Consider the following 60,948-nt stretch of genomic DNA (forward strand, 5'->3'; position numbering starts at 1 on the left):
AACCATCCAACTTTACTAGTTTATTTGGAAGCAAGTAATAAACTGTGTTTGGTTCTGCTTTGTCCATATTGACCATTTAAGGTTACAGTGTTTTTGTTTTCCTTTCTGCTTTTTATTTTGGAAACACTGCAACACGTCTGTCTGACATTCTACTAAAGTCTTTGGCTTTTTCTAATAGGTGGCTAGCCGCCAAAAAAACAAGCAGTAATTTAACTGGGTGTCTCTTCTCCTCAATAAACTCCCCTAGCAGAAGAATTCACAGCTTGTAAAGTTTTGATCAATCCATCCATCAATGCATTGGCTATGTTTCTCATATAAGTATTTAGCTACTGGAAAAACTCCAGACTTCAGAGTACAATGCAATTGAAGCCATGTCACAGATAGGATCCAAGAATTCCCAGTTGATCCATCTTTAATCTGCAAGAGGCATATGCATTGCAAAATACTTTTAAAGGAAATTTGTCATTGTCTCACAATCTTTGTCTCGCCTCACAATCAGGAGGCTCTGAGTTCGATCCTAGGTAGAGATATTTCTGTCTCTGGGCAGTGAGTAAATATCAGCTTGAACTCTGCATTGGCGACAGGAAGGGCTTCCAGAAGGAAACACTCACCTCCATTCAGCTGCCCTGACTCCACCCCGCAAGGGATTATGGGGTCATTAAAAGGGTTTTTGTTTAAATTGTCATCACAAAGATTTTAGGTGAAACAAGACTTTGCCTTGTGATTTTTTCCAAAATACAGTACATGATATTTGCTACTTTATAATGCATGCCAAGGATGCTCTTCTGCTTCAGATTAGCAAGTTCAGCTTCATATCACTGATTATTTCTTAATCCTTTTCAGAGAATAATATTGAGTAGTGTGATGCGTACATGTGTATATTTATGTTCTATCTCCGGGTTTTTCTATTTTGTTTTTCAGATTATGGTACCTGTTAGATTAAAAAAAAGTTCTGTAATCTGTAATCAAGACACAAGCTATGGAATAGAAAATTGGCTCCTTTTGAGGGAAGTTTTCTTTTCTTTTTTCATTTTTTGCCCTTACTCTCTCACAGAATCCCACTGAGTTCTTGAAGAACTGTAGATTTTCCAAATCACATTTTTTTTAAATAAAACCTGTTCTAGCTGATAATTAGCTTCTAGACAATGAATTTTCATTTTCATTTAAAAATAAACAAAAGTAAATTATTCCTCTTGTCTATTCCTACTAATAGAAAGTAATAGGAATTGAAAGTTCCTCTGCCAAAAAAAAAAAAAAAAGCCTTGGAAAGCCCCCAAAGGAAATATAAACTTCATCTCGGTTTTTGCTTTGCTGAATTTCTCATCTCTACTCCAATTTCATCTAGTTTTACTGAATTATTCTATCAATGGAATAAGTCACTTGGACCAGGAAAGACTGTAAATAGAAGTATTATTACTCTTTTTACTAAAGTTGTTCATCACAGTATCCACAGAGTCTGGTTTTTAAAAAAGTGTAACACACTTTTTTTTTTTAAAAAAAAAAAGAGCTTCAATTGCACTGTTGTGACTGCCATACTGACTATTTTGATCAGACCCTGTGATGACCCGGAGCATGGCATGAAAGCAACACAATCAGAGAATAGGTCTAACTCCCCTTTATTGCTCCAACTGTGCCCACAAATGTCTCCCCCTTCACTACAAGTCCTGGAGCAAAGCTCTCACATGCACCTTCAAAAGCCTCTGGCTGCTAGTTGTCCAGTAAGCAAGGTTAGCCACATAGCAACCAGGCCCAGGAGTCCAGCAAGCCAAGTTAACCAAACACCAACCAGAGCCAGCAGTCCAATAAGCCAGGTTAGCCAAACAGTAACCAGAACAAGAAGTTTAGAGAAGCAGGCAAACCAGGCAAGCCCCACAAGAACAGAGTACAGCAATCTCCAGGTGTTGGCAAGTGCACATGAGGCTCCACAGATTCGACGCTTGTTCCTGACAAATTCCCCTCCCACCAGCACCTCCTTACATCTCAGTCCCCAGGTGTGCCTTGTAAAATGGGGTGGGGCACTCTCCTCCCTCAAAGCTGGTTCAATCTGCACTGATCTCTCCATCTCTCTTCCCTTCTTGCTCTTAGATCAGGAGGGAGTAGTCCTTGCTTTTCTCCTTAGCTCTCTCTCTCCTGCTCCTGCAGGCCTTACTAATTCAGAAAACTCTTGCCTGGACTGACTCTGCCCTTCCCCAGTTTCCTTCAAGGCCAATGGAGCTGCCCTCTTAATCTCTGTCGGCTCTTGTTCCAGCTCATCTTTCCCCACAGATTCAGATTCTGACGAGGGCATGACAGACTCTGTGAACATTCCTGCTAATAATGGAATCCAGACATCCTTCTACCATTCTTACAAATAATACCGATATTGTCATTAGGGATTTTTTATTCATTTGTTCCTCTCAAGAATAATCAGTGCAGACGAGATCATCAGTGTAGACAAGATCAATGTGCTCTGCAAACTATACTTTTTTCTACTAATATTCTACAAATGATACAATAAATAAATTTCTTAATGCAGGTGATGTAATATACATAAACCTTTGAAAGAATCCATAAAATGCCCTCTATAAATACAATATTTTCCAATGATAGCTGTCCTAAAATGCTCATTTTTGTAAAGCTTTCTAAAAGAAAGTATGGAAAAGCACTAGAAGAGGTCAACTAGAAGTGAATTTATGTATATAAGTTAGCTTATACAGTGCTACCTTGGAACTTGACTGCTTTAAAACCCATCAAATTTGGTACTCGATGCATTTTGACATGAAAATGTCCCAGTACTCATCGTTTGTTTGGTATTCGATATGCTGCAATAGGAATAGGGGGACAGCTGCAGACAACAGACAGGAAGTCAGCCATACCTGGAAGGTCACTGCAAAAGGAAGCAGGGGACAACTACAGACAGTGGAGAGGAAGCTGGCCATACTGAGAATGTCACTGATATAGGAAAAGGGACAGACAGGAAGGTCTCCCTGGCTGAAACAAAGGGTCATGAGATAGTTACATGGCCATTTTTAGTACTCATTAAATCCCCAAAACCAATTAACAAGTACCGAGATATCAGTGTACAGCTGAACTTTTACAATACTACCTAGGTTACTACTGTATAAATACAATTTGAAGAAGTAAAAATACATTGAGAATAGCAGTATCTTATCCTGTAGATATAGATAGGGAGATAGAGATAATAGATGATAAACAGATATAGATATAAAGACAGTCAAGCAGGATCTTCTAAGTCCTAATGGTTTGGATTTTGAAGTTAAACACTATCTCTTAAGATCTAATCTATGACAATAACAATCACACAATCTATGGGGTTGGTTAAGATATGTTAGATGGCAGACATAATATACACTGGCTTTCCTGTGAACAAAACTCCAAAAGCTTGGAATATGATATTAGATGTGCTATACTAGACTTGAGATTTATTGACACAACTCATATGTTGTAATATTCTGATTCCAAATAGTTTTCAAAGGCAGTGCCATATGAAGCATGTAATTTAGATGGCTTGGGAGGATTTCAGAAATATAAATTTGTTCTTATGTGATGAAGATGTTAACCTTTGGTAGAATTTGCACCAAAAAAAATAGACAGACTTTCATGAATGTTTCCCATATACGCAAATAAAATATTCAGAACACAGGAACTTTTTCAGTCTTTACAATAAATACACTTTGGTATAATGCCATTTGAAATCCATTGCATGCCACCATCTGAATTACTTTTTTCCAACACAAACGCTTATCTTATTTTGCTTTTGGGAATCCAATTGAAATGTACATAAAGAACCAGTTTAATCTAGGGGTTAAGGCACCAAGCTTGGAACCAGGAAACCATGACTTCTAGTCCCGCCTTAGACATGAAAGCCAACTAGGTGACTTTGGGCTAGTCACTTTCTCAGTCCAACCCACATCACAGTGTTGTTGTGGGGAAAATAGGAAGAGGAAGGAGTATTTGATATGTTTGCTGCCTTGAGTTATTTATGAAAACAATAAAGGCAAGAAATGAGCAAACAAACAAATATGATCCATTCTAAATACATTCCAAGGAACTTGTGGAATTTCTTGGAATGGTTCGAGCAGAAGGAATGTAATGTATATAAAACATCCCTTTTTGAAAATGTGAAGTTGTGTGAGCCTTTTGAAAATCAAATCAGTATGTCTGTTGGAATCAAACCCAAAATCCACATATGTTCTTTACTCAAAGCTGCTCTAGTTCCAAAAACTTCATTTTTCCTTAGCTGCAAAGCCAATGTTTGGTATTAACGATAATAATGAACAAAAATGCAGCATTTCTTGAGACGATTCTGTGTTTGGTACTGTAAACAGTAGAAGCTATATAGAATGGTCATAATACCCATTCGAATTCTCATAAAAACAGATATACTTCCTAAAATTCCTAGATAAGCTCTAGACTCTTGAGAGAGAATAAAACATTTTGTTGGAGTGACAGTAGGAAAATTCATATATTCAGTCCAAAACTGAATATTATCCCCATTTTTTTTCAGGTCTACTTCATAGGTTATTATAGTGATGAAATCTTCTATGTCAGGGCTGTCAAACTTGCAGCCTGTGAGCTGGATGAATCATGCACTGGCCATGGCCATGCCCAGTTTAGTGAAGGGGAGAAAAGTCTTTATATGTCATGTGACAACACCGTGATGACACTCGTGTTCTTAGTAATCCATAAAATGCACTAGCAACTTCATAAGCAATCATGCAATTAGGTGTGGATTTCAGGGACAGATTCAAGACTGTAGTATTCCCAAATGACCAGAGAACAGCAGATGACTAACCATCAACAAATCAAACCTTGACAACAAACCTTGAAGCTAGCATGTTGCTGTGTTAGGGTTAATAAGACTGATGCTTATTATTGCAACACTATGTCTTCTTATTGTTCAAAAAAAATGTTATAGTCAAGGATAGGCTGCTTGGTCATATACATAGACGCTCAATGTGAATATGTATTATGTAAACTATTTGATACTTTCCTAAATGTTTATTTTCAAGGAAAATGTGCTTATTCATGCATTAGAAATACTCCAGTTTGTGACGGTAGTGTTACCCAGTTGTCTAAAGCCATTGCACTCAGAGTTTAAAACAATCAAGCTACACCTTCTTTACAAGGATTCAGATAAAATGTTGCGTGTCTGCTGTGTTTGAGTTTTCGTAAGTTTCTTTATTTTTCTTGTTATTTCCCCATTGCTGGAGTAGAAATGAAATAGCTACTCTGGCACAATTCATCTTCCTACTGTGGTGTTTAGAATTCAGAAATGCCAAAGAAAAACACAAATGATAATAAAAGTGTGTGTCATATCAATTTCTTTCTTTTTGACTTAAAAAGTGTCCCTTCCTCTGTATTTATGGCTTATAAAGATTTCCTCTGTAGCACTGTCGCCTCTAAAATTGCTAAAAACAAGCCAAAATAGTAATTCTTATTAACTGCAGTGACACCTGCACTGATACAGTCAAATCTGGCCAACAGCAGGTCCCCCTGCTGTTTTACTCAGCTGGCAGTCTGCTCCATCTGTGGCAGATGCTTCAGGTGAGTAATTCTTCCAGTCAGACAGCCTCTTTATGGACTTTTTAAAATTCTATTGAAGAAACAGCACCCTTCTGTCTAACAAGGGCCATTACACTGGATAAAGAAATGAAACTACCATGCAAGCTAAACAAATGACAAAAAAGAAGAAAGATGTTTAAAAAGTTTCCTTTTTTTCCTCAAGATCAACTGTTGGCATCTAAAACTTAAAGGGCAGGAGACTGGACAAAAGCAATGGGACAGGGGAGAACCACTATGTGAGACTTTTTTGCAGCAAAGTTTTGCCTTTCCCCTTATATATTAAAGTCACCGGCTTATGATCTGAAAAAGATATTTTCGTAATACCTCCTCTTTATAAGTACATGTAGTAAGTTTGTTAGAAACCCAAAACTAGCTATTCTTGAGAAAGATCTGTGCCATTCAGAAAAGAATGAATATATTCTTTAGAATCAGCAACCATTTATATATCTCTGTATATCTGTAAGCTCAAGGTTGTCCATAATTTGAAAAAAAAAGCCAATGGTGTTGATTTAATTCTTTTCACAGAGATTCTGGGTTTTTTTTGTCAGCAAACCACACCATTTCAATCTCCCCCTCAAAAAACAATTTTCATAAGACAATTCTATGAATGTTTCTATTAGTTCCTTAAAATATATGCCTTGTTATCATTTGGCACATGTAGTACTAATATCATATTTTTAGTTGAATTCCAATTAATTTCAACCCCTACATACCTGCCATGGTGATCATTCATTAAGAATATTTGGTTGTAACTGTGGGTTTACATATAAAACAACTCCATTTTTTTCTAGTTGATTCTACCAAATATACATTCTCTCAAAGTTTCATAAATAATTTTTAATTTTTTTCTTATGTGTTTGTCTTATAGGCAAATTATATCTAGTTTTTTTTTTAAAAAAATGAAATACCTACTTTCTTTTCTGAGGGGCAATTGTACTGTTTATATTCCACATTAGATATCAGTCTAGAAATCCTAAATGACAGTGAAATTGTATTCATTTATATTTCACATTTCTAAACCACCCGTCTCCCTCAAATCAAAATATAAAAGTACTAGAAGAAATTCCATATGATACATGACAGAGAGTCCTTGACTTACGACTACAATTAAACCCAAAATTTCCATTGCTAAGCAAGACATTTGGTAAGTGAATTTTGCCCAATTTCTAAGCTTCCTTTCTACAGTTGTTAAATTAATCACTACAGTTGTTAAGCTACTAACATAGTTGTCAAGTGAATCTGGCTTCCTCATTGATTTTGCTTGTCAAAAGGTCACAGAAGGTGATCACACAAAACCAAGGGTACTGCAGCCGTCATAAATATGAGTAATTGCCAAGCATTGAATTTTGATCATGTGACCATGGTGATGCTGCAATGCTTATGTAAAAAATGGTCATAAGTCACTTTTCTGAGTGCCCTTGTAACTTTGAACAGTCGCTAACTGAATTGTTGTAAGTCGAAGACTATATGTATATGCCACAAACACGCTTTTGGGGATGTAAATATAATCTTCAGACGCCCACTTGTATCTGTACAATCCACAGGAAATTTATATTTAATGACAAAGAAATAAAGGGAGACTAATATAGATCTATTTCAAGCTATAAACATAAATTCATCACCAAAATAGTTTGTCACGAAGGCTCCTGGATTGGGGCTGAAAGGTGAAAGCAGAAGCAATATGCTCCATCCCATAATTGGGAAGATCAGGTTGCCCTGCCAGACCAGTCCCACCAGAAGGGGAAAAAACCCCACAGGAAAGGTTACTGTGTCATTTTATATAATTAGGGTGTAATTACAATTCTTTATTAATTAGATATGGCTAGGAAACCATTTTTAATAACTGAGGCCACACCATTTTTAATACTAGTTTGTTTTATATAGCAGCATCTAAAGGGTGATCATATCACCACACAGATGAAGCAGCTTATTTTATTTTACAGCTTGTTTGAGGGAGTTTCTGACACGAAGCTTTTTAGATGCACTATGCTACCTTGTTATTTTATATTCCCATTGGAAAATGACAAGAAATCAATTTATATCTAACAATTAGGCACTGAATTTTAGCAACATGATCCAAGAGATTTTGGGACTACCAAAAAGGAGTTCAGAGCCTTTTACAAACCAGAGCAGTTTTCCTCAACTTTGGCAGCTTTAAGGTGGGAGGACTTCAACTCCCAGAATTCCCCAGCCAGGAAGGTTGCAGAAGGTACAGAATGCACATCCCTCATGCGCGCAGAGCAAGATACTATCTGTACAATAATTCACAGTGCAACAATTGATTGCATTGATGGATTTCCAACTCGCAGCCAAGATAGACTACAAACATCCGAATGAATCCACACAAAGATTAAGATGCTATTTAAATTGAGTTAGAGTCTACAATTTGGCTGTAAATTAGAGCAAAGAGCATGTCATCTTTTCTGCTGCCAAGCCAAGCACATTAGTGCTTCATCTCAAATAATTAGAAGTAATTAAGTAAAGAACATGAAAGTTGCTATTAAAGAAAAGAGGCAGGAGAGGTAGATCATTCAATACATTGTAAAATCACTCTGTGAGAGAGCGATAAAATGATAATATGCTTCCACACCCACATTTTAGATTTGGCTTCTTACCTGCGTATTATAAGGCAGAATCATGTATAAAACAAAATCAAAACAAAAGCCAACAACAATGCTGTCTATAAAGGACAAGCCATATTGGAAACATGAGAATATTGCTAATTTTTTAAAGCATTTCTAGAATTATTAATTGTATGAAATTTGAAAGGTATAACGTCTGTTTTAAAAAAAAGTCTCCTTGGAATGCACAGAATCAGTTCCATATCAGTAAAAACTCAAAATGGAAGCCAGATCTTAATTGTAAATATGTTGTTGCTAATTATGTGCAAAAAACAGAAGTAAGTATATGTTTTGCTTTGTAAAAAAAAAATACTACCCAGTTGGCTTGTATATGGTTAGCATTCTATGGATTGATGGATATTATGTATGTAAACAAGGAAACTGTTAGAAAAGGCTTTCGACTACTGGTTTCACACTTTGAGATAAGTTGTTTGTCTATTGGTTGAATAATGAACTTGCTATGCTTCTATAGCATACTAAACCAAAATCAAAACCAAACCTTATGGCCTAGTGAATCATAGCTATTAAAAACCACTAGTCACTGATTTACTAATAACTACAAAACATCACCATAATATAATATACCATGATGATGTAGTACATTACAATCATAATATAATGATTGTAAAATAATGGTTTATCTTTAATTGTGTAAATCTGTCAGACACAAAAGATCAGGTCCATATGTGAAGATCTAATTAAACTAATTTAGAGCTACCCATCTATTAACAGGAGTATTCTCAATTAATTGTTAGTACCTGCTAGGAGTTACATAAGGGTCAATGGAATTCAAGGGAGGGGGTTGGACTTAATCTGCTGTGGCTATGTAGAGATTCTAGGTTGATCACTCTTTTAACTCCACTCCATGGTTCTGCCACTTCTTCCCTTACAAACCTTTTGCTTTTACTAAGTTTGTTTCAGTCATGGATTGAAGACAAGACAAGATAACAATACAGGGACATGGCAAAAAATAGGTGTTCCATGTCATATTTATACTGTGATTAAAATCCAAGCAGGGACATAGCTTACAAGCCTGGAGGACATCAGATTGAAGATAATGATTTATGGCTACTTCAGTATTGTCCATCATCATTTTTTGCAGTAATGCATTTCTTGATTATATATTAAAAGTTGATGATTCATTTTAATGTAGCTATAAAGGCTGCTTCAAGCAGTCAGTTGTATGCAGAACTAAATATCTCCTCTAAAGAATAAATATCTCCAGTAAAGAATTCTATTCTATGTAGAATTAATTGGGTCCAATTGGACAGTTATTTCAACACCTCTCATTGTATGAAATCCAGAACTAAAGCATCTCCAGCAAATGGCTCTCCAGTTGCTTGTGCCTCCAGTGAGCCTGTATCCATCAATTGTGCAAGTGCTCATATTGTTGAGAAATTTCTTGGAATGAACAATTAAAATTTCAAGCCCCTAAATGGGAACAACTAGCAAAAAGAGGGGATTCTTGTACTATTTGTGGCTTATATTTTTAGTCTGATCTAGCAAATCTTTAAAAATGTTTTTCTACAGATATTCAATTGAAACTTTACATATTCTTTTGCTTTTTTAACTTTCTGCAAATGTTAATATAGCAAAAGACACCTGCCTTCCTGTTTTAACATTAGCATTTCGAATAACTGTTGTTGCTGTATAATGATTACAAAAAGTATTTCAAGAACCTGTATTAATAATCTAAATATGTATCTTAAAATCATTTTATAAACCCTGACATTTTCCCCTTCTCTTATCTGCCACTTAAAAGCAAAGAAACAAATATAACCTGCTTTGAGTATAAAGTATGAAAGGGAATCTCATATTAAACTAATGAAGCTGTTTGACTATCAAAAAGTTTCCATGTCTCCAATTCTTGCCTAGTCTTTTTTGTTCTGTCCTTCTCTTTCCAAAAAGCAATTTGTTCCTTTGACCAGGGTCTGCCTGCCCTTGACTTATGCTGTCAGTTTCTGTCTGATTTAACTCACAGCCAGCCCTCACTAGTCTTTGAAAATTTGGCAGAGATTTCATGGGGCAGCCTCAAAAATAGCAGAAGTCTTGGAACAAGGAGCAAAGGGGCAGTATGGGTGACTGAAGCAGAAGAGAAAAACTGTGTGCTCCCTGAATCTTACATTTATTTTTAGCTGAATTGCTAACCACAGACAATTCTCAGGTGCTTTTGAGGAAATGTAGATGTCTCCTTTTAATATTAGCATTGTGACATATGCTTTGATATGAAACATTTTGTCATTAAGAATTGAAGAGCTGCATGTTTTAGCAATAAAATTAAAGTTATCTTATCCTGTTTATATTTCTACATGTGCACATAAAGAAATAATTATTATAAACAGCACAGGAATATTTGAGCAACTTAAAATGCATCAGCCAGACTATCTTAGGTGCTTCGACTATGATTTATTATGACTTAATTACTTGACAAGTATGATAAATACACCCTCCTTTTTAAAATACACATTGCAAAGTTTTAATAGACAATTGATTCTGTACTTCTATTGTTTTTCTACAATTGCATTACAAAAAAAAATTCCTTGAGTATCAGTTACACAATGAATTCAACTGATTCTGTGAGAGTTCCAATTATGCAACTCCATCAGCCACTCAGAATTACCCTAGGGTAATATGGACAGCCAATAAAAAGCTCCAAAACAACTTAATCAGAATCTGTTGGTTCAGCAAGTGGAAGCTGTGCCCAGGAGAGGTTTTGTCCTCTTTCAGCTTGTGTATCAATTATGGCCATTATAAAACAGGAAGGAGGTCATGTCATCATCACCTAGACTATAGTAATTTATGAGCTCATCACCTTGAAATGGGATGACCCTTGAAGAACACTCAGAAACTTCAGCTTGTACAAAATGCAGCTGCCTATGTACTGTTGGGCATGCCCCAACACTGACACATCAAACCTGTGCTACAAGTGCTGCATTTGGTTTCCATGTAAAATTCATGGTGCTCATGATAGTCTATACATTCCTTTCTCCAACTAGAATCTGCTCTTCCAAGGATGCATGTAGAAAGTACATATTTAAAGTCTACATTCCCATGAGATGCAGCAAAGGAGGACTTGAAAGTGAGCATTTTCCATCCTGTGGAAGTATTTCCTTTGGAAATATAATCAGCATCCTTTCTGTTAATATTCAGAAAGCGTACCAAGATCTGGCTATTTAAGTAACTACCTGGAGACTGAAAAAGTGTTTTTCACTTAACTTATAAGGATTTAAAGAGTTTTGCTGATATTTCATCAGCTCCTGCAATTTTGTTGTTAGCAATATTATCTAGGTCTTGCTTGTCTTCACTTTCCAGAATGTCTAGTGCAGTGATCAAACCTTCATATATAGTCTATAGGTGATAGAAGACAGAGTAAGCAATGATCACTCCCTTAATTTCTGTAATTTTCTTAAATAAACCATTTGACCTTGTCATTTGAGCATTATCTTCATTTTCTTAACTCATCTATAGTGAAACAGTGCATGTCTGTATTGGTTAATCTTTAGTAGCTTGCCCCTTTCTTGAGCAATCTGCTCTGTATGACTCTTGAATATTTGCTACTGATTTAATTCCTGTTCTTACTGTTATTATATACATCCTCCTAATAAAAGAACATATTTGCATATATAATTTCTATGTGCAATCACATATTCACTGTGATATTCCTATCTATAGTTGGGAATATCAGCTTCAATTATCCTGGGATGTTCTTAGGATCTAGTTCACTTTGTTTAAAACACGTCTCTCCTAGTTATCCTCTACAGACTAGAACAGTACTTGATTGTATCAAACTGTTCTCAAACAGACTACATTGGAAGGCACTGCTTCATGGATGAGGCTTTTAAAACCTTTGCCAATACTATAGATCAAGAGTGGTCATCTTTTGCATGTCTGTAGATCAGGAGTGGATAGGGAAATTATAATATTTTTAAAATTGGCTTGCAAAGGCCGATTTTATTGGAGGACACATTTAGAATACCAAATTAAGTCCTTCTTTTCAGAAAAAGATCATGCTACCAAAATTGCACTAGATTTTAGAAAGAAGTCTGAGAGCCACAACAAAGGACATATTGCATGCAGTTGGTAAACTGGATACCTTATATATTTTATATACTGGTAAACAAATAAAACATCTGCCCCCCCCCCCATCCTGTAGGACAATTTCAATTATATTATTTCAATTATATTATGTTCTACAATGGCTAAAGATTAGAAAAAAGGAAAAACAATTCCATCTTTCATTTAGTCTATATGAAGTAGCCCACACTTGAAAAGTAACAGTTTATTTTGGCTTCGCTTTTGCTATCTACAGAATTATTATTAACCTACTCCAGAGGCCAGCTGTATTATTTATATCAGAAATAAGCAATTCTATACCCTCCATATGTTTTTAATTACAACTCCCGCAATTCCTGATTATTGAACATGCTAGCTTAGACAGAATTTTAGTCCAAAACATTTGGGGGAGGTACCAGGTTGCCTACCCTTGACTTACCTTTTAATTTTCAACAGTATCTGTTCACTAAAGGAAATTATAGATACGTTTCTTGTAGGCTAACATTGTATGTAGTTCTCTTTTACAAATTTCTTATGAAAACAAAATAGTAAAAGAGAAGCCAAGATGGGTGATACTCCCAAATGACTTTTTTCTTCCAGCATTAGTCTACTAGGAGTATTTGCTAAACTATTACAACAGCAGCAAAAAGAAAGAAAATCCTTCAGATGCATTTCTAAAAAAACCACTTGGCTCTGGAGAGCTGTTGGAGTAGTCCTATGAGATGATATTGAGTAAGTAATTTGAAGATTTTGGCCCATGTTATACCAAGAGAGGGAGTACACATCAAGACCATTAAGCCATTTTCAAAATATAGTTTTCATTAAACCTTATACAACAATTTCATCCGTTCAAAGAAGCCAGAGTTTTGTCTGAGGCATTTGGGCTCAATTCCAAAATGTGTTTCACTGCAATATTTCAGCCCAGACAAAAGTGAAAGAATTAGTTGGCTAAGGTTTGGGTTTTTTTTTTTAAACTTTACTGAAAAATCAACAGGGCTAAAGTCAGGTTATGATAAATGGTTATGATTTTATGATAAATAATATTCCAGATGCAGAATATTCTCAGTCGTGACATTAATTGCAACCTTAATTTTATTAAATTTGTAATGAATTCCAATTTGTATCATATAACTATTAAAAATAATATAAATGAATTCCAATGTTTATTATATTACTACTCGGGAATTCAAAGTGGGTACAAAGCACTCTTTCTCACAATTCCCTCCCCACCCCCACAAATAACTCTGTGACAGGGTTGACAGTAACTAAAAAGTCACCTGGTAAATTTCCCTGGCTTAGAATGGATTAGAATCTGAATCTTCTTGCTCAACAGTGAAGCTTAAGCACTGATCATAGCCAATAAAACTACCAGAATATCAGTTCAATATTACTCCTTTGACGGTGCTAAACATCATTTTCTCTATATGCATATTACAAACAGAACTAATCAAATCACTGAAACAGAAGTTTTGGAAGAACTTTCAACTTTTATTCTTAACAAGATGCTAATGGGGAAAACCCTCCCTAACAATGCAAGAGATGATCATTTTTAGTGGTTGGATTCTAATGGTTGCTGGAGATGGAATGGAATCAAAATTAAAAGTTTGATGTCTGCAGTCTCAAACACAGATCACACTGCACTGGAAAATTTGTTACAAGTGACTGTTGCACTTGTTACACTTGTTTCAAATTCTTCCTCTGAGATTTTTTATAGTAACACTAAAAACTAAATCTCTACTAGTCTAAAATTGTTTAAAAATTGCTAAATTATTTGCCTGAGCCTTGTGATTCCCATTTAATAATCCCCGTGTCTTTCCTTTGCTACTTCAGATATTTCCACACATGGTTTTCCATACTGTTTCCTTTGACATTAACAGAGGCCTCTCTTTTTCTTTTCCACTGTCATAATTAAACTGTTTTTTTTTCATTATTGTTCTATAGGTTTATGGAAAATTTATAGCAAGGAAGTACTGATAAATCAGCTTCATAAAAAAAGCAAAATTCCTAGTTGCAACTTAAAAGATATTTTTTAAAAAAATCAAGAGAAGGGAAGTGAAAATTTATGGCATAAATAGCCTGGATAGAAGCCAAAAGATTGCCCCTCAGAGATGTAAGGGCTGAAGGGAGCATCAAGGGTTGAAGATTAGTCATTGTAAGGGCTGTAAAACTGTAACTGTAAAATTGTTTCTAAAAAACCACCAACTTCCAATTAGTAGAGATTATAGCAGGACAAAATGGGTGCCTCAGGTAGCACCTGACTACTGGAGGGGAGGGGGCCATGACAGGCACTGCTGTCAATCAGAGCTACGGTTACCAGAATGGAACAACTCATTGAAGAACATTAGCCTTGAAAGGGATAAGGTAACTCAGGTTGGAAACCAGCAATTTTGAATCAACGTTGGAAAACACAGACATGGAGAGTCTTTGTAATGGGCTGGGAAGAGGAGGAAGGTTATGCCATTGATTCCTGAGCCCAAGAAGCAGTGGGTGGTTTATATTGGTGATGGTCCAAGCTGAAACTTTGGATTTGCCCTATATTCCTAAAATCCTTTCTTAATATAATGTTGACACTCCATGTTTAACATTATTTTGCACCTACAGAACAATATACAATTAAAAAATAAACAGATACCAGTAAATGCATATTATACTCTTTACATTGATGCATTTTCTAACTTTGTTCCAGACATACATGCACATGTTTGCTTTCACTCCTGTGACTCCTACTCTTTTGACAGTTATGGACAAAAGATTATTAAAGAACTATGTCTACTGATGCCTGGGAAACAGTTTCTATAGCAACAGAAACAACTTTAAATAGGTACTTTTTCTCCTCTTCCAGGGGAGAAAAACATTATAAATGGGAATTAGAATAACTTTATTTGTAGTTATTTAGGAACTGTTACAGAAGGCTACTCTGACTGGAACCAAATCTCTGTCTTCTAATGGAATCCTCTTGTTATATAACCTGCAATAAGCAACCTTTTCAAGATATTTAGCAAATGAAATATTTTTATATTAAATTCTTTTCTATGAGACAGCTTTTCTGTTCCTCCAAGCTTCTGTTATTCTTCCAGTCACAACTAATGCTGCTTTCTAGTGCAGTCCTCACATTATATCTTATACTCTACTGAAAGACCTGTACTCTCATGACTGACTTTTTCAGAAAAGCCCAGGAAGCTGGATTACAGAGAGAAGTCCCATTCCTGTTTCTTTGGATCTAAACCATAAAGTTGAATTGTGTACTAGCAAATCCTAGAGTATTATTGAAAAGAATATTCTTAAATAATGCTGGATGAATTGAGGGTTGCACACAAAGGATTTGCAACAGTTCCATGAACCCAAAGCAGAAATTTTAAACCAGTTTTTCCAGCCAGTACATCTGGGAAGTGTATGCATGTATGTGTTTGTGTGTACATATCCAGATAGATAGATAGATAGATAGATAGATAGATAGATAGATAGATAGATAGATATTTCATTTAGTTAATTAGATAAACAGTGATATTAATACTTAATGCTTTTTCATAACATTAAAAAAAACACTTTGGGGTTTCCAGTTCAAAATCATTATTGAGTTCTTATTTGAATAATAAAAATTAAAATATTAGCTGTCTAGTGACCCATTGGAAGTCATTGTTCTCTCATTGCTATTGTTCTGTTTATGACCTGATCGACCTATATGGAACCCTTTTCTGGAACCATTGCATTAATAAACAAGAATAGATTTTGTATTATGTAATACTTTGTTTTTGATATTACTCCCACAGACACCAGAAAAGTATACCTACAAATATGCATATTGTCAATGTCATATAATATCATACAACACCCCCACACAAAGTTGCATAACTCCAGCAATACTTACTTGCTCAGTATTTCACACATTAAGTAAAAAACAAAATAAAGGCAAAAATGATATTTTATTATGCAGCATCCTCTGTTCTTTCTAAATCTTGCAGATGTTTGGGTCCCAGTGTTACATCTTAGCGGATGGAGTTAGCAACTGCTATAATTAAGCAATACAGTACCATTAAGTCACTTGAGAGGGAATTAAGATCTAAACTACAGCTCTGTGCCAAGGAAAGAAAGACATTGAACTGAGATCTTTATTCAGCATATGAAAGGTAGGAAAAGTTTTATTTTAATTTCATAATTTTCATAACATGGAATTTTAGTCTGAAATAAATATGGGCAGCAGCCACATTGCCTTGTTTAATCTGTTTGTTATGCATCTAAATGCTGATAACAGTGAAAATGGGCAAAAGACATACATTTTTGCAACTACTTCTATTCTGCAGTAGCCCATAAGTAACAATGATATGTCTTCCCAGAGCGACAAAAACAAGGAGAAAAGGGAAAAAATTATACAGTGTGCCTCATCATTTTTTTTAAAAGTACAAGAAAGGCTACCCTGGCCACAGATATGGTTGAAATGTGGTCAGGTTTTGTCGAAAACAAACTTAGATAGAAGGCTTCTCTTCTGTCAACTTTTTACATCAGAGGTCTCCAAACTTGCCAACTTGTGGACTTCCCAGAATTCTCCAGCCACAAGTCTTAAAGTTGTCAAGTTTGGGGACCCCTGTTTTACATAGATGCTAAGCATCCCTCTGAGGAACATTATGCTGAGACAACTTTCTGTAGTCCTACATACATTTTGAGACCTAGACATTTACATACACCTAAATATATAGATTGGGATAGATTGTCAACTATATCTGTGAAAATATATCTGTGATCACTAAGAATTGACAAGAACTTGATCCCCTGTAATCAATCGATCATATAGATTATTTTGCTATATATTTATTTTTTATAAAATGTTCTATGCCATCCATTTCCATAAAACTCAAGACAGTTTATAGAAATAGAAAATACAAAAAATAAAAATTAGGACACCCAACAAACAGCTGTCTAACATGTAAGCTACACACAATTAAGCACAGAACGGTTGTCAGAACAGCCAGGTTAAAAGAAATTTTTGAAAAAAAAAAGTGGTATAAAACAATAAAAAAACAAACCCCAAATTTCCTCCAACTCTGCTCCACCAAACTTCATAGCTCCAACAATTTTGCCATTTCCAATCTTAAAGCAGCCCTTAAAATATAGTTCCAGTGGTTAGATTCACATAATGTGCTAAGTCGTAAACAGGGAAACCACATTATAGTGTGATATATAAACCTGGTCTCTAATTATGTGAGAGATACGGCATTTCAGTTAAATTACTTTCCTGTGGAATTTTCCAGATGCTGCTCAAGCACAATTTTCAGCATCTTTTACCATCCTTGGCCCTGGTAGTTGGTAACTCTAAGTATCATCTTAATTGTCATCTCAGGATTCATCTGATATGCAGAGAGAAGGGAAGAGTTGACACTTCCCACTATGGAGGAACAGTTGGTGAAGTGAAGATCTTGCTGAGATGGAGAAATTAACTTCTTTGATTAGAGAAAATATACTACATTTATTGGTGACTGGCAACTTTAGAAACAGAAGTTAAAATATAATTGTACTTATAACTGTTGTAAATACCATCAGCAGCCAATTCTATCTTCTTCCTTTTCTATTTTTCTTCAACTTTTTTCATTCTTGCTCTTTTTGCTATCTTTTTTTTCTTTCCTTTTTCTTCTTTCTTACTTGATATTAGTTTTATTCTTCTTTTTTAAAACTTTCAACAAAGACTATTTTTTAAAAAAGAATTTAAGTATAATCTCCAGTCCACACACCTGACTATGATAATTTGAGTTAATGACTACATCTCAGCGTAATGTTTCTCAAAGGGATGCTTGCAGGTAAAAGGGTGGAGTAAAGAACTATATATGCTACTTTGACTTTTTGTTGTTGTTGCTGTTGAAATTGTAGTGTTTAAGTGCAATCATTAAAATAAGGAATGGAAATGTTTCTAAAAATTCAATCTTATAATGAGTGTTCAATACCATTTGTGCAACAGGGACAAAAATATTCTACTCTCTTCTTAAGATATGCTAAATATGAGTTGACACTCACTGCATTAAATGATTTTTGGTGCCCAATGTGACAGCTAATTGCTACACATTTTGCCAGCATGAGTAGAAACCAGGGGAATCATCATTATACTATATTGCTGCTGTGAGGGAACTAATCGTTACATGTGAATTTGGAAATATGGCAGATGAGATGATTAGAGATCAGTGTATTGAGAAAACACAATGACTCACATAAGACAGCTCATGTCTCTAGAATCACCCGAAAAAAGTCAAAGCCAAACTGAGTCAGCTAGAAATAAAAAGCTCTGAACTAAGCTACAAAATGTAGTAATTCTGGAGCTGCTGCAGAAACTTCAATATGAGACAAATAACGTAGTTGCAAATGAAAACCACATACCCAACAAACCTAAAGTACATGTTTTACCAAGATTTTCAACAAGAAAATAAGACACTGTATCTCTTCCAAATAGTTCAGATCTATCACTGAGCACTAGAAGACTGGGGGCAGAGCTAAACTATAAGCACCAATGTTCACAACCTAAAAGTACATGGAATTACAGAGAGAACAGAGAAGGATGTTATTTATATAATATATAAAAAAAATAGTCCTACATGTATTGGATGGTGAAAATTATGTGCATTGTTCATGTATTGAGACATAGAATCAAGTAAGAGATTATTAATGTCAGCAACCAGCTTAACTATTTTTCTACAGCAGTTTTACTAACTGTAGTGATTTCACTCACCTATTATATAAACAAGTTGTTGAAAAAAAATTCCTGTATATTTGTCTGCATATGAATATGATTTTGGAAATAAATTTCTGTATGATTGTTGCTTTTCAAGTGGATGGTCAATTGTTTATCTGCTGCAGACAAACAGAATATTGTGGCATCTTAAGGGCTAGAAGTTTCACTATGGTATACATTCATCACATATCTGAAATGTTTTAATTTATCCATCAAGATATTTCTGTATTGTTCAGAAATTTGTTTCATTGAACCTTGATCTTTTGTAGTTAATTATAATACAAGCCAAGTCTCAGGACTTTTTAAAAAATAAAATATATCTATGCACAGGGGATTTGCCCCACAGTGTTTTAAAACAAGGCAATGTAACACTTTAGAATGAAATCACATCACATCACTCACTTAGGAAGCAAAGAGGCATATAACAGAACCTTAAGAATTTATTTTTTAAAAAAACTATTACTGAAATGACTAGTTTGCCTGAATAAATTTTGTCTACACTAGATTGAAAATATCGAGGGCTTTGCATTCACAATAGAGAAATGAATTCAGCCGGCTGTGGCTAACAGCAATTCAGTTTCATTTATAGAAATATTTGCTTTATTTTACAAATAAAGGAAACATTTTCTTCTGCTGATTCTGAGCATGAGCATTACCAGGATATGCCACATGAATATAAGAGACTCCATAGTATTTAATGCACGAGATTGTCTGCCTTATTTTAATCAGGTTCCACATCAACTTCCATTTGCGTCAAAGGCCTTTCAAAGAATGATGTTTCTAATCCTTAAAATCAGGCTGAGGCTTAGTATTATTTGGATAACATCATCAAGATTTTAAAAAGCTTCTGAGTCTACTATCTGGCAGAGAAGGCAAGGACAGACTCACTGTCCATCCAACTTTTCCCCGCTCTGCTTCTTTTAGCCAACTTCTCCAAAAACAGATTTTATATAATTCAGAAGAAGTTAAAGGTTTCAGAATATTGCATGTTTGTTAAGAACAGAAAAGATAATCCTCATTATGCATTCTACATCTTGTGTTAGTATAATATTCTGTTTGCAGCATTGCAAAATGTGCTCTAGTCATCGTTAGATTCTAAACAAGAATTGTATTAAACATATTTACAATATATGTGTCATTTGGTTGTCATGTTTACGTCAGTTTTACTGTATGTCTTCATTCCATTAGATTTCAGGACATTCTTCAATATTAGTAAGAATAAAAGGCAGAATTTAGTGAACCAGTATTAAATGATTAAATGGCTCACTGTTGCAGTAAAAATACTGATGTTCTAGAGTCCACCTTTAGCCATGAAAATTCTCTGGGTGAATTTCTGTCTGCCCACTGTATCCCAATAAGCTGTTGTGGGCATAAGACGAAGAGAGACTACTGAGATTCTCCAGAAGAGGCAAGATATAAATCATTATAATAATTACAAGCAGAACACATAAAATATTTAACAAGTCCAAGTAGATTTTAAAGTACAAAGCAAAGTTTTTACAAGACTTTTACAGAACAAAGTAAATACCAAATCTACACTTACACCTTTGACCTCCATCCTATTTTAGTGTTGCTACCAAGTGCAGTTAAAGTAGATGTGGAGGTTATCTAGTCTGAAATACAAAGCCAGTTTTTGCAAGATCAGGTCTTCCTTGCTAGTTCAACTGAATATGGAGTCTGGGCTTTTGTTGGCTTGGGTCATCCTGTAGGTTCTGTCAATATCCTTCTTATATGTAAGCCTAGTTAGTTCATCACTGTTCTATGGTTTGTTTAATCTTGGTTTGTCAAATAATCCCAATTCATTTTGTTTACATAACACACTAAGTCACAAACATAGGTTTACAAATCATCCCAAAAGCCTTACAACCAAACAATTTACATTAGAGTTTAATAAGTTGTGTGAAAAAAGCCATTGTAGTTCATAAAACATAGTTCGTGGCTAAATAAGAATCCAGCCACTTATGGCTTGTTAGCAATATTACCTAAGAAAAAGAGGTTTAACATTTGTTCCTACTTCCATTATGCTCAGCAATTGTTATGAAATGGAAATAATTAAGTTTAGCTTTTGGCTTTTAGGATTATACATATCCTTTGAAAGGGGTGTTTCTCAATTTGTTAAAAATGCAAAGCAAAGTCACTGCAGATGCACATAGAGCTCAGGTGGAAATGCATACAGAAGTAGCTATAAGAGCCTGTAAAAAAAAGCAGCATGTTCAGTGATTCAGATAGAAGTGTCATGTTTATGTTCCCATACTTTCCAGAACTTTCAACGGAGTTGCACAACCCTACTTCCTTCTTACAAGCAAAACATAAATTTTAGGGCTCTACAGAGCTTCTGATGGATTTTTTTAGTTTGATGAAGCTTTGATTGAATTGTTGGAAGCAGACACATTCTTTCTCTCTGTGTGAATGTTCCTGAGAATATGAACAATTTTAGCCAATTTTATTACTATAATGGGATATTTATTTAAAAGATTGCCTGCTTCTAAAGTTTAGAAGTCTAGAATCTAGCTAACTATATCTTATCAGGAATACAAACAGCATGGGCTATATCTGGGCACCTTGGAACAAAGGCAGAAGGAAATGACCTGAAATATGCAATGTTTTAGACAAAAGAGCAGGTAGAAGAGACATAGATTAAATCCTTAACTCTCTGCACCTCACTGCACCCTTGTGGCCTGTACTTCATGAAATGTTGACTAATCCATGCCACTAAATTCACACCTCCAACAATTAGCTCACCGAGGTAAATTTATACATTAAAATGGAGGCATGCCTTAAAACAATTGAACAGCTCCAAGCATTTCACATCCTTACAATGTATTTTGGTTTTTGAATACTTACAGATGATAGAAATATTGCAATTTTGGTTCTTTATATGAAAAATGCTGTGAGGGTAGATTGAGTGGTTTGATGTGACTTCAGCCAAGTAGTCAATGAAAATTTTCACCTGAATAAACTCTGCTTATCCAAGCTTTTGGGGAATGGCAAGGCTAATGTTTGAGGACCAATTCATTTTTAGTTCTCAAATTAATTAATCTACTAACTCATAAGCCCCAACTTTGCTAATTCATATATATATATATATACACACATACACATACACTTTCTGAGGTTCTCGCGGGTATTTGTATGTGGATCTTTGGTTATTCGGGTTTCTCCCGCGTAAGATTGGAAGTATCTAGGCAACGTTTCGATGAAGTCTCATTCATCATCTTCAGGCTTGTGTCTTTGGCTCTGTGCTTCTCAGAAGCACAGAGCCGAAGACACAAGCCTGAAGATGATGAATGAGACTTCATGAAACGTTGCCTAGATACTTCCAATCTTACGCGGGAGAAAACCCAAATAACCAAAGATACATACATACATACATACATACATACATACATACATATGAGATGCTCTTGTTAACACAGCTGGATTTCAATGCAACTCTCAACACTTTAAATATGAGTTCAAAGTTGCTTACTTTAAAATTCCATAGGTTTGAGGCATATTTAAGCCTTTGGAAATGAATGGAAGCTACATACTGGCTCAAATTTTTACCGCTTTAAAAATACAGAATGGTAAAAGTTATCTATAGATTTCCTATCTCCGTGATATTGTAGCTCAGTTCTGTTCTGTTCTGCTTCTGGTCCCTCAATTAATGCAAATTATAGACAAGAAGTCACATAGCTGATCTAGAAATTTCTTTAATCAGGAAGCAAAGTAGAGGTGTTAACAATTTGTCAGTTCAGGAATAGAGGACTTCAAATGGAGGACTTCAAAAAATTCCATCTCCCACCAAATCTTTTTTCAGATCAGGTTGTTTTAGACATAGCTTGGTTAAGGGAACTAAAGTATCCCAATCAGAAATAGTTTGCCATGGAAGACTAATTTGGTAAATTCCAGAACATGGTATGTTCCAGATAGGAGGACGTTATGCTGCATTTTTTGCAAATTATTCCATTGTCAAATCAATGTATTTCAGCACATTGCCACCACTAAACTATGCCATCCCTCAAGGGATCATTCTTTCTACTCATGCTGAGAAGAGTCCAAGCTTAGCCAATGTGCTTCTCATAGTTTAGCATCTGAGAGTTTCCCAGAACAGCCATACTTGCCAACCAGCAATATGACTTCAAGATACTCGTGATCAGAGACAGCAAAGTCTACCATACCATGAAGAGCAGTCAAGGTTTAATCAATGTCCCTACTCAATTTTTCTTTCTAAATTGAATCTTGAAACTTGAGGCCTGAATTGAATCAGGTTGCCAACAAATTTTGAATCATAACTCTGATTTCTTTGATTCTGGAACCTCCAATTCAAATTGAATCAGGGTTGATTTTATAGTCATATCAAGTAACTTGACTGCTGCTCTTAATTCAGTAAAGTATCTGTTGTTGATGGGCTGGCTAGTCATCAGCAGGTATTTGGATTATGCATGCTCCTGGTAAGGAAGAATACATGACCTAAGCAACACTGGGATTTTTTAATGGTATTTTATTATTTTATTTTTCAAATTTATTTGCTGTCCTTATGGATCAGATGATTCTGAGTGGCACACATCAAAATAAAATAAACATTCAACACTTATAAATATGCAAGTAGATTCAAATTGCAAAAATTAAAATAAGCTTAAAAGGGGGGAATTGAAGATAAGGTGCCTTCTGTTAGTACCAAACATCTCCAGCCAGCATCTTCTCTTTCAGGATGCCATACAGTCAGTATAACCAGATTTTAAAGATTTTTTCTGAAGGCTAAAAGAGAAGGCTAAACTTTTTTCCTACCAGGCTGAATCATTGCTTGTAAGCACTCAGGCACATAAGAAGAATATCTATATAAAACTTTAAATAAACAAACAAACAAACAAATCTTTATCTGGCGTTGGGCTTTCCGTCTCAGAACAGAGTTGTCACACCTATAGAGCTGGTTACTCTGTTCTGTCCGTCAGATCAGTAGCAAACTATTGCCAACATTGGCATTGCTTATACAAAAAACTAAAGGTAGAAATGATGGAACTCAACTCACATATTATCTTCCTACAAAAATGAAATAGGGAGGGGGGAATCGGCAGAGCCCAAGTTTTAACTACTTCAATTCTGCTCTTCCAAGCTTGAAGATGGTGCCTTAATAGTTATTTCTATGACACTCAGCACAGTAGTAACTGAGCACCTACTGATTTTCAAAGCTTTTCTGGGTTTGCTTTCATTTCTAATCTGAGCTTTGGCACTATCTGTTCCCTCTCCTGTGCCTGATCAGCCTAAAAATAAAACATACCGGTTGGATTGGGGGAAAAATATTTCAACTCTTTAGGTTGGTTTTATATATGTAGAAGCTTTTTCTACCTATCAACTGAGTATTGTTCAACTCTCATTCTCCATGAAATCTCCTATCAAGAAAAATACCTAGACTATTTTTAAAATATTTTTCTTAATGTTGTATCTGACTCTTCACATTAAGGCATCAAAACACCATATCCTTAATGGAAGAGCCTTTAAAATGACTCTTTAGGGAAAGAAAAAGCGTAATTTAGTTTATTACATTGCAAGCAAAATTGCCAACTTCTTTTATCCTTTTGAAAATCTTTGAATATGTCATTACTGGATTTGGATCTCAAAAAAAAAAAAAAAAACCCAACAACCCCAAAAACCACTTCTCTGATGCTTTGTCACATCCTTAGCATTGACTGATGAATCAGTTAGGTTATAAAGAATCTCTAAATAATTTCTAACTGAGAATGGCAAAGAAAGAGTAATTCTTTAAATGGAAGTTGTATAGAACATTGACAATAAAGAAAAGATAATGAAACTGACAAAATAAGTAATAATATTATAATAGTAAACAAGTATTTGTATTATCTAATATTGGTTAAGTAACTTATCAATATGGTTATCGGTTCATTGTTTTTTGCAGGAAAAGATGTCCTAAATAATTAATTCTTGAAAATTCTTCTCACTGATTTTATACATTCTTTTGATATTGTATGCTTCATCTCACTTTCTGTAGAATCTGTTTCTATTATTTATTTAACACATGCCAGAAATTATGATTAAACATTACAAAGATGCCATCGTTACACTTCTCACTTGTCTCAAAAATGTAATATAGTGGTTACAGAGCAAACCTAGGGAGATCTCAGATCATATTCCCACTCAGCCATGAAAACCCTGGGATGATTTTGGACTAATTACTCTTAGCCTGGCCTATCTGTTGGGTTGCTGTAAGAATAAAAATAACCTTTTAAAGAAATACAGATACAATCAATCTAGCCCAAATCAATAAATATCCATTTAAAATTGGTTTTAAATGGTAGGGTGAGATAGTGGGAATAGGGGCAGGGAGGAGCGGGGTAGTACCATCTGCAAAATATAATGTCTGCTTTAGGTTTTTAGATTGTGCACCTATCAGTTTTCCAATGGTAAAGTTTCATGTAGAAACAAAGCTATATGAAATTATTATATGAATATTCTTTAAGAATAATTTGATGGATATTCATTTAATTCCAAAACAAATGTTAACTGTATGAGGGGTTTAAATCTCTCCCACCCATGAAAAAGCATGTACATCACAGTAGTTACTAGTACAGATTACTCCACCCATCAGTATTGATTAAAGAGAATCTGAATACTTGAAGCTAACAACCACACTAATGCACTTTACATTAGTGGGCTGCATCAAGTAATCCTAACTTTTGGTGCCAAGGGGGTAATTAATATTAGACTATGTTTGCAAAATGATTGTGTTTATGTAGGAGTGAAAACTAAGTACCAGCTTGTAAGGATTAAAACAGGCACCTATTGTGAAGGTGGTGACAAAGGAAATATAGGAAAAAATATAGATTATGGTAAAAAAAATTCTTTCTTTCAAAAGCAAAAGAGTTATGGTACGCTCTGAAATTTGGATTTATCTTTTCATTAAAATGTATTTTACAGAATCTACTTCATAAGGTTTCAGGGGTACTTTTTTTCCCCAAAAAATCTGCAAAAAATGTCAATCTGCACATTGAAAAGCTTTTAGCAATATACTGTTTTCTTTTGTAAGTGAAGAAGAAATATAAGCATTCTCAGGATGTTTAGAGCTGGACACATGCGCCATAAAAACTTAAATTTTTTTAAATTAAACTTATAAGTATAAAATACAAATGAAAATGAAAATAGTGGGAAAATGTAAAAGTTGAGGTTGCAATGTTATTTTATTCTAAAATAACTAAAAAAAGTAGGAAGTCAGTGCTTTTCTCCCCCCCACCCCTTTGCTATAGAAAACGTGTAAGACTTTGTTTCATCAGAAGTGAATCTTATTAAAAAGAGCAATAGTCACTATAGTAAGTCTGTGTGTACGTGCACACATGCGCACAGACACACAAATAAAGATAAAGGTAAGTTTTGGAAAATACAAAATCCAGATGCCCCTTCCTTCCCCTCTATCATTTATCACTGTTTCCACGTATGCATAAGCATTAATGGATATACAGTAGATTTAAGTTACACATAAATATGTAAGTGTAGTGATCATACATCTAGGTTAGAGTTTTGCTTTTTCATGGCAAACCAACAAAACAGGATGCTATAAATTATGATTTTGTGAATTACATTGATATGAAATAAGCATTAATTACCTACACGGTCCATATGTGATTTCTGTATTTTGCCCTTCGTTATCTCTTCCCCGCCTTCCATTGTCTCACACCAGTTAAAATACAGAATGCACATGTTAGGGCTGTGGGTCAGTCTTGTTTAATACTTTGAAATATTAATCAGACTGATAGTACAATATAAATTTTAAAAAAAGTAGTCCATAACCTAATAAAGCAACAATTATTTATCATTATATATAAAATGCATATACCATTCTCATGTTAGGAAAGAGAACACCCTACCTGAAATTTAGGTACACTTGTTACAAGTTTTCCAAGCTCAAATGTTCTGAAGCCTGCAAAATCTAAATTCTTCTGTAGCTTCAAGGAATCCTAACCCTAAAGGCTAAATTCTGACAAAGGTTGAGCTAAAATAACATAAAATAAATTATGAGTTAAGATGTTGTATGTCAACTCAGGCATCAAGCTACTGCTTTCATGCTTGCATAGCATATTAAATCCTATTGGAACAATTTCTCAGAATCCTATTCAACAGGTGTCCACCATATCTACTACTTTAAAAGCAAGGAAATTAATGTGACAATAAGCCCTTCTGACACCATTTACTCCATTTTTTTCTTCATCTGTAAGAGACTTCCACACTGTGGTGGCTAAATTCATTTTATTCTCCTTATTTCAGAAATAGCCCGTTCATGATTGAAAACAGAGCTGCAGTAAAATTGTTCATTGAAATAAAAGCTAGCAGTGTGATCCTGCATGGAGACAGATAATAGAAACCAGACAACTATCATTCTTTAGCATGTGAATGGAATGGTGTGAAAGGATTAAATATGCAGATACAATAGAGCCTGTTACTTATGGTGGCAGGCTCAGTTGATCAGAATATAGAACACCAGTTGAAACAGGTCTTGGAGTCCAGCCTTTGTCCAAGTAAGAATCCCTAAATCATTCTAGACAAACGACTGTCCAATCCCTTCTTAAAATCCTCCAATGTTGGAGCACTCACAACTTCCAAAAGCAGGCTCTACCACTAATTATTTGTTCTTTCAAGAAATTTCTCCTTAATTCTAGGTTGGATCTCTTTTTGTTGTTTCCATTTGTTACTTGTTTTGCCCTCACATGCTTTGGAGAATAGTCCCCCTCTTCTTAATGACTGCTTCTTAAATATTGGAAGACTGCTATCAAGTCATTCCTAGTCCTTCTCTTCATTAGACTAAATATATCCAGTTCCTGCAACCATTCATCAAGTTTCAACCTCCAGCTCTCTATTCATCTTTGTTGCTCTTCTCTGCACTCTTTCCAGTCTTTTTTACTTAATCACTGTAGTTTGTGGGCTAATGAAAATGCATTTATCACATCTTCAGTTGCTGTGGTCCTTCATTTAAAATGGGCAATTTCTCCATACTACCCCTAGACAAAAAATAGCAATAGCATTTAGACTTATATACCACTTCAAAGTGCTTTACAGCCCTCTCTAAGTGATTTAGAGTAAGCAACAATCACCCCCAACAATCTGGGTCCTTGCTTTATCAACCTTGGAAGGATGGAAGTCTGAGTCAACCTTGAGCTGGTGCAACTCAAACTGCTGGCAGCCAGCAGAAGTAGCCTACAGTACTGCACTCCAACCACTTGACCACCATGATACAAATGCTTCTATTCATATTAAGAATTCTGTTAGGCAAAACACCGGATTAAGAAATTGTAAAGTACATCTCTAGGGAATGAAAAAACCCAACTGGATTAAACATTTATCTATCTGAGATAGACTGCTGGACCAAAATTTAATGAATAAATATAGACACTTCCAACATTCTTAATGTATTTGGATCTGTTCATGAAAACAAAAAAAAATATTACTTCCGGTTTGAGCTTCTTCAGCGACAGACCAAAACCTTGTCTCTGCGAGGCTTCGATCCATGCTCGCTGCTGGAGTGCCCCGAGCCGGCTGGTTTGGGGCTAAGCCACCCCATAGAGTTGGTGAAGAGGTGGAGACTGCCTGCAGGGTTGCGGAGAGCCACATTTCTCCTCCCCAGCTGGCCATTACTCCCTTTCCCGAAGGCGGTTGCAGCGGTGGTCAGAAATGGCCACCACAAAGAAGAACTTGACCAGAAAAGAATGTGCAGGAGGAAGATAAGAAGAGAAAGTTTTGGTTGACCGGGTCAAACAGCAAAAGCAACAAATAAGGTATCCTGGAATTGAAACTGTTAAAAAACAATAACATTGTTCCCTAAGAAGATTTTTAAGCTGCTAAGCAGAGAGAAAAGGGAAAAGATTTGGTTTTCTCCTTTTCCTATACTGACAGCTAAGAGACTTAAGCAAGAAATTGGAAAAAAAGCCACTCTGACATCAATAGGGATTTAATGCTGAAAATAAAAAGTCAAAGGGATAATAAAGATTTCTGGATAATTAAAAGCTTTTGAAAACAGGAAAGGGGAGAAAAAGAATAAAAGGGCAGGATCTGGAAGGGAGGAGACAGCCTGGAATTAAAAAAGATCTTATAGCAAAATCTCAACAAGACTTCCAAAAGATACATTCTAACTGAAACATCGCAATAAAAACCCCAGGAAGAGAAAGTCAAAAAAAAAAAAAAAGGTATAACTCGGGACTATCTGGATTACTTGATGATTTCTGAATTCTTGTTTTGAATCCAGTTATTGTTTTGAATGACTAAAATCAATCGGGTGGTTGTTTAAAACTGTTTAAAATGGCTCCACTTTTAGAAGAACTGAAAATGGAACTTAAAAAGTACAAACAAGATGCACAAGAAGGGAGAGATTCTTTTGGCTTTGTATTTCAGTTTTTAGAAATGGAGATTTGGAACTATGAGAAACAACAAGAAATGCCTGCAGAACAAGAAGATTGTGACAAAGAAGAAGCCATCTTTAATGAACAAGTAATCTAAGGAAAGGGGGGAAAGAGAATGGAAAGTTTAAGATTGGGAAAAACAACTCAAAAAAAAAATAGAGTGAAAAATAAGTATAAAATCAGAAGAGAGAATAAGAACTACAGAGACAAGAGGGTAAAAGGGGGAGGGAGAAGATGAGAGGGAAGAAAGAAAGGAAAAGAAGTTATAAAGGACAGAAGCAAAATATAGAGAAACGGGGCCTATTTAGAGATAATGGATGAAAACTTAATGGAAAAGGGGATTCTGCAAAGGTACATAAGATAGCATGGTTATATTAGATACAGAAATAATTTTAGAAAATATGAAACAATGTATGATTAAAATGTCTGATAAAATAGCTATCATAATTCAGTGGAATGCTTGTCAATAAATAAATGTAACAAAAGGTACATTTAATGATTTATAAAACATATGTGAAGAGAAATAAGGGAAAAATTAATTATGGAGATTATGTGTGTTTTTAAGGAAGTATGATATTTAATTGAAAAGAAGTGTTAAAAGATGTTAAGATTTTAATGATTATTAATGATAGAACTGAACTGGAATGGAATGAAGGTTTATAATTACATACATTTACAATCTTTCTTTTTTTTTAAAAAAAAAAAAGCATATAGTGTGTATTATAAGAATGTACCAAGCAGAATTCAATTGGAAGTTATGTATTATATATTATATTGAAGGTCATAACCTTAAGCTATATATTGAAGTTTAAATAAGAGTTGAATGGATGTAATTAAAAGATATAAAGGTGTCATACTCAAATTAGTAACTACAGGAGAAAATTTGTTTAATGAGAAAAGATAATATGAAATTGAAACAGAACAGGCCAAAGTATAAATATAATGATTTTAATTGAGATGAGATAATCAAAATAAAATTGAGAAAATTAAAAGAGGGGAAAAACTATATAGAAAATGTATAAGATATGGAATATAAAGATATACAAAAAGGAGCATGAAATTGAGTTTTGTGTCTGTATAAAGAAGTTCAACCCGGGACCATGCTATTTTCAAAAAAGATGTTTTACTTGTATTTTGTATGTATGAAAACCCAAATAAAACTTTATTTAAAAAAAAACAAATATTACATTGTAATTAGAAAAATAAAAAAGGCAAAGGATCATATTAGTTGTATAAATCTTAAATACCTTAAATAAGCCCTTCCTTCCAATTTTCACCAAAATTAATGGTAAAAGAACGTTGATTGTCAGAATCTTTTCTGAATCCAGAACAAAGGAATAGGTCAAATGCACTATGTTATAGACTAAAGAATGTGAATTGGATCTGTATCATGAATGTGCCCATTTCATAAATGAATTTGTGCTTAAGATTAAAATGTCCATAGCCTAATAATAAAGAAAATGCTGAAAATTGTTTAAAATAATTCATCAGAAAGTTAGCACAGCAAAGTATTTTGAAGGATCCCTCATTATTTGTTACTGAACATATTCTTAATTTCATTCAGGACAGTTTAGATGCTATTTATATTAGCCTCTTGTATGGTTAATAAATCATGTATATTTTTTTCAAATTGGGATTTGTTATTTTCTTGGTGCCAAAACCTGAATTTGTTTGAAATGAACATTATTAATATTGTAATATAGTAATTTCTGGATTATTTCAAAAAATTAGTTTTGTAATAATGATCGATTTAAACCTTCAAGAGTATTTTTGTCCAAGAATATACATATGTGCATTCATACATGGCATTAATTGCCATAATGCCGTGAATCCTAAGCACATGTTTTCCTTTTGTATTCTTTAAGAAATAAAAATCTTTTTGGTTGGGAAAATAATTAGTCTCTTTTTTTCCCTTGCATTGTTTCCTATTGCATCTAACTTGAATGACTTAATTTAGGGAAGATTTTGATGCTGAATTTCCATTTTTAGGGGATAGCCACTTGTATCATACATACTTTATATTACACTTTGTTTAGATTTCAAATTATATTAAAACAGAAAATAAAATGGAGCTATCTTTTAAGCTACTTTAATCTAACAGAATAAGGTAACATTTGTCACCAATTAAATACTTTTATGAAAACAGGTCTGTTATAAAACAATTAAATCTTGAAAATACATTATTCCCTAGGGGAAAAAACCCAGAGGAAATTCTTATTAAAACTGCAATTTTAAGGCAACAAAAGATGGTCTAGAAAGACAAATTATCTCCTAATGTCAGTTAAGCATATTCTAAACAAGCCATTTCTATAACAGATTGAATTCAATACTTTTTTCTCTCAATTCATTTATCTAATTCAGTCACCTTGATTATAGCTTCACAGATCATGACTCTCAAAGAAAATTGCGATAAACTTCTAGAATAAAAATATAGTTATCCTATGCAAAACTAAACATAAAATAGAAATCCATTATAAATAGTAAATTTAAAAGAGCAATTAGGATATGAAATCACAAATAATTTATTCTTCTGTTAAAGAGATGATGCAATACAATTTTAAATATCAATGAAGTACACAGTGGTGGAAAATTGGCACTGGATCTAAAAGCATATTATTCTTATCAATGTTCTCACATTTTCAGTTCAAAACTTGATTTTTATTAATTGACATAAAAATATTCTCTATTTAGGATTGTGGAGGAAGTTATTTTTATGTCTTAATTCAGGTACTTCCTGCTATTTTCCTATCAAAACATACCAATTTATGACTGATTTTATTAGCAAATTTTCAAATATCTGTCTAAATGTATGTGTGTTTCTGCAACACAGAATTCAGTAATGTGCCTCAAATATAATAGGAGGGTCTTAAAGAATTTTGTATTCCCTGCTGAATCTGTGTTTGATCTGGACAGCAAATTTCTCTAATGTGGGATTGGTCAGAATTTAGTTTATCAGGAAATTGACATTTAAAAAAACACATTAAAATTTACTTTTGGTCTCATAATAACCAATACAAACATGGACATATACACAATTGTATTCTCTCTTAAAGATATTCACTCTAGAATGAGAAAGTTTAGACAAGTTTTACAAAAGCTGCTCTACTATCTTTGTTACATAGTAATTATTGTACTACAAGTTAAATACACTTGTGAAATAAAATACGTGTCAACCTATCTATAATTTGTTTATAAATACTTTGTAAATTTAAGTCAGGCTATATGAACACTTTTTCAAAGTCATTGCTACTGCAATCAAAAAAAGATCACAGCTCTTATTTATTTGAAACCGTTTCAAGGCCATTAAAAATTCATATTGTTTTGTGTTACTAGAAGAAAAGGTAACGTGAACTGCCACTGATACAATTTACAGGTTTCCACCAAATATTTTAAAATTATTTTATACAGTGCTATATGTTCCATGATAATTTCATCATTTCACTAATTGGGATACAGAGTCTTCATATCAGGATCTGTCAAATACATGGTTGGCTTCTCATCCAGCACTGAGGCCAGTATACACACCCACAAATTCCTCATATCGCAGTTTGAATTTCTCCTCTACTTGGGTTTCTGACCTTGTCTTTTTGTAGTGTACTACACCTTGCATATTCCACATGAAAAAAAAAACATAATATATAAAATATTGCTGCTGTAAAAATTTTCCCCTTACTCTTACAAAAGAATCTCTGGAAAAATACTAAATTCCCTTAACCTTCATAAAGATACAGTACTGCTCACATACTTCAGTCTGTAACTGTCTGATATACAGTTCTAAGCTCATTTAAAATTGTTTGTGAGTGTATTTTCTGTCCAATATTGCCATCTAGAGTACAGATGTATTCTTTTTCCATAAGGTCAATTACATTTGCTTATAATTAGCTGAGAAAAGCTAACTTAGATAGGCAATATACTCCAATACAGCCATTTATTAAAAAGGCAAGGTTGTCATTTTCTTTCTAAAATTAGAAGCAATTAAAAGATTTTCTTCAAAAGACGTTGACAATGCCGAAGAGATGATGAGGCTGTTAACAGTTACTGCTTACTAAAATTATGTTTTCATTGCTGGTAATTTCCATACTGCCCCTATAAATAAATTGAAAAAAGGAGAATAGTAAGTAAAGGGCAAAAAACTAAAAGCAAAACATATACATTCTTAGCACTGATTTTTTTTTTTAAAAGTAGGAGTATTTCTTATTTCAAGTGTGAAGATGTTGGAATTATACTTTCAGCAATATATTGGTATTTGATTTCAGTGGCAACTATTTAAAAACAATTCCATAATTCCACTGTTTCATTTTTTTTGATCCCAGAAATGTTTCTCAAAACATTATCTTGCCTTGAATATTAAAATGAATATTAAAAATTACAAAAAGAGCAAAATACGGTTTGCAGAACAGCTTTTTAGAAATCATTGTAAATACAAAATACATGTATTCTTTGTGTCTGTTTTTTAATTTTAGTGTGTAAGTATATAACTTTCTTCAAAGATGTTTATCTCTGCCAAATCACATATTTACAAATGATAATTTAAAAATACAAGAAGTTGGAACCATCCTCAGATAGAATAAATAGCATAAACTGAATATTAGATTTGCCACCATTACATACAGTCCGTTATTGCTATCACAGTACTCTTTTGGTACAGGAATATTTTTTAGCATCCATCTATATACTACTAATAGTCTTATTGTCTGTTTGTAACTTTAAACTGGGCAAAATTGGAAGGTTCAGGGCAATAACCATTGATAATATCCAAATGGACCAATTTACAGAATGCTGGGACCCATGATCCTCCTATAAGAATGAAATTTCATGAAGTTGTGGACACTACTGTGCTTTCCAACTACACTTCTCAGAAAACTATAGGTTGCATGGTTTAGGGGAAGATGGGCGGAGCCTTCTTTCCTGCCTTCTGCAATAAGCTGGCAGCAAGGCCAACAGGTGAGCCGAGGATTGGTTGCTTTGGAGCTTGGCTGTTGGCTTGCAAGGTAGATTGGCTGGAGGTGACAGTTGATGGCTGAGCCCCTTTTCCTCTCTACAAGGAGGAAGCCTTTGGGGACATGCCGGGATGGGGAGCAGGATTGCAGTTTTCCCTGCAGCCCAGACTCTTTTAGTTCCTCCTCCCTTGGCAGGCAGTTCCATGGGTCAGTTGAGGAGGAGTGATTTCTGATGCTCCCTATCAAATTTCCATAAATAACATTAAGAGGCAGGAAGTTGAAAATTACTCCCGCTCCCACTGGGTTTTTGCCCATTCATGGTAATTTTGTTTCTCTGTTTAGATAAGGAATTATCTCTGAAAGGATAACCCACTGGGCCATGGGTACAATTATCTAGAAATGATATGCAGAAAAATAAAAAAGCTGAAATCCACCTCTTGTATCCTTTTTGCTTTCTGATCTGAAAAGTCTAAAAGAAAAAAGGTAATTTTTGGATACAACAAACATTGGTATTTATTTTATTATTTTATTTTTGTACTACTCTGGTTCCTTGGGAGTCAAGAAGAATGTATGTGTCAGAAATATTCAACATAAACTATTAGATTTTTTTTTAAAGAAACAATACCACCAGGGAAAGTACAATTAAAACATTTTTAAAAATATTATAGTGAGTTACAAATATTACTTGATTGTGCCAGTTGACTTTTCCATACATATGCTTAAATATTCATATAGGATAGCATTTGATTTTGAATTTGAACTGCAAAACCTTAAACACACATTCAAAAATATGTAAGCCAAAAACTACCTGGTCATATCCATAAGGCCTTTGTTGGGGAGGTTGGGGAGGGCCAGGCTGCGTAGGTCTATATCCTCCATATTGCTGACTTTGTCCTTGAGGATAATTGGAATACTGAGGTCCTGGAGCACTTTGGGAAGGACCTACGATATTTTGTACAGAAATTCTAGCAATTCAGTCATTAAAAACACAACTTTTAATATTTTTATTTCTCTAGATAAGGACCCTCAATCAAAATTTTAATACATTCATATTTTCCCACTTGAGGTCCAAAGTACTCATCTCTCTTGATTTACAAATATGATCGATAATGAGGCCAAATTATAACAAGTAAGTTTATAACAAAGTTATCAATACCTTTGAACTATCAGAACAAAGAAAATTGCTTTATTTTAAGAACCATATTTTTGCTTTCTTGAAAGAATAGGGATTTAAATGTGTGGAATCATGTAAAAACATTATTTTCAAAATTGTAGTGAAACATTTTTTCTAAAATTGATGGAAAGAAATTAAATATTTTGATGTCTCCCCTAAGACTCTGTGGAATCCAATTTAATTAAAAGACCTATGAATTATCTAAAAACCATTAAGAAAACTGTCTTGTCTGATCAATATTATTTACGTAGATGCAACCTTTACTCAATTTAATCCAAGGGAGGGGGTATTTATATAACACCGCTGTCACAGAATATCCTACTTGTACTATACTTGCAAAATTATATATTACTCATGTATTCAATATTTTAAGTCAAATATAGCTGTATTGATCTTCCACAGCAGAAAGGGAAACAATAAAGCTAGGGAAGAATGGGAGTGGAATTGCGAAAGCTACTAGCACTTGCCCAGAATACCCGTACACCGCCAAGTACAAAAATCTGGAAGCAGAATGAGAAGTAGAAAACTTGGGCAGAAATAACTAGCAGTTTGACTTACACAAATTTCTTCTGCTTGATTACTCCATACCTAATTTCTCCATACTATATACACCTTTCCTATACAGATAGTCCTGGACTTACAACCATTTGTTTAATGAGCGATGTTACAATGGCATTGAAAAAAGTTGAGTTATATTTACAACTGTTATAGCATCCCTGTGGTCATGCAATCAAAATTCAGGTGTTTGGCAACTGGCATATATTTATGACAGCTGTAGTGTCCTGGGGTCATATGATCATCTTTTGACAAGCAAAATCAATGGGGAAACCAGATATATTTAATAATCGTATTACTAACTGAACGAATTCAGCAATTCACTAAACAACTGTGGCAAGAAAGGTTGTAAAAATCAGGCAAAAGTCACTAAACTGTCTTGTTTAGCAAGGGGAATTTTGAGCTCAATTGTGGTTTTAAGGCAAGAACTACTTGTATTCCAAAAAAGCATTTCAAGGTTTTAAAACTTGTATCAAGAAAAAACACAATCATTAAGATTTGCACATTGTATATTACTGGGATTCATGTTGCAAATTAGAGGCGGTAGTGATAGTAATTTGCCAGAATTGGATGATGAAACACTAACTTGGGTTCCCATGCTTCCCCTCCAACTATATCAAAGAAATCAGAAATATTGAACTGCATTTTGAAATTAATCAGAATTCTCTCTTATACGTGCTTTCCAGGACAATGCTTATGGTTAGGGAATGTGCTTCGAATTTCCCTTTGATACATTTCTACTTGACAGTAATTATTTAGCTAATAGTCTCAAATACAGATTTAATGGATTGCCTGAAGTTTTAAAATAAATATTTTCCATGTAGCCACCATGGGGAAAAAAGAGAGAAGTGAGACATACCTTTTATTTCAAACTGAAATAACCATATTGCTTGGTGAGGGCAATCCCAATTGTTCTCTTAAACCCAATGCACAGCCAATTCATTAAGTGAGAAGTGAATGGAACCCCAAGTAAGAAATGTGAAATGCTGCTAAGGGCGGAAGCCAGGTGATGACCTGGGAGAGCTGAGGCAAGTAATGTGTGAGTTGTGGGAAAATAGGGAAAAGTTTTGGAAGTCCCAGTGCAGATCATGAATGGTGGAAAGTTGGGTGTATAAATGGCACAACAGAAGTAAAGGAAGGCCACAGACAATGCGGGTGCAGGAAGGCTGGTGGTGGTGGTACTGGTTGGCACAAGTGCAGAAGGCCAGGAGTGAATTGTGTAAACGAAGGAAGGCTAGGGGGTGAACACTGTGAATGCAGAAGACTGGGATATGTGTGTGTGAAGTGTGTGACTTAGCACTTACAACCTTCCCTGTCAGCTTCCCCATTGACTTTTCTTGTGAGAAGCCAACAGGATGTAAATGGTGATCACTTGACACTGCAACCAACCTAAAGTGCAAGCTGGTTGCCAAATGCCTGAATCATGATCATATGACCACAGGGAACTATGATCATGATTCAGGCCCTTCAGCAGTTCAAGAAACAATCATAAGTCCACTTGTTCAGAACCTTTACAACTACTGCATACTGGAAAACGCTGGGAACAAATTGTGTAAATATCTCTAGTTTATAGTTCCTCTATGAGTTTGGCATCCTTCCCAGTGTGTGTTATCTGTGGACATCCTCCAGCCCTTATCTTGTCTGGTCTGTGTTGTTTTTTTCCTTCTTCATGTAACTGTTTGTGTGGGAGTTTTTTTGTCTTCCGTCAAAGATATTCAGAGCTTGGAAGCAAACTGAAGGAATAAAAGGGGCTTCACCTGTTTTCTGTGACTGTGTTTGTTTTGTATCCCACCCTGGGTCATCACACTTTGCTTGGTATTTGTTAAAATAAGAATATAATCTAGTTAGAAAATAATTACAAGTACTCTTTGAATTTACTTTAAAGTGGATTCTAAATTTTATTCTGGTGAGCATTTGTTCTCTTTTGTCCTTTGCACTAAATCCTTCCTCCCTTCTATCTTGGTGGTGACTATCCCTAAGATAAAGAATAAATCTTGTTCTTCCATTTTTAGAATTGTAGTGCACTGCTTCTCTTCCATGTAGGGAAACTGTACTGCTCAGATATGCTATAAAAATCCTATTGCAGCTTATTTTAAAATATTTGAGGAAATTAAGATAGTTATTCAGTTATATTTTGATACTCATTGTTAACTGGTTCTGGGTGGCATGATGGGTACAAAAAATGATGAGTACTAAACAAATTTTTCCCATAAGGAATAATGTAGTGAGTCATAAGGCAGCCAACATTGACACGTTCTAGCTTGTGCATCGAGTACCAAACAAATGATAAGTATCTGGGGAAAAAATTACATACCAAATTTTGAAAAAAAATTGAGTACCAAATTTGATGAGTTTCAACACAAGCTACTGCTGTTTAAGGATATCTCATATTGCTGCATTTATTGTTCTATAAGAAAAGATTTCAGAGAGCTTTTAATTCTTTTTAAAATTTTAAATTCCTTTTCATAAAAATATGAAAAAGATAGGAGAGAATAGGAAAAAAAAAATCCAATCTCCCCATTTCTTCCCTGGAGTTTCACACTTCTACCCTCAACTAAAGGGAACACTTTTTTTTCCAAATTCCTCTTTAGAAGTCTATTTTGCATTCATGCAGAAATGTTTTACTATTTTACAACATATAGGTTACTGGTCAATTCACATTTAAAGGACCAAAACAAAACTATGGAATCTGACTAAAACAATGATTAACAACAAGTGCTACTACTGCATATATCTTTCATTAACACAGGGAACTAAGAACATAAACAAAGGTTGACCAAAACCCTGCTTGATACTTAAGATTCCCTACCGAAGTGTATCCTCTTACTTACCATAACCTTGCTGTTGTCCAGGATAACCCTGCTGACCTGGGTATTGCTGCTGTTGATAGCCTGGTTGTTGAGGTGGGGCTTGATAAGCATCTTGCTGTTGGCCATATTGAGCATTACCTGAAATAGGAAATGAAGCAGAAACAGTTAAATGCTGTTTCTTCTGCATGCACGGTTTTTTTTAAGATGCACAGCAAACACCACAAAAAACAAAATGAAAATGCAGATTTATATCAAAAACTAAGAAAACAAAGAAAACAAACCAAAACAGAAGATATTCAGCCAAGCTGCAGTTAAAAGCCAAATTTGCAAGGCTAAACTGCAGTATTTTCACATCTCTGCCAAACGAGTATTACTTTTACTGGAACGTGATGTCATGACTTGATAAGGCCATGACTATGCTAAACAAACAAACAAACAAAAAAAAGACAAAATTAAAGACAGCTACAGAGCACAAACTAGCTACACAAATCAGCAAGCTGTTTCCTAGTGGCACTATATTTGTATGTGTACATACACACAAAATATAAACTGGATCAATGAGTTTATGTTCAAATAAAAATATTATTGAAAAAACAACTAATAGTGTTATAATAATTTTACTGCTGTTAGAATGACAAACTTAAAATTGTTAAGTTCAGATGTTTGCAAGAATCTAGTTCCCTGCAATTCTTAACAGCCAGCAACTAAAAGACTACAAGAGCTTTGCATGGGCAGGAAACAAATTAATGTTGTGCAAGAAATGTTTGCTCTTTTGTGGAAGGGGAGAGGAAAAGGAATGTATGTGCGCATGTGTGTGTGAAGGTATATAGATACCTCCTTCGTAGTAATGTTGTGAGGAATCCTCATAAGGCCTATCGTAGCCTTGTTCAGGATACGACGGTTGCTGATAACCGTAATCACTATGACCTACATCAATTCGACAAGAGACAGGAAGAAACGTTAATGGCCTCTGAGTGAAAACCCTATGAATATTTCATTTTAGTGAAAAATCAGTGTCAGCTGGAAATACATGAAAAAAAACCTTCAAATTAAATTAGAAGGATTCACCAATAGGATTTCCTTTCTTACTGAATGAACATGTGACAGGAGGGGGGAAAAATCAGCTAATGAAGTAGTTTTAGTAACATCACAGCAAGGAATGGTCTTACAGCTTCTGGTAAAAGGGTAAAAAAATTGTTTTTTTATGAGATCATTTATGCTTTACACATGTAAAGAATTATTTAATTACAATGAACAAAGAATTCAATTACTATATTTTGTTGAACACCTGTTCTACTTATCTTCAATTCAAAAATGTATGCTATTAAAAGCAATGTGAACTACAACATATAATATTCAATAAACTTTTCAATAACCTTTATATAATTTTACATGACATATTTGTTAAAATACGAATACATTCTCTAAAATCTAATTTAAAAAAAATGAGGTTACCCTATACAAACATAACCAGTAAATGTTACAGCCATCTACCAATAAGATCTGCTTGACATTTTCATTCTCATCAGATAGTTCATATGCAATATTGAAAACAATAATGGCTTTGAAAAAAAGGCATTTCTTTAAAGCTTATGCTAAAGTACTTTGTTTTTTATATTTTTGGTGATGAGCATCACAAATTTAATTCAGCTGTACAGCTATTTATTTTTGTCTTGTTTTGCAGTCTATCTTCTCTACAGATTCTCAAAGAAAAGGCTATTTATAAACATTTTATACTCATACATTATGTGTTGTACCTATTTCAAATATAACACAGTTCACAAGTGCAAAAATTATGCCTCAGAGAGTACCTAGAGCTTGCCAAACATTCTTTTTATAGCCCCCAAATTCTTCCAGACTGAGTGGCACTGTAAACTTGGAACTTAATTTATACTTCAAGGGCTTGGAGAGTAAAAATGGCTGCCTTAACTGATGCAGATGCTTATAAAAGTAGCCATTTTATCTCTTAAAATCCCCAACCCTGCCTTCAACAGCCCAGTCTCTTCTTACTTTCAGAATTAGACCTTGACAAAGGTTGTTGTGACCTCCAAGATGATACAAGTTGCATAACTTTGCTCAATTTATCTAACTGCAAATAAACCCTAGGATACTTTTTACAATTATTTAAGCAACATCTTAAAAGAGGATTAAACTTATTTTGTTACATTTTACTTTGTACATAAAACAGTCAGACCAAACCTACTATAGCTTTTAAAAATGATTAACAAGAATTTAAAGATATTTTCTAAACAACTTATCTTACTGCAATTTTATATAGCACAAAATACATTCTAGGTTGGTCCAGCAAAAGGTGTTTGAAACTGATTTCATGATACATAAATTAAGTAAGCTGTAAGCATGGGAATCACCAGTGGTAAGTATGTTGTTTAAAACTTAGCAAAAAACAATTTGGGCATATTTATTTTTTTCAGAAAGTAAAATTAATTTGAAACAATATTTGCAATAAATAAGAATTACATTGAAAAAATATTCTACCATCCACCATGAATTTTAACACATCAAAAGCATCCTTCTATCTCTTACAACTGCAACCCATATCTGTTCAATTTGTAATGAATCATACTATTTAAATATATAAATTAAAAATCAGAATTCTTAAACAAAAAGTTTCATCATTTCATATATTTTCAGGATATACAAAGAATCAGTTTTCTAACTGCCTTGTAATGCTTTTCAGTGTAATACATTTCAAAAACTCTATGTAATTTCCAGAATCTTAGAAGGGAAAAAAGCTACTGTATAATTTTCAGAAACAGTGTGGTTTACTGTATCCAAGTATTGAATTTGGATTTGGTAGTCTAGATAATGACCAAGACTCAGCTTCACAAATTTATTATGTAATTTAGGGCCTATCTACACGTTTACAAAACAGTGATTTGTATGCTACTTCAAGCCTCAGAATGAAAAGTGGGGTTAAACACCTTATAAATAAATAAATTTGGTGTAAATGATTGTGCAACTTTTTAAAAAAATAAGCAGAAAACATACTTCTGAAAGACCATTTCTGCTTTAAGGATTTTAGGATGAAATCTATTTTAACAGATACGTTTCTGTTAAATCTTACTTTAAAACTACTATCTATAAGTGAAATACTATTATAAACAGATGTATTACATAACCACTATCTGATGAAAAAACAACACTGAATCTCTAGCAAAATGAGGGACTTATTAATAAAAATTGTATTGTGGTACTTGAATTAAGCTACAGATATTTTGAGAAAGCAAATAAATTAATATTATCCTTTGGGTATTCAAACTATGAAACTTGAAAATGTTAATAAGTAAAATTATTCTAGTGATTAACAACTAAAACTTTGCTCAACCAGTGGTTTTATGTATGTATCACTAATAATGGGCAGGTATATAAAATGGGAAAGTTAACATTATGAGAGATTACCATCAGGGTAATATTGCTGGTTCATGCCTTCTGGAGGACCCTGTCCACCATGACTGTATTGGTCCCCATAATAGTCTTCCTGGCCTGAGTACTGCTGTGGTGGGCCTGAAAAACCACAACCAGTCAATATGTAAATAATTTATTTTTTCTGTTAACACACTAATTTCTCAGTGTAATTTGAGAAACCCTCTCACCTACAGATTTCCCCCACCCATAGCATAGTGTTTCAGAAAGTTTACTTAATGCTTTGTGTTTAATACATGTATGTATTGTAGAGAGCACCTTGACTGTATGATATACTAAATGTGAATTTACATTTCACAAAGCATATAGACAACATATATTTAAGCTGCCCTCTGAGACAGAAATACAGATTTCAACATTTATTGGCAAGGTGGTGATTAGTTTAGCCTCAATTTATTTGGAGGGAAATGTAATATGACATATTTGACAATGGCTAGATGTCAGGATGCTTATAGCAAGCAAAATTTGCCCCAAACGCTGAGACAAAGGGGGCTTCTATGCCTGTAACAACTAAGAGAAACTGGATGGATAGACTAAAAAAAGTGTTCAACTTTTAAACCTTACCTTGCTGTGGAGGTCTATATGGAGGAATCTGCCTCTGTCCCATCATATGGTTTCCTTGATTAACTTGGCTCATCATTCCCATAGGTGGCTGTTGTCCCTGATAATGTTGTCCCCCTCCCTGGGGCATATTATACTGTTGAGATGGCGGTTGCTGGTGCATCATTGGACCTACAATGAGAAAAAACACAGCAATGTTTAAGAATTTTTTTTTAATTCTGAAATATTAATTTCTCTCAAGAGCACCCAAATTTATTACGTTTTAATCAGTCCTGAAAATATGCCATAGGATTCTCTGCATAAAAATGCACATAATCTACCAATCTATAATCACAGGTATCTTTTCTCTTAGTAATAAACAACGAGCCATTTTTACATGTCCCAAGATACCCTCATACAGACATGAATACATACACATATATATGTATCTATTTACAAAATCCATGTTCTTGTTTTTGTCATGTGTTGTGAAACATGAGGTTATGAGATTCACATAAAGCTATCTGGTTTACTTTGTTTTTATAATCTCTTATTTAATAAATACATTTTTGTAGGTACATTCAAGATGTATGATATTAAATTTTACCTCTGTATAGATCAAGTAAAAATCCTGAAATTTTAGTTCTTATTTTATGATGAAGAAAAGTATTATAGCGTAGAATATTCACAGAATTATTAGATTTTAATCTCAATGCTTGAGTGCTGTGTATTTTACAACTTTTTACTTACCTAAACTAATCACTGTTTCAGTCTTCTTTGGACCAAATATAAGTATTATCCCATTAAGCATAATTGTTTTGGAAGAAAGCTTTTGAAAATCCATTGTATCCAACATAACATCCAATGTATGTTGTATAATAGTGTATCACTTTATGACTTAATTCAAAGCATTCATAATTTTTATAATTAGTCATATTTCATAAAATATTCATTGAATGCAAAAAATGGACATCAGCCTTCAAGTGCTCTCATTTTCTTACTAGCCATATTTCCAACTGTTTGCAGAATTAAGGGGGAGGCGTTAAAAGTGAGAAAATAGAAACTTTTAAAGCTTTGTTCTAAAACATACTCAAGGAATTGTTGTCAAAAATTAAACTGTACATGGTATACATTTATTAATAATATTTATATCTCAGAAGCTTACAATTATTACAGTGAAAATCACCAAAATCAAAATAAAACCCCAGGGAGCCAGAAATGGGATCATAAAGGAATGATTGCTCAAAAATATGAAGCAACCAGAGAGGAGGGCCTCTTTGTCATAACCACCAGTAAAGCTTCTGACAGATGTAGAATTTTTCTGAGCATTCAGGAACTTTTGCAAAGGACATGTTAGCCTTTTAGGGCACTAATAAGTAAAACTTATTGATAAATTTTATAACAGAAACCATTGAAAAAGATTAAAAATCACCTTTTTTCTTGACTATAAAAGCTAACTTATTAATAGTGAGTAAAGTCAGTGAAAATAAACTCCCTTTTTAGAAATAATTTTAATAATTTGAGAATTTTAAAGCACTGCCTCTTGTGATAATTCTAATTTTAGTGGAAGGCCAACAATCTATTTCTTTACCTTGATTTGGCGGCATATTTATATTTGGTCTGGGTCCATAGTTGGCCATAGGTTGTCCTTGGCTTATTGTCATCTGACTCTGTCCAGGTATACTTTGTGAAGATGGCACTGAATGATTATAGGCTCCCATTGACCCATGGTTATTTGAAGGTATGCTCATGGAGTTGTTTGTCATTGTAAGTTGGCTTGGTCCAGGTCCCTGTATGGGCATATGGTTAGGTCCTTTGAAAAAACAAAAACATGAAAAGTATATTTAAAATAAATAATAAAAATTTAAAAAATATTTCATACTTCAAAAATGTCATGAATAATCATAATATATTTTCAATCCAACACCTGTTATCTACAATAGCAATATAGTAATATAATAGCAATAGGTTCTCCTTTCACAATAGGTCTATTCTAAAACGTAATACACTTATACAAATGGATAGTATATCTATTTTGAGATTTTAAAACTGCTCAGAAAATGACAGAAAAAGTGTACTACACTGCAGTTTCAATAATAGATACAGATAATTTAACTATCGGTCATAAATATACATCTAACAATTTTTATATTGAATGTTATCATTTTCACTGTCTTTGCATTATAATATTAGCCTGGGACAATGTGAATATCTCAATCTTTCTAATCAGGTTAGGAAACAAAAAATAGTCTTTAGTTAATAGTTTGGTATTTTAACAACAAGATTTGAACAAATAAAACTGAATAAAACTATAAAGCATGATTCATATATTATTGTCTTCCAAGGTTTGGAACTTATGGTCTGCCAATGCTATATAGCATGACAACTGGCAAAGGATTATGATAAAATACCTGAAGAATATTTGGCTGCTTATCCTGAAACTTTAATGTCCAATACTATGTTATCATATACACACTGCATATATCTCAAACATGATATAAGTTCAAATATTCTTTGTTAAATCTGAAATGGGTTACTTTTAACCATTTTGGAAGCATTTCAAGCTCAAAACGACTGCATTTTGGATCAAACTCAAAAGAGAGCTGTTTATGTCAGAAAGAACTAATTTAACAAGAAAAGTTTATTTCTGGAAGAAATATAAATTGGATTCTGCTAGCGAGGCTGTTATTTTGAAGTGCAAATTAATGATACAGATGGTCCTCACCTAACCTTTTGTTCAGCGACCACTGGAAGTTACAATGGCATTGAACAATTACAATTGCAACTGTTCTTCAAAATTAGACCATTGCAGTGTCCCCAAAGTCATATGATCAAAATTTTGGTGCATGGAAGCCTGCTTACAATTATTTTCACAGTGTGTGCCTCAATTTCACTCACTAGTTATTTTTTCCTGCCCCCACCAACATTTCTGCCTGTTTGACTGCTCTTAACTCCTTTGCTGCCTCCATCTGACCTTTTCTGTATTCTTCCACTGCTGAAAAGGTGCATATAGCCAAGGTAGCTCCTGGCCATTTATGAGATCCTCCGCCAGGCACACATCAACAGCAGATGAAGAAAGAAGACAGAGAAAGTCAGCTGGGGTAGCAGTGAAGTGCAGGGCAGTCAAAAGGATAGAATGCGGGGGAAGGGGAGGCAGGCAGGTGGGGGATTGAAGGAGATGCAGAAGGTCCTAAGCTAATGATAGCATGGTTGTGCAACCAGGACCACCAAAACTATATTCACTAAGTGATGCAGTCATGTCATGTTTCACCTAATGCCCATGTAGCTTAGCGATTAAAATTCTGGTCTCAATTAGGATTGTTAAATGAGGACTACCTTTATTTCTATACTAAATTTGTAAGAGCTAACTTGAATGAATCAAACATGATTCAGAGAATATGGCAAATCAGAATTAATTTAAGCTGGTGAAAAAGTCTAAAAAATAAGAAAACCATAGTTTCTATTCCTAATGTGTTTCAAGAACAAACCAGAAACAGAAACCACATATCATGATTAAGCCTGGTAGGTTTATACCATACCAAGTAATGTTTTAAACCAGGGGCATCAAAATTTCAACAGCAAATAAATAGCTAGGCTATAAATTTAAGCACAGTTTTAGAAGAATAAATTTTATGTCATTGGCTCCATTTTCACTGGCAGAGGGCTGCAGGCAGCCATTGCGCCTCCCCAGGCTCCGTTTTTGCTGGCAGAGGGCTGCGTGAGGCCATCATGGCAGAGACACTGTGAGCTGGTCCTTCGCTCTTTTCAGGGCAGCCACACAGGCCAGATCTAAGTATCCCATGGGCTAGATCCGGGGCCTTGAGTTTGACACTCATTTTAAACAGCCTTTGATTTAGATGACATAGCTCCCCTTACTTGTTAATCTTAATATGGTGATAGGAAGAATAATCACAATATGATAAGGGGGAATAATCAGCAGATTCTTCAATAATATGTTACTTTTATTTCATAAAGAGTTCCAAATTAGAATATTGCCTGAATATATTTTTGGATATTTCTTTTTTTCATATAATCTATTCAATCATGCATAAATAGTATTTTACATATATTGTCTCATTAGAAGAAAAGCTAGGTTAAAACTATACTACAGGTAGTCTTCATTTAGCAATCGCAACCGGGACTGACAACTTGTTTGTTAAGCAAAACTGTCACGAAGTCTATTTATGATTTTACTTCAGTTTTCCTTTGCTTTACAGACCTGTAAATTCATTATCAAATTATTTTTTCATCACATCATTAATTACAAATGAAGCTAAATGAGGCAATTGCTAAATGAATACTACCTATCTTTCTGCCTGACAGAAGTACCATTCAATAAACCTAGGACTAGAAAGTTAGTGAAAAATAAATATGATAATCAGAAATTCACTAGGTTTTTCTTGGGTTGCATCACTTTACAAAATGATAATACTACAAACAAGAATAACAGAAAACAGTATTTTAAAGTTTCAGAGGTATGATTCCAGCTACATTTTTTATACTATGCATATGTCATAATTGGTAAAACTTATAATTGGTAAAACTAACCAACTATAACTATATAAATGACTATACAGAATAACTTAAATTAGCTGCTTGGTTGATGTGACAAACATACAGCTCTTCTTGCTTCTACATGTGTTTCTTTTAATTAAAATTATAGATTAAAATTACAGGAACTCTTATTTTTCTGCACCTGTGTTCTAAACTGAATGTACATATATTTTAAAATACTCCCTATGTTGAGACTAAAATATTCATTTTGGGTTTGAAAAGAATGATAACTGATAGAAATCTGGGGCTCGTTAGCTGGATATGAATTAGTCTTTCCATATTACAAGAAACAGTTTACTCAGATGACTCACTACGATTGAAAATTTATTCTTCGAAAACTGTGCTTAGATTTACAGCCTAGCTATTCATTTGCTGCTGAAATTTTATAGGAATTCTGATAACAACTTTCCCGCTTAAGGAACTAAAATAGAGTTACGAGCATGGTGATATAAAAAAACTGGAACAAATACGATAAAAGAACAATTTTAGAATAAACTAAAAAAAAGAAACCTAAATCAATATCAGAGCATTTTAATAAACATCCTGAGAAGCTGTCTTTCAACAAGTTTCTACCTTGTCTGAAAAATCTATGCTTAAAAAGCAATTTTATAGTAAAATATAGACCGCTTTGAAAAAATCCAATAGCTTATACCTCTTTATTTTCTTTAAAAAACTGTTTTAAGGCCTGAAATAATTCTTCTAAGATAATTTTCACATGAACTCCCCAAAGAATAGCTTGTCATTTCCATCTGTTTTGTCATGCAGAAGATTAACAGAAAAATACTCAGAAAGATAATCAAAATTTTACCAAGTTCATTTCCTCTTTATCAAACTAATTTAACAGTAATTATTTTAAATAATTTATTCCAATGAGAATGCATTCATCCATAAGTCAGTATCTTTCTTTGGCAAGCCTTCTAATGACTCTACACTGTATGGTTTCAGGCACACTAAATTTAGCTGGTTCTGTTCAAATGAATGCCCAGGGGCAGTCTGATAAACATAGAATACAGGTCACGTAACTCTGTAACTAACAAATTCTAAGAGAACTTGTACTCAAGAGCATTCAAAGTAGTTTTGTCAACAACAATCTTCAATCCCTTGAGCACAGATGTTGTTTCAGTTGCTGAGCAACCTGGTGTTAATATCTCTAGAAGAAAAACTTACCAGGCATCTGGCCATTCATCTGGTTCTGCATATGTGGAGCAGGAGGGCCCCCTCCTACCATACCATCTGAACTCATATTGTGAGTACGTGGAGGTGGGGGAGGGCCACTCTGATTCATTCCTCCAGGACCCATTGGCATATTCTGTGTGGGTGGCTGAAAAGTAATTTAGTAAAAAAGCAGGTTATAATCCAACAAATATATAGCATGTCTTCACATATGTATCTACAACTATATCATGGTCCTTGTTTTTTTAATCTATTTCTGTTTTACATGGCTTTGAAGAACAGTGCTATGTTTCTGAATGACTGTGTCCTCACAATTCATTCAATGATTATTTAACTGATAGCTTCAATCATCGTGTCTCCTTTTTATTAAATATGCTGCAAGGGATGAAAAACTGATCATTTTATTTATCAAATTTATAGTCACCTGATTCCATAATGACTCTGGTTATATACAATAAAGAAGAATGAACGACACCATCTGGACAGAATAATAAGCATACTACCTAGCATACTCATTCACCTACCCTAATCCCAAGGCCTAAAGAACACACCATGATCTTAAAGACTGAATAAGGACAGGTTAGGGCTATACAAATCTTGGGGGGAGCTGTTCCAGAAGGCAGGTGCTATGATAACGAAGAGTCACTTCCTGGTTCCTGTCAGATGTTACTACTGCATGCCAACTATGTCTATTTGTGCAAGACAGGCAAAAACTACTAGGGACAGATGAGCTGTTGGATAGCCAGGCACTATGCCATTAAACCACACATATAAAAGAATACAGGTAGTCCTCGACTTATGAACACAGTTGAGCCCAAAATTTATGTTGCTAACTGAGAAATTTGTTAGGTGACTTTTGTCCCATTTTATGACTTTTCTTGCCACACTTATTAACCGAATCAGTGCAGTTGTTAAATTAGTAACCGTTGTTCTGGTTTCCCCACTGACTTTGATTGTCAAAAGTTTGCAAAAGGTGGGATGCTGCAACGTCATATAGTTATGAAGCATCCGCATACAAATCATGTGACTATGGGAATGCTGCAATGGTCATAAGTTGTAACTTCAAACTGTTACTAAATGGATTGGTGTAAATTGAGGACTACCTGTACTTTTCTCTGGCAACAGCTTTCTTTAGTATAATATTAAAGAAGTAACAAGAGAAAAGTTGAGTAAGTCCAAAATCTTATAGTATCAAACAAAACCAGAGTAAATTTTATTCTAGGAGAGTTTAATATAGAGATAAATTTTAGGAATTAAAGGTTTTGTTAAGAACTTCATCAGGTGATAAACTTCCAAAGCCCAATCTAACTTTCTATAAATATCTCTCCTATTTGAGATGACAGACTCTTATATTCAAGAAGCATAAATGAAGAAGTTAAATAAAAGAGAGGATGATTTCTGAGGTGATATATTTGTAAATGATAGACTATGTCACCTTCATATTACCCTACAGGTTCTCAATAGCCAATATATTACCTTTTTTGTATTAAAATTGAGAAGTAACCATATTAATTAACTGTTATAATTAAAAGTACACCACTAGAGATAGAAGCCTAATATCATTAAAGTTTACTGCTACATCACAGTAAACAATTAGAAAAACTGCAGTAAACACAAAATAATTACAACAAGAAGCCTAAACCTTTTCTTCTTTTTATATTCATATATTACTTTTAAACAAAATTCATCTTGATTTATTTAATATGAAAGTACTGCAAAAGATTCAAGGTTTCTTCATCAAAAATCAAATGTTTTTGAAATAACTGCCTGTTTTACAAAAGGAATTAACTCGGAATTGAGGCTTCAGAATTATAAGGCATTAAATTTGATCTTAGAGGGAAAAGTTGTAGTGAAACGTATCCTAGATACTAGATAGAACAGCAATAGCACTTAAACTTACATATCATTTCACAGTGCTTTACTGTCCTTTCTAAGCAGTAAGAAGTAAGCAATTACCATTTTTAATGTTAAAAATACTATGTTTGCACTTGAATATTATATAGTATAATAGCTGTCAACCTTTCTTTGGCAAACCTTTTTAATGCTTAAGTTCAATTCATCACTCTTTCAAGAATGCAGGTCCTATTCTTGCACAACGAACATCCCTACATTGATTTTGATTACCGCTTACCATGAGATACCATTCTGGTCATTGGAAAATGGACCTGAAGAGAGGGGCTAATTTCACCTCTTTTAGTAAGAATGTAATCCCTCCAGTTAGCTAAGAACTTATCAAGATCTTCATTCTTTGCCAAAAAAAGATACTTTACAAAGAAGCATTTTCAAGTAATTACTGAAACCACATGACCCAATAAGAATCACTGGGGGTGGTGGTGGTGGTGAACGTATAGAATTCTTATCATTACTATTATTATAGTTCTTTGATGGTGGAGTCCATATTCTGTTGACCAAAATGTATGATTGCTGATATCAATTCTGGTTGCTGAAGATGAAATTGACAAAAAGAAGTATACAATAGCAATATCCTGGCATAAGACTGAGGGAAGTATTCTGTACCATACAGACTTTAACAGCAACACTTGGTCAAGATGTATCATCTGCATATTGATATCTAACTTCACCAAATCCAAACACTGAACTCAAATGGGGCAGGAAAATCTAACAGGCTCTTTTTTTTCCATTAGTAGGGTAACACCAACCAGTCAAATAGCAACCTGAGTGTCATCAGACCATAGCAATGAATTTTGAAAAACCAATGACAATGTACTTCAAAACCACAGCACTTTGCAACTGCCCCAAAACAAAAATGGAAAACCCCTGCAATACAGATAAATTCATTCTACTCAGCTCTAAAGCAGCCTTAAACGGTAAAACAAATGTTTAAACTACAAATCCCTGATTGTTGTTAAAAATGACCTCACAGAAAGAACTCCAGTCTTTATATTTTACAGCAGGGGTCTCCAAACTTGGCAACTTTAAGACGTGTGGACTTCAACTCCCAGAATTCTCCAGCCAGTTATGCTGGCTGGAGAATTCTGGCAGTTGGTCCACACGTCTTAAAGTTGCCAAGTTTGGAGACCTCTGTTCTACAGGGATCAACACCCAGAAATGTGGATAGTAGAAATCTATCCGGATGTAATGTTATTAAAAATGGATATCTTTCCTATAAATTGTGTTCAAACACTGCATTACATCACAAGTTATATAATTCCTTGAATAAGCAGAGTGACATTTCTATCATTCTGTTTTTCTAACACAAGATTAACGATTTGTCTACACTGAATTAGTTTTATATATTTTTGGTGATATCTCAGTTTATTATATTAAAATAACATTCAAAATGTTGAATTTAGGAACATTTGCTAATGAACTAAGTATTTTAATATATGATCATTAAGTATTTAAATAAATATTGAATATTTAATAAATATTAAATAAATATTTAAATAAAAACAAAATATCTGAATTCATGAAACAATTAAGTTCTACTTGAATATTCAAGAGGTAGCCTGGACTTAAAAAATTTGAAATGAAAAAAATTATAAGGACCTAATTCAAAGATGAATACTCAAATATATATCTAAATATGCATGAAGTTTAATAATATAATTCTACATTATAAAAAGTTGTAGTTGTAAAATACAATTCTCAAGACATTAAACCATAACTATATGCATTCTAGCACTTTATCTTTGTTTATATATATATCTCTGTTTCTCAGAGAATGCAACTATTTTTGCATGGTACTTACTGGTGGCAATATAGATTGCATGTTTTGATTGGAGTCCGCTATTGTGGCTAAGTAGACCAAATTTGTATGCAACAACTGCTGGTACCTAATTAAACAAAAAAAATTAAGTTAAAACAATTCCTATATGATCATTTCCCACTAACATATAGGTTATAATATTTATAATATTTCTGGCATGCATGGAACTTGGGGTCCTTTTCTTCCCACCTCTGTGTAAAGATTTGTGGAGGCAGAGGGAGAGAGATTTGAGGGTCTACGCATGCTTGGATTGCAGCAGTCAAGGTTCCGGCATCAACAGAGCTTAGAGTCCTTCTCTTGCTCTTGTGAAGCTCTCAGCAGACATAGGAGGAGAAGGACCCAAGCTCCATGCTGCTTGTACCTCTGCAGCAGAAATTCAAGCATGAAAAGAGACCCCAAATCACTCCCTCCCTATAAATTTTCAGGCATGGAGAAGGACTCTGTTAACAACCTGTGATATCACATAAGGACTGTAACAGGGAGTGTTGGAATCATAGTCAATGAGCAAAACATCACATGGATGTCTTGCTTAAAGACTGCTTCATTCAACAACCAAGATACCAGTCCCAACTGTGGTCATTAAGCAAGAACTACCTATAACTTGGTCAACCCTTCTTATAAAGCAGAAAATAAACTTTCTCCCAAGCTTTCTAAAACTTGCCGTAATACACAATAAATTTTATAAATTTACCATATACAGATAATTTTATAAAAAATGATATTCAAGGAAAATAATGGCAAACTACTTCTGTGTTGTTGCCATGAAAAGTGTGTAACTATATTCACATAATCACTAGGAGTCCAGGATGATACATTGAAGTTAACATTAACTTACTGAGAGCATTCCAAAGTTTTGCCTTTATTCTGGTAGTCCATTATACACTGAATCAGGTGATTATTTTCATCCAACATCTGAAATAACAGAAAAGACTTTTAGAATGAGGTAAACTAGTACTGACAGATCTAATTGCTCTGTTTTATCTTAAATACTGATGTCAAGACAAAGTGAAAAAAGCTGAACTTTATCAACATGTGTTGCTTAACAACTTTATTTAAACAGTTTCTGAAAGTTTGGCAAAAGACTGATTACTTCCCTACAGTTACTTGTGACAAGACTACAGCTAAACAAGTTGTAACTTCTCATTCCCACCTCAAGACAGTTCAGTTTTGCAGTATCAAAAAAAAAACTCAAGTGATCCGAATGATAAGAGAAAAATAGCAAGGATGAACTCTTGCTCTGTTCCTTTGTTGTACTGCCACACCTGTAAATATTTGCATGATCTTGTGTGACACAAAAATATAAAATAAGACCCTCAGTGGTATAAGAATATACCTAGAGTCGATTGGGGTTGGATGGCGTACAAATGTAATCAACAGTAATTGTAATACCACAGATTTAATAATTGATGATAATCAAGCCAAGAGTTTGGACAGTAGACACTGCACAGCAGAAAAGAAGAAACTAGAGAAAGTCACACAATATAAAGAGTTGCAAATAGTAGGACAATTGTGGTAAAAGAAAGTATTGGCATTGACAAAATCACTATCAATCAATTGCAAAAGGAGTTTTATTTGGAAGTTAACAAACCTTTAATACCATCAAACAACACATGCCAGATCCTTAGCAAGAATCTGATAGGTCTCACTAAAAACGCCAAATTCAGACTAAATATCTGGCTGACTATGCAACTATTTATTTGTCATGTTTATGTAGTGTACATTGGAGGTGGTAATCCTTTGAGAGCTGTATGCAATGAAATTTCATTTTAATGTATGCAAATTAGTATACATTTAAAGTGACAAAGTTATTCTAACTAACAATAATAAAACTACATCAAAAAGACTCTCTTACTCATAAATTATCCCTCCCATTGTTATAGAGCTATAGTTTTACTTCTAGTTAAGACAGAAAAATCAAACAATAGTCTTTCTAGTTTTTTTAACAATAAAAACTATTTCATCATACCACACTCTCACACATTTATCAATCATTTGTATGAAAAACAACAGTCTCTTCGAAGTAGATATTTAGCTTTGAGAAGAAAAATTAATATCAAAATAGGATGAGTCAGTCATACAAAATTAGAACTCAAAAAATTCACTTAAACATGGTAAATGTTTAACAATAATCATTTTATATTACCTCTCTTGGCTACTCTTAAATAAATGACTTTTCTGTCATTTGGTCATCATATTTCATGGCTAGGTTTCAAGAAGAAAAATCCAAAGTTCTTCTAAGGGGTATCAGTTGCAAAATATTAGTTTTAATAGCTCTACTAAATTATATTACTTTAGTTATTTAAAGCATCTTTTTATTTTCATTGGAAGTAGCTACGAGACTTCACAAGTAAAATTGCTTGGTTCATACAAGCTACTTTTTAATGGAAATCAAATCAATTACTTGGCATCAATATTTCTTTTTTGAACACTCAATGTTTCACATTGATTTTAATTAAAAGTTAACCAACTTTTAGATTAAAATTATAGTATATTATAGGTAGGAAAGGAAGTACCTATATGGTATCCTTCTGAATCAGCTTAGAAGATGGGGTGGGCAGCATGGTGTCATGCTGGTTCACCTCTTTTCTTTAGAGTCGGTATCACTCTGGTGACTGGGAAGGTGAGGTCTGCCCTCCTCCCCTATTATGTGGAGTGCCACAAGGTTTGGTATTTTTCCCTCCTGTTCAGCATCTACACAAGGCTACTGGGTGAGCCCATATGTCATGTGTTGATGACAGCATGCTGATACCCAATTACATATTTCTATTCTGATAAATTGATACTGTAAATGTTTTATCCTGGTGTTTGGAGTCTGTGAAGAGTCTAGTTGAGGAACAACAGGCTTCAATTGAATCCTGACAAGACTGAGTGGCTCTGGATTTTGGGCCTGACTAGTTCCAGAACTATGCCATCTTCGGTACTGGATGGGATTGCATTGTCCCACAGACACAATACTCCATCTGGGAGTTGACAAAAAATTCACAAGCAATTAACAGGTGGCAGTCATGGCTAGGTGAGCTTTGGATACTTTTCTATCTTGCACCATTTGTGCCCATTTCCTTGATTGTCAAGCCTTGTTTAGAATCAATCCAAATTAAACCACTGCAATGTGCTCAACCTGAGGTTGTCCTTGAAGATTATCCAGAAGTTTCAGCTGGTACAGAATACAACAGCAGGGCAATTATAACTGCTCCTAGTATAGTGCATGTTATAGGACTGCGAGCTGCACTGGATGCCAGTTTACTTTCAGATCCAATTCAAGATGCTGGTTTTAACCTTTAAAGCCCTTCATGCCATGGGACTGGGATGAGACATTGCCTCTTCCGAGTTAAATCAGCCCTTCCTTTTAAATCTGGTAGAGAAAACATGCAATGTATCCATCAGCTAGAGATCTTTTGGTGGGTTTCAGGAAACAGCCCCCCCCCCTCTGCCATGGCACCCACCTGATGAACATTCTTCCCACTTCCCCAAGATTAGTTTAGCTCATCCCTTTGATATTCCAGAAGTCCCTCAAAACCTGGTTATCAGGCCCAGAGCTCCCAGGGAACTGAAGCCGTTCTTCAATTGTTTCGTTGCTCAGCTGGCCATTTTTATTCTCCTTTTGCCTAGATTCTGTAAATTTGTTTTTATGATATTTATCTTTTAATGTGGATTTTTATATATTTTTTATATTTGTTTTATTGATTGATGTCTGCCACCCAGAACCACTTGTGAGACAGGTGGTATATGAACTTTATTAATGAATTAATAAAGGAAGTAGTTTGAGCAGAGATCAATGACTGGTCCAAGATGTCATATATTCAACTTTTTTTTTTTTTAGTTGTTATAGCTTGTGAACAATATCAGTGATCTAAGCCTTCCTTTGTGTTGTGACATGTACCAACAAGAATGTCACATTTTTCTTTAAGGCTACATACAGTATGAGCAACTGATCCCCGGAGCAGTTTTTCTTGTCCTACAACTACAGAAACATTTTTCAACAGCAGTTTTAAATCACAGAACTGGGTAAACTCTATTAACATATTTTTCACAGCACTTAGCACAAATCATATGCTCACTATTTTCACATATTTTTTCCTATAGGCAATATTCAAAGAGAAACAATACACACATTGTTGTCTGTTCTCGATCTTCCATCCTTTTTTACAGTATATGGTTTATTGATCTTATGCTATGGTGACTAAGCTGCTTAACTTGTAACAAAAATACTTGAATATATCTTCAGATGAAAGTAGTGTAGCTCTTTAACCCTAAAGGTTTAAAACCAATGTTACCTTACCTATTAATTAAACTTTACTAATGTGTCAGGAGGTGTAGCACTTAACTGATTTTGGTTGGCCTTAAAATCCTGTTCTTAAAAGCGCTAGCTCCCTCCCTCTCAGGTTCTTTGGAGTCCAAAGATATATGAATTAGTATGATACTGGCTCTTATTCTCATTATTTGTTTCACTAATAATTGGCAAGTTAACAACATGCTGTCATATGTCACCAACAGCCCAAACATTACCTGAGTTTCTTTTTTTACTCATTTTATTTCTTTTATTTTTACTTTTTGTTTTAGGTATGTGGCTATGTTTACCAAGTACACTAGTTATGGCTTGCTCAACCTTGGTTTACTCAGTAATCAACTATCTAATTCTCAACAAAACCAAAATTCATGCTTTATTGATCACAACCACTGAATTCTGAAAATGAACGACGAACAGTGTGGTTTCAGCATTCTGTGAACCCACAGCCTATCTCACTAATCTTCTTCTACACTTTGGATCAGCCTTCCACCAACATGGTATCCAAACTTGTATACAACCTTCCAAAATCCACCCAGCCATTAAAAACTGAACTAGAAAGATGCTAAGAATATTGATTATGTCTGGTTTCTTCAACTAAGGCACCGAGTTATATGGACTATTCCTATTCATAAGACAACCAAAACTGTGTTATTACTGCAACAACTATTAACAAGAGCTCCAGTCCCAAAGGTGCTTTTACAACAGGCAACTGGACTTTCTGGTTTTCGTCTGAAGACGTTTCACTTTGAAAACCAGAAAGTCCAGTTGCCTCTTGAAAAAACACCTTTGGAACAACCATGACCTGGATGACTGAAAATGTCCATAGACAAGAGGTCCAGTCATCTCACTGTCCTCCAGAGGTCCCTTATACAGGAGTCACAGTTGCTTGATTTATGGGCTATGGAGTTGGTCTAGGTGAAGGGTCTTCAAACTTGGCAACTCCCAGAATTCCTGAGCTAACATGGCTTGAGGAGGAATTCTGGGAGTTGAAGTCCACAAGTCTTAAACTTGCCAAGTTTGAAGACCCCTGGTCTAGGACATCTGAATTCACAACTGAATTCCTTCCCCATCTCTTTGCTGTACTCGCAAGCCATATTTTTCCCTCGGTTTATTAAGCCATGGTTTACCCAACCGCATTTAGGGTTTGAAATGCAAAGCTTGCTACACACAAGCCGAGATCGCACAAGAGGTTACACCACAACGGAGACGACCTCCCGTGTCATGCAAACACAGGCCCTTCGTCCCAGAGTCGTGATCCAAAGCCACGAAACGCCCAGGAAGGCGACAGAGAGAGAGAGAGAGAGAGAAGAAAAAGCTCGGCATCAAAATGAAGACTTGCATCCCGATATCATTGCCAGGTCACGAGCGCCGGCCCCCCAGTTCAGCTCACGCGCAGGGAAGGACTGGGCAGAATCCCGACTCTCTCGCTCCCCACCCCCGCTTCTACATGGGACGAAGCACCCGGTTTCCCCCGGGTTAGGCCCCACAGTTCACCTTCTGGATGGCAGCCGGCGTTATCTCGCCTTTGCCCCGCTGCCGGGGGGCTGCAAACGCCACCGACATCTTGGGTCCCCGCCTGCAGACGCCTCAGCGCGCACGGTGCCTGCCTCTCGCGCAGCTGCGGCCAAGAAAACCTCCCGAAAAGACGGTCCACTTGAAGGAGGAAGCAGTTACCCGTTGGGCCGAGCCACTTATTGCCTTAAAAGGGGGGGTGGGGAGGGCTCGCTATGTTCACCAGATGGAACGGGGCAACGTGCTGTTTTATTCAACGCTTTGACAAATCTTTGTGGAGTTTCGGGGTTTTTTGCAACGATTTTTTTTTTCATGAACCAAGGCATTTCTGAGAACGTTACAATGAGAGCGCTACCCCCTACGATAATAGTACATTCCTACTACCCGACTTTCTCCGAGCTCTAGAGCTATGACAAATGTTACAGCTTGGCAGAAAAGGATGGAGGGGGAGGGGGGAGAGAATAGATGTTCATCGCAGATTCATGTTTCTTCCCCGCTGTTCTTAGCGTTGGTTCAGTCCATTCTGCACTGGGAGGTTGAGTCACTCTTACCCTTTTAGATCACGAGGGGCAGAATGAAAAAATAAAGTTTCGTACTGAAGTAGTGAGGCATTTTTTTTTTTAGTTGAAATCTTGGCTGATGTTTTTCTATAAATCGTATTTTTGCTGCATACTTTTTGGCAGCTCTGGATTTAATCTTGTCTTTAAAAAGTTGGAAGAAATTATTGACTATGATTATTTACACCCCGCCCCCCCAAAAAGCGCCTGTAAATGCATCATAACTAGTTAACATAGTTGATAAACTCCTAGTTTTATAACAACTTGCCAAAAGAATAAATAAGGCTTTTCTCATGTTCTGTTATCAGTCAGTATGGACCAAAAATAGTTAACCTTGCGTCCGAACAGTAGGAATTATCAAATTGGTCTGGTACATTAGTATCAGAATATAAAATAAAAATAAAAATAATGGGAAAACAGAGAAGGGAAAGAAATGTTGCAAGAAATATCCATCTGGTTCAGTTCCAAGCTCTGAGAAAGACACTGGAAACATGGAGGCTGATTGGAAAGTGGTTTATTGGTGAACAGAACCACCAGAGTTTGTGGTTCTGGTAAAACTGACCAACTAGTTTGAAGACTACATGGATTGTTACGTTTCAGAGATGCTGCTAGGGGGTTGTGCAATGTCTGAAATGCCCTTAGGAGATTGTGCATTGTAGTGAGTTTTTTGTCTTCGGCTAAATGGGACATAATCCTATTATGTCCGGAAGGGTCATGTCCTGTTTTTAATCCCATCACCCTGAAGCTGAAGGTCTTTTGCTTTGTAGATAGATTGGCCCAAACTTTCTTAATGGGCACAAAATATCTGCTGGGGAGGGGGGGCGGGCTATTAAGAAAGACTGAGCATGTTTCTCTGTTTCTCCCACTAGGGAAATGCAATATTCTGCCTGTTTAATATTTCTCAAAATATTTTATTCTTCTAGGAGAGTGGCTTCCCACAATATCCCTCCTTTTTGCGATAATATGTGTGGGTGATATACATTTTTACTGGAAAAATATTAAAAAGGGATCAAACTGTAGATGTAGAGGGGAAGACATTGATACACGCATTAGAAAAGTATCCCTTGGCTCCCAAGAGGAGAGTTTTCAACCCATGAAGGTCTAGCAGCTAGGGCAAAGGGGAAAGAAGTTTACAGTATCCAATTTTTTATGCAAATTATTTCCAGATGTTTAATGTCACTTTCTGTGAGCTTCCAGTCAGGTTTGAAGCAAGTACAAGCCCCAAGAATTCTTCAAAGCCAGGGTTTAGCTTTAGTAAATAACTACTGACTGCCCATTTCCAAGGGTTGCTTCCTGAACTTGCCATAACTCTTAGTTTAGTGCATCCAGGATTTGTGACGCCAAATTGAATTTAGCCAGTGTGCAATCCAATATTATTTAATTGCACACAATGAGCCCTGGGATTCCTAAGGAGACTGCCAATGCAACATATTCAGCCTTATTGGACAACTGGGCAGTATCACTTGTGAGTCACAATCAGGGCTTGGGGTTTAGATATCTCTTTTCTGCTACCTCTTCAGTGAAGAAATTGCCTGAGGGGGAATGCCTCTTCCCCATGGAATGGGCAGAGAAGTATGACTGCTTGGGCCTTAGTGGCACAGAGCAAGAACCTCTGCAAGCCTAGGAGAAGCTTTGTGTGGAGGTAGGTGAAAGGGATGGCCTCAGTCTGATTCTGAATGGTGTGCAACTACTTCTACAAGACATACAAACATGCTGGACAAATTTCCCTTGGACCATACAGAAACCCAAGGTGTTCGGAACTTGCAGTGCCAATCATTCCCAAATACCATCCCTCCATGAATTCGTAGTAACTTGATGGCACATATCACTCACTCAATCAATCAACCAATCAAACAATTCTGGCATAAAATGTATTGACCCATTGCCAGTCCCTATTCTGCCTCTGAATATCTAGTTCCTGCAAAATGAAGTTCTGTAAGTTGTAAGTGTCTTCTGGGAAATGTCATGGTTTTCTCTTTTGTCTTTGTTGTTGCCTCCTTTCAGCATATCTCCAGCCATTAGGGAGCATTTCCATCCCAGAGTCCTGGAATAGGGAAAGGAAGAATCTGATTCCAGGACTCTTTCTAGTTACTTTCAATTATCGCTGTTTGGGCATTTCTCAAATAAGAACATTGGTAAACAAAAATATGAGAAGACATCACAACAGACATAGTTCTGAGGAGGAAGGTATAGACCTTTACATGATAGGGCAACATGGTTGGTCCCGCAGAAAGGGAGAACAGAGTTATAATATTTTTTCCCAGTAAAGTCTTATTTGATCTATAGATTCATTGGTTTAAAAAAGTATTTTCTCATCAAAGCCACAACCTTTGTTCTC

General features: G+C 34.8%; 1 protein-coding gene across 4 annotated transcripts; it reads right to left on the reverse strand.

Annotated features, from left to right (window-relative positions):
* Positions 1 to 31,841: 31,841 nt before the first annotated feature.
* Positions 31,842 to 58,186, reverse strand: SS18 (SS18 subunit of BAF chromatin remodeling complex). 4 transcript variants are annotated; one of them, XM_026699269.2, is made up of 11 exons: positions 58,036 to 58,186; positions 53,089 to 53,165; positions 52,236 to 52,320; positions 48,518 to 48,671; positions 44,388 to 44,609; positions 42,821 to 42,988; positions 42,233 to 42,337; positions 39,647 to 39,739; positions 38,834 to 38,950; positions 35,082 to 35,215; positions 31,842 to 33,419 (listed from the first exon to the last, which is right to left on the reverse strand). In XM_026699269.2, exons 1-11 carry the CDS (start codon positions 58,102 to 58,104, stop codon positions 33,393 to 33,395), a joined length of 1,251 nt encoding a protein of 416 aa, XP_026555054.1. In that variant the 5' UTR covers positions 58,105 to 58,186; the 3' UTR covers positions 31,842 to 33,392. The 4 variants fall into 4 exon arrangements, with proteins under 4 accessions (XP_026555054.1, XP_087787312.1, XP_026555055.1 ...); XM_087931186.1 differs by lacking the exon at positions 42,233 to 42,337; XM_026699270.2 differs by lacking the exon at positions 39,647 to 39,739.
* Between the last annotated feature and the right edge of the window lie 2,762 nt (positions 58,187 to 60,948).

The sequence above is a fragment of the Pseudonaja textilis genome, chromosome 3 (assembly GCF_049901715.1).
Source record: "Pseudonaja textilis isolate UNSWEBS1 chromosome 3, rPseTex1.2, whole genome shotgun sequence".
Lineage (NCBI taxonomy): Eukaryota > Metazoa > Chordata > Lepidosauria > Squamata > Elapidae > Pseudonaja > Pseudonaja textilis.

Bases quoted from the DNA above. Each gene is read 5' to 3' on its own strand.
- SS18 (XM_026699269.2), bottom strand. From the start codon at position 58,104: ATGTCGGTGGCGTTTGCAGCCCCCCGGCAGCGGGGCAAAGGCGAGATA. The intron at 42,338-42,820 runs GTAAGGTTTAAA...GTGGTTTTTCAG, and splicing joins ATATAGACCTCCACAGCAAG to GCCCACCACAGCAGTACTCA. The intron at 33,420-35,081 runs GTAGTTTTTGGC...ATTTATTTATAG, and splicing joins GGCCTTATGGATATGACCAG to GGGCAGTATGGAAATTACCA.